Raw genomic sequence first — 62,516 nt, forward strand, 5'->3', positions numbered from 1 at the left:
GGCTTGTTTTTTAAATTTTCAGGCTCGGCCCGGCTTTTTTTAAAATAAAATTTTCAGGCCCGGCCTGGATTTTTAAAAAATAAATTATATTTATTTTTGATTTTTATAGCTAATTGTCACAACGATAAGATTGTCATTGTGCATCAAAACCTAAATATAAAAATAGAAAACAAATATATATATATATAAAAAGGAAATTAATAATAATTAGGAATCACGAAATCATAAAATCAACTTTAATTCTTTATTCAAAATTATAATAGTAAAAATCATAAAAAAATTAAATAAAATAAAATTAAAAGTAAATTTTAGTTAAAATAATAATCCCTTTTTCGCATCATAATTTCTCCATTATATATCCTTTTTCTTTAATCAACATTTACATAGTCTCCCTAGCGAATAATAACAAGTTCTACATCCCACTTGTTAAAACTGTTAAAGTATGAAAAAATCTACAAATCTCACGCGTTTTTTTCTCATTTACATAGACGGGGATATTTTAATAAAACATTATTTTTGTTTACAATTTGCATAATGCATTTTTTTTGTAAAGTAAAACTGCAACACCCTTCCACTTAAGTTAGACCCACCAATCTGCGAATAATCAATCTTCTTTCGATCTCGACTTATTCTTCTTAATTTTTGCTGTCTTCTAAGTTCTAACGAAGGCTTTGTCGCTTGAAATTTTTGAATTCTATCTGTCACTTGTCACCCTGTGAAACGATCAGCTTTTTATCGCTGTAAGCCACTGACGAACTTGATACACGCCTGTTTTCCACTATCCACGATTGATAACGATTATCGATGACATCCAGTTTCATCGTAACTTGTTTTCTATCATTCTCTTGTAATCCACGATTAGCTTTTTATCTTGATAAACGATTGGTCTGCGATAAACGATGGTTTTCACGAATTCTTGTTCGTCTTGACCCTCTTTTATATCAATTTGCTTGTTTTCCCCCTTTCTCTTGTAATTGATTGGTTGTTGCCTCTAATTCTTGTAATCGTATCTATCTTTCAGACTTTCGGGTCTTCTACGACAGTTTGCCCCTGTTGAGATATCGGGTAATCACATCTAATCTACTTCTACCTAAAATAATCTATTTACATATCTACATTTATCTCCTCTAAACTAATTCTGCCTTTAATAAATGGCGTAAATTATACTAAATCTTAAATTTTATAATACGTAGCAAAATATAATAAATTATATAAATATATCACATTCTATCACCCCTCTCCCCTTAATGAAGCCTAGACCCATATTTTCATTGAAAAATTTACTTGTACTCATCCTTTAGCTATTGATCCTCATCTTCTTTTCAGCCATGTCTATACTAAATTTATATCTAAAAATCCTATTCTAAAATATATATCAAAACCTATCTTTTAAAAAAATTATCATTGTGTATTTATTTCCTCATGTACTCTTTGACACTAAGTCTTTAAAAAAAACAGCTGAAATATATAAATCTCTTTTCATACATACGTTGTTGAGAAATCAATGACCTAATCATAAAAGTTTTCATACTTACGTTTATGAACAACCTCTTAATTCTAATCACTCTGGCTTTCACCCCACGTCTTTGAATAACTTATGAACTCTAATCATTATAATTTTTCGCACAACCGTTGTTGAAAACTGATATGTATATTTCTAACGCATGTTTTTCTTTCTGTTATTATTAGAATAATGTTGCATAATTGATCTCAAATCTTATTTATGATTCAAAAAAAATAAATATCCGATCTCAAATTGAGCTCTATTGCGGCATAAATTTTCTAATGACGAAAAGCCGATTCTCTCTATGAAGATTTTTTGGTTAATCTACAACCTAATATATTAATTCACATTAATCCTTGAGGCTGTTTTATCTCTCGCAGCCCTTAAAATAAAAGTTAAACGTAAATCTTCAATAAGAATTTAATCAACTATTTCCTAACAATAAAGTTATATTCTAATCTTATTCACCGAATTTTTTAATTATTATATCTCAGCAACCTATTAGTTAAATATTAACTTTCGCAATTTATGTTTCTATTTCTTTGTCAAAGTTATTTCTAGTGATCACTTGATAATAATTCTAAAATCTAAAATATCATAGTCTTTATTAGTTTCAAAATTCCATTGGTTTTTAGTTTACCAGTAACTTCTAAATATAAAATTCCTAATGTCTTTAATTTTAGATTTTATATTCCTACATAAACATAATCTTAACCACATAATTTTTCCTTTTCATCTTTATTTACATATTTTTCTTACGTTCTTCTGGAATTTTTTTTTTTTTGTATTAGAATACAGTTTGACACATCTCCTTGTTGTCCCACCGGTCCCACACTGAAGGTTGTAAAGGGCCGGTCTCCTCCGCTCTTCGGCACCATTGTCACAACGACAAGATTGTCATTGTGCATCAAAACCTAAATATAAAAATAGAAAACAAATATATATATATAAAAGGAAATTAATAATAATTAGGAATTACGAAATCATAAAATCAACTTTAATTCTTTATTCAAAATTATAATAGTAAACATCATAAAAAAATAAAATAAAATTAAATTAAAAGTAAATTTTAGTTAAAATAATAATCCCTTTTTCGCATCATAATTTCTCCATTATATATCCTTTTTCTTTAATCAACATTTACATAGTCTCCCTAGCGAATAATAACAAGTTCTACATCCCACTGGTTAAAACTGTTAAAGTATGAAAAAATCTACAAATCTCACGCGTTTTTTTCTCATTTACATAGACGGGGATATTTTAATAAAACATTATTTTTGTTTACAATTTGCATAATGCATTTTTTTTGTAAAGTAAAACTGCAACACTAATAATAACGATTTCTGTTTTAAAAAATACAGCCCGGCCTGAATGTTTTTTAAATATAATTCAGGCCCGGCTTGGGTGTTTTTTAAAAAAAATTCCGGTCCGGCCCGGGTGTTTTTTTAAAAAAATTTTGGGCCCGGCCCGGGTATATTTAAAAAAATTAAAATACTGTCCGGCCCAGAGGCCGAGCCTGCAGGTCTCTGAAAAACATACCAAGAAGTACAACATGTGAAAGTAGATTGAAAGGTTTGGATCTTTTGAATATTCATAGGCATTTGACGACAAGCAAGGATGAGATAATTGAAAAATTAGCTCAATCCCAACGAAGATTGGATTTTACATTGTAAATATATAAGTTGTACATTTGCTCAAATAGATCTTTGAAGATCTTTTATTTTTTAAAAATTTTGTGTAACGATCTTCAAAGATGATCTAGATCTTTGAAGATCGCTGCGATCAACGATCTTCAAAGATCTTCATGATATTTATTTTTTTTACCCCTTTAGTTTTTTTATTTTACTCTTTCAAAAAATATTAACATTTTTATTTATTTATATGCAAAAAGAAATAATATATTAATAAAATTGAAAAACATCTGGGCTTTTAATAAAGGGGTAAAAAAATAAATATCATGAAGATCTTTGAAGATCGTTACACAAAATTTTTAAAAAATAAAAGATCTTCAAATTTTACGATCTTCAAAGATCTTGCTCAAATTTTTGAGCTAGATCTCGCTCAAAAATTTTCAAAGAAGATCTTTTGTAAACATACAAAATAGAATTATTCCTAAGAAACTTTTTGTGCAAAGGCTCAAAAAATTCAAATTTCTATTTTGGGTCATTTAAGTGATTCTTTACATATAATTTTTTTATAATTCACATTAATTTAAAATTGTGTATTAGGAATAGTTATTAGTCCTAATAAATTTATGCTTGATATTTAAAAAAAACAATAATATTTCTTAAAAAATTTTTTACCCCCCCCCCCCCCCCCCAGACCAAATTCCTGCGTACGCGCCTGGCCAACGCCCATTAAAATTTTATTTTAAACTTAAATAAAATATACTATTAGCCTGCGAGATTTGGGTCGACTTGGCCCATGAAAGTCTTTGCTATGAATACGATATGCCTTATTTTGTGTTTCTCCCCGCGAAATCGCTATCTAGCTAACTATGAAATCATGGTTAAGGATAATAGTCCTTTTAGTACAAAAATTTAAGACTATATAATGTAATGGGTGTTCAAAATCTAAAAATATAAATAAATAAATTTTGAAGGAAAAAATAATAAGCTATTTAATGTAAAAATAATAAGCTATTTAATGTAAAAATAAATTAGTAATATAAATTTTCGCCATTTACAAAATTTTTTTTTTAAAAAAAATAATAGAAATGAATAAACTTGAATAAAAATTTATTTCTTTGGGTAATTTTTATAAAAAAACTAGGTTTCCCTATAACAACGATTTTAGTTATTTTTGTCAAAGAATATTGTAATACTACCTTTGGATTAACAAATACGAATTTATGAATCGAAAAATTGATTTTAAAAGGCTTATTGCAGAAAAATTACAAAAATATCAAAATGTGATTTAATGCTGCCAACAAGCATCTTATTGATAGAAATTCTAATAATTTTTTTTAGCTTTATAGAACAAATATTATTTAATAAATATAGTCTTAAAATATATTTTTTAATCAAATTTAAAAAGATTATTATTGTAATAATCATGTGATCTTTATTTAAAAATAATTTCATATATTTATCTTTGTGGACATTGTTTGCCGTTATAAGTTAACATAATGAAAAATTTATATATTAACTTTCTTTTTGTTAAATAATAATATATACTAAATTGATTTAATATAATTTATTTTCTTGTTGAAGTAATATTCAAATGTTTTTTTTATTAACTTTTACCGAAAAATATATATACTGATTTGTGATAAACATCATTATTTTATTATTAAATAAATATCTTCAATTATTGTCTACTATTACTTAAAATCCCTTACTTTAATTTTATCCGAAAAATAATATAGAAAATATTTTTACATTTTATTTATAAATAAATATTTTCAAAGCAAGATGGCGCTAATAGCATTTAAATGTAACGCATTTTATTTATCCATTACACCGATAAAAAGTGTTGGATAGTATACAAGTTTTATAAAATCTTTTAGAGTAGAGTGAAATTGATAATCCCAATTTTCTTTAACCCACTAGGGGAAAAGGAAAATTTTTTAAACAATTTGGTTTTAGATCGGATATAAGTTAAATAGTTTATTATTGCCTTGTTAATTGATATTAGAGACCTTTACAATTGATTAAATGTTTCCTCTCGATACTCCCTTAGCTGAGTGATTTTAATGGGTCCGTCTGATGTTTAGAACCTGCCATATCCTAAAAGTCAATTTTTCAAAGATTTAAAATTAAATAAACTTTTTATATATCAAATTTTCTGATATTTTTATTTATAAAATTGCAAATTTATATATTTATTTAAATTTATAAATATTTATACAGCTAACATTAAAAACAAATCATATTTTTATAAGTCTAAATTAAAAATATTAGATACACAATTTCTATACATTTATCAAATGAGTCAATTCTATTTAGTTGCTTATCCTTAGAAATTAATGTGGCATCTCTGATCTCATATTCAATTTATTTTACTAAATTTGATTTATGATAGTGCTAATAACAATAACGATTATTTTTCAGGCTAATAAAGAGCTATCATGCGGAATTTTAATAAGGAATCAAAAATACAAAATTAGATTTTCAAGGTTTAAGCCACTAGATTTAAAAATTTTTACACTTTCAGTATAAGAGAAATCGTTATTTTTAACCAAAATATCCCCAAAATAAAAGCATCTTTATTGGTGATTTCCATAATAATTACATCCTTAAAAAATAGAAATTTTATAATAAAAATTCACAACACTTATATCAAATCTAAATTGATCTGTTTTAATTGTTATCACTTTAACAAAATTTTTAGTAATTTTAACAAAATGAAATACTAGTTCTATCTTTGGTATCCAAATTAATTCGTTTTATAACACTCCTACAAGGTTTAAAAATTTTCCCAGCATTTAGTTCTTGATTACATTATGTTGATGAATAAAAACAAATTAAGTGATAGTAGAGTAGCCCATATGTTTTCTAATATATTAAGTTTCCTCCTGTGGCATTTCCGGATAAATTATAATATCTCAACAAATTCCTTCATCTACTCTTGTGCCATTGTTTTCTTTCCACGATATTGTATGAATTTTTTTGACTTGGAATTTTTAACGATTTATATTTCAAAAAGAATTGTCCAAAGATATTTTTAAAATTATAGGGTCGTGCTACTTGGCCAACGTGGGCGAAATTAATTATGTGACCCTTTAGAAACTTCTAATTTACTTAAACTTAAAGAAAAAAATAAATAATGATCTATATTCTGCAATTTTATAAACGGATTTCTGTAATTACAGCTTAGAATATGAATTTGGTAATATTTTATAATGCAATGTATATACTGAATTGATTTTGTAATAAGCATAAATTGTTTAATGTTTATATTTTTTACATTTATATATCCCTTCCATACGCATAAAAAAGAAAATTTAGTGCCCCCTATAATGCTTAAATTTGACAGCATAGTGGTGCTACCCCGCCCGCTCCCACATTCGTGTGAACCGACTCAGAAATTTTAAAATTTTTACTAAAATAAATTGTTAATATTTTGACCTGAGCTATTTTATTCCAAAATATTAAAAAAAAATTATTTGATTATTTCCGAACAAATAGATGCCGCATTATGGCAAAAAACAATAAAGAAAAAGAAATAATAAGTTAGAATTGAATTTTTAAACTCCGGAAAATAAAATTTTTAAAATCCATATAAAATAATTTTTAGAATACTTAGAATAGAGTTTTTAGAATCCTAGAATATAATCTGGAATCTTAGCATATAAACCACATAGAATTGATAACTTAGAAATTAGAATATAGGCCACATAGAATAGATTATCTAAATGGAGGCCATACAGAATTTATATAAGGTAGAATTTGCAAAAAATAGTAAATGGATATGAATATATTAGATGTAAAAGGATACATATTTATAAATGGATATTTATGATCCCTAAAATTGTTGAGTAACAGCTAATTGATACTACTACTACTACTACTTGTGATTTTAATTTGGCAAAGCCATAGCACTATTAATTTTTCAACGCTATATGAGAATTTAATGATTAACTTTTAACCATATACGGTTTAGAATATAGAACGTAAGATATATCTATATTAATACAATATCATTAGCTTTGCTCTGCGAATCAGTCTTACGAAATATTCGCCTAGCGATGCGGCATACAATAAGCACACTTTATCACAGCGACACTTTACCACTCAATCATTTGATAGCTCAACACTCTATCGCCGGCCCGCGGCCCATGATTTTATTGACTTATTTATTTTAATTTTTTTCTAATATTTTTTCAAATTAAACAAAATATTTAGATATAATTTATTTTATGCAGTTATTATAATCTTCAATATGTAGATAACATAATATATTCCATATAAATTAATACAAGTTCAATAAATGGAATATAATACTCTTTATGTGATCAATTTGTTTAGCCTCTGAATTGACAGATAATTATATATTAGTATTTAATTTTTTTTTTATATAAAATCAAACAATGACCTTAAGGTTAATTTTAATCGAAACCAAATATTACTACAAAAGGAAAGCTTAAGCAAAAAAAAAATCAAACTTGTTAATGAATATCATAACTTAAGCCATTCATACAGGTTAACCCTAGCCCATACCACATAATTTGGTAAAATCAATTTATCTTTATAGCTGCCTTATTCTGCTCCGCAGTCTTAAGTTGTCTGTTCGACTTTATCAAAGTGGCGCTTTGAATCTATATATCCTTGTTGAATATCATAACTTAAGCCATCCACGCAGGCTAACCCTAGCCCATATCACATAATTTGGTAAAATCAATTTATCCTTATAGCCGCCTTATTCTGCTCCGCAGTCTCAAGTTGTCTGTTAGACCGAAGTGGTCCTTGTTAAAGGCATCATTCCATTAGCCCATATATAGCTTAGACAGTGATTTTTTCAAAACAATTATAATTATTTTCTAGTTAATAATTGTTATAGATATATATAAGAGGAATTTCGATAATATTAAAAAAATAAAGGTTAAAATGCAAGAATTTATATTACTATGTTGAAAAAAGGTGATGCGAATTTTACTAAAAATTTATTCGAAATTTTTTTATTTGCGCTAAATGAAAAATAATAATATTATCATGTTGATTAAAAAATTTTACATGGACCAAAAATTAATTATAACAATACATTACAATTATATAATAATAATTTTGCCACTTGGAATGCATTGATTTTGCATCACATTTTTTAAATTTAAAAATCAATAAAATAATGTAAAATTCTATCAATCAAGAAATCATGGCGAATAAGCGACCTCTCTCGTTTGAATCATCGATTCGATTAATATATTTAACGATAACCTGTAGAAAAAAAGGGATATTAAATATAAAGTATATCATAATTTATTTTTTACAAAAAAATGAAGCTAACCTCAAAAGGTGCTTTGTGCATGATTAGAATATGAGCTATTAGCTTTGGAGATAACAAGGCTTTGGGTTTGATATATTGCGATATTAAGGTCTATAAAAATAAATGGTGAAATACTTATTAATAAAAAAAAATACAAAAATGGCAAAACTAAAAATAAAATAATTGTTAAAATTATTATATATTACCTTCAATTGAAATGTGTTATCAATCTCTTCCCAATCAGCCGCCTTCTCGCATAAAGCAAATAAAAGGGCGCAGGAATACAGTTGAGGACTGATCTTAATATGGAAATTGTAATTTTAAAAAAATATATAAGTGGTTATTATAAAAATAAATTTATTAAATAATAAAATAGTATTCCATAATCTCCTCTCTTATGGAAGGAAGAAAAAAAGAAAGAAAGAAAGACTCTTCTTTCTTTAAAATAATAACATAAAAAATGAAGCTTCACAAATTGAGCGTTTCAAACGCAAATAATGCATTTTAAATGGCATAGCAAATTGAAAAATTCCATTTTGTAATATTACATAAAATGGAAAAAAAAACTTACTTATATTTAAAATTAATGAAATATAAAGACAGATGATTGTAGTAATGAGAAGTATATATGTTTTGTTTTATTATTTTTGTACGCAAGGTCGTATTTGTATTCTTATTGTAACAATAATGTTGTTTATGTTGCAATATTATTATATTTTTAAAAAATAATTTTTTTTCTTTTCGGAAATTATATATATTTTTTAAAAGGAATGTCTACTAGAAATAAAAATAAATGAGTCTACTAGAAATAAAAGTAAAGGAGTCTACAAATAGTAGACTCTTTTATTTTTATTTCTAGTAGACATTCCTTTCCGAAAAGAAAAAAAATTATTTTTTTAAAAAATAATAATATTGCAACATAAACAACATTATTATTGTTACAATAAGAATACAAATACGACCTTGACGGCGTACAAAAATAATAAAATAAAACACATATACTTCTCATTATGACATGTCACCCACAAAAAAAACTGTTGTCTATTAATATTATTTTGAATGCATCCCATTTATTCCTGATAACAACAATTCTTCCAAGTCGTCCACTGTAAACTACGCTTCTCGTTGCTCACTCATTGTTTCCCTATTGTTCATATCACCAGTTGTACTTGGCCCCACACAAACATTCATTAAGGCATCGTTAGCAATCGCCAATATAGGTTGCACCGGTCGTTGCTCTGTAATTACTTCCTTTCGTCTGGTCATACTTGGATTGTCTTGATCATTTTCCTCAGTCGACACACATCCCATCATTTCCTTCCTGCGAATCGTATGCGAACTCCTCCACAAAGGGAACGGAATGTGATCCTGCCTGGCCAATCGAGATCGAGCTTTCCCCCGTTCTCTAGAACTGAAAGTTGTTACGGTGGGACATTGCCTCGAAATGTGTCCCACACCCCCACATCCATAGCACTCAATTAGCCCCGATTTTCTCCTGCTGACAATTCTTTTGGAGTCCTGAATTATATCTTTCCTTCGTTTTCCCCCATTCTATCTGCCAATGTTGCCCTTTGTTGCAATCTCCATTTATTATTCCATATCAATCCCACATCACTATTGGTCTTAACTAAGTTCATCTCCATAATCATATCATTCTTCGTTTTAATATACCAAGTTTCCATTGCAGGTTTCAATTAAAAAAAATTTTTTTTACAATTATTTCAAAACAGAACAAAAAAATTTTTTTATATCGGAAGGAAAAATATTGTAAGCAAGAACACAAAAAAAATTTTTTTTTAAATTAGGTTAACTACAAAATTTTTTTTTACATAATTTCTTTTTTTTTACATAAATAACAAATTTACAAAATACCAAATATTCCAAATTTTTTTTTATTATTACACTTCCTTTTCTACACACTCCCAATCCCATTTTATTTCCCTAAAACTTTCACAACACGAACTGTCTGAATTCACATATATTCTATTTTTTATTTATTTTTTACTATTTTCTAATGTTTAATTTATTATCTCCTCTTCAATTATATTCTCTTCTGGCCAATATTCACAATAATTTTCATAACTTACAATCGATATCGCAGCACCTGTATCCAATAGCATAGATATTTCTCTACTTCCTACAACTACTTCTACACGAGGACAGTTATCCTTCTCACTTTTGCCCTTTAATTTTAAAATAGGAATTCTATAATTTTTCATATTTTCACCATTTACCAAATTTATATTTCTTTTATCTACTAAATTTCTTTTAACTTCTACATCTCCACCGACCCGAAATTTCATTTCATTCTCTAATGTAATAACTTCCATTTTACTATTTTCGCTATCATTTAGTCACCTCTCCCGACATTCCATAGCCCGATGACCTTCCTTCCTGCACTTAAAACTCATACTTTCATCTTTACCTTCTTTCAAAATATCATTATTTTGTATCATTCTTACATCAGATGCCGGTGCTAAGTATTTCACTGCCGGAAATGCTTCCCCATTAATGGATAGAATTTGAAGAAATTCATGGGTTAACAACGAATATCGTGATTAAACATTTTAAAAAAGTATGGTCGAAGTTTGGTATTCCGAAAACTGTGGTATCGGGTGTTGGACCAGCTTTTATCGGTAAAAAATTCAAGATATTCTGTGAAAAACGGGTGTATATCATGTGTTAGCGCCACCGTATCATCCCAGTTTCAATGGACAGGAGGAACGGATGGTAGCGAGGGTTAAAGGATGGTTGAAGAAAACAAAAAGTGGTGCCTTAGCCTTGAATATAAACTGGGACACAATGCAACAGTAAGAATATATTAAAAATAAATGGGATTCTTAAAAATAAAAGGTAAAATTTTTTTTTTGAATATATTAAATGTTGTGTATTTTTATAATTTTGATATTATTAATTATATGAAGTTTAATATATTTTCTAACGTTTAGCAGTGTTAAAATATTTATAATAAAAGTTTTAATAAATTTGTGAGTAAAGAATAAATGTTTAATTCTAAAAGAAGTACAAAAACATATAATTATGTGGGAATGGTTCCACAGAGAAATAATTGTATTATAGGTATAGTAGTGATATGTTTATGGATAATTGGTATTATGTTGGAAAAAAATAAAAAGAGTTATAGAAAGAGATAGAATAAAAATCACGGAAGAAATTGAAATGAAAAATAATGAAATTGAAAAAGGAAAAAATGAAAGGGAATTAAAAAACGTTAATGAAAATGAAAGAATGACGGAAGAGATATTAAATTTAAAAGATGAAATATGGAAAATGTTAAATGAAAATATGATAGAAGGAATGAGGAAAAGTATCAATATTATTAGATCGGGAGAGGAACGAAAAGATATTAATAGTAAAAAAGAAATAGAGATTAAAGATGAACATGGAATGAGAGATGATAAACGAAATAATTATAGTCATGGAGAAAATTGTGAGAAGGTATGAAAGGGATTTCAAAAGAGAGGATCGAATGAATGATAAGGAATACGATCATTTTAAAGATATAATACGCCAATGAACTTGCAGAGAAATGAAAAGGAAAGTTGGGAAAAAGAAAATTTTTTCCGAAATAGAATTAATCGTCCAAAGATTAATATGTAAAATGTAAGATGTTATTCATGTGGGGCATTGGGGCATATAAGTAGAAATTGTATGCAGAACGGTGCAATGTTTAACAAGCAACCGATTAAATGTAATAGATATGGAGGAGTTGGACATAGTAGTGAAAAATGTTATGTCCCGACGTATCGTATTATTGGAAATAATCAAAGAACATTTCAATGTGAAAGATGTGGAAAAATGGGACATGCTAAAGAGAATTATTATGTAAGAGAACCGATAAATGGGGAAGAATTTCCGGCAGTGAAATACTTAGCACCGGCATCTAATGTAAGAATGATACAAAATAATGTATTTTGAAAGAAGGTAAAGATGAAAGTATGTGTATTAAGTGCAGGAAGGAAGGACATCGGGCTATAGAATGTCGGGCGGGAGAGGTGACTAAATGATAGCGAAAATGGTAAAATGGAAGTTATTACATTAGAGAATGAAATGAAATTTCGGGTCGGTGGAGATGTAGAAGTTAAAAGAAATTTAGTAGATAAAAGAAATATAAATTTGGTAAATGGTGAAAATATGGAAAAATATAGAATTCCTATTTTAAAATTAGAGGGCAAAAGTGAGAAGGATAACTGTCCTCGTGTAGAAGTAGTTGTAGGAAGTAGAGAAATATCTATGCTATTGGATACAGGTGCTGCAATATCGATTGTAAGTTATGAAAATTATTGTGAATATTGGCCAGAAGAGAATATAATTGAAAAGGAGAAAATAAATTAAACAGTAGAAAGTAGTAAAAAATAAATTAAAAAATAGAATATATGAGGAATCAGACAGTTGGTGTTGTGAAAGTTATAGGGAAATAAAATGGGATTGGGAGTGTGTAGAAAAGGAAGTGTAATAATAATAATTTTTTTTGGAATATTTGGTATTTTGTAAATTTGTTATTTATGTAAAAAAAAAGAAATTATGTAAAAATTTTTTTTGTAGTTAACCTAATTTAAAAAAAAAAATTTTTGTGTTCTTGCTTACAATATTTTTCCTTCCGATATAAAAATTTTTTTGTTCTGTTTTGAAACATAGAAACTTGGTATATTAAAACGAAGAATGATATGATTATGGAGATGAACTTAGTTAAGACCAATAGTGATATGGGATTGATATGGAATGATAAATGAAGATTGCAACAAAGGGCAACATTGGCAGATGGAATGGGGGAAAAAGAACGGAAAGATATAATTCAGGTCTCCAAAAGAATTGTCAGCAGGAGAAAATCGGGGCTAATTGAGTGCTATGGATGTGGGGGTGTGGGACCATTTCGAGGCATTGTCCCACCGTAACAACTTTCAGCTCTAGAGAACGGGGGGAAGCTCGATCTCGATTGACCAGGCAGGATCACATTCCGTTCCCTTTGTGGAGGAGTTCGCATACGATTTGCAGGAAGGAAATGATGGGATGTGTGTCGACTGAGGAAAATGATCAAGACAATCCAAGTATGACCAGACCAAAGGAAGTAATTACAGAGCAACGACCGGTCCAACCTATATTGGTGATTGCTAACGATGCCTTTGTGAATGTTTGTGTGGGGCCAAGTACAACTGGTGATACGAACAATAGGGAAACAATGAGTGAGCAACGAGAAGCGGAGTTTACAGTGGACGACTTGGAAGAATTGTTGTTAGAGCAGGAATAAATGGGATGCATTCAAAATAATACTAATAGACAACAGTTTTTTTTTGTGGGTGACATGTCTTAATGAGAAGTATATGTGTTTTTTTATATTATTTTTGTACGCCGTCAAGGTCGTATTTGTATTCTTATTGTAACAATAATGTTGTTTATTTTGAAATATTATTATTTTTTTAAAAAATAATTTTTTTTCTTTTCGGAAATTATATATTTTTTTTAAAAGGAATGTCTACTAGAAATAAAAATAAAAGAGTCTACTAGAAATAAAAGTAAAGGAGTCTACAAAAAGTAATATAATTTTCAATCTTTTTTAAAACTTAGGCATTATTTAAAGTAAACGCATTATCTTCAAGAGTTACTTTATCGCAGCGTTTTTACGAAATAAAGCGAAAGGTACAAATTTATAAATATGGAGCTATTATAAAATTTAAAAAACATACGTTGAGATGTGTTGATAATAAATATGAGATACGGTTATAAAAATAATAGTAAATTTTATAAAAAAATATTATGATTTTTCTTAATGTTATATAAAATTATTATCTCAATTTTAACTTTATCTTAAAAATTAGTTTTTAAAACATAGTCAGCTATAATATCGGTGCGTTAAATGCGTTATTTAAGATTTTTGAATCGAAGATATGAATAAAAATTCCACCTCAATTTAAACAAGGGATGCGTTACGTTTTTCTTATTAAAAAAGTAAGGCAAAAGCTCAAATTGTGAGCTCTATTACATGTTTTTATTTAAAAAAAAGAAGCAGAAAGCTAATAAAATCTATAAACATAATTAAAATTTTACATAAAAACCAAATTTTATGTTTTAAAAAAAATAAATGATAAAGTAAAAATATGCAGTAATATAATAGTTATTTTTTACAAATTGAGGCGTATTATTTTGCGTTCTATTTTATATAATTTATATAGTAACGGGCAAATTGGTAACGTTTTTTTTTCGTTAAGAAAAAGCAAAATAGTTTGTGTTTTTCATATTTTTAAAAAGAATTACTGCTTAAACAACACAACGTTTTTTTTATAGAAAACAATGCTAAACACCTCTGCTCAAATTATAAACTATATAATGTATAATGATAATTTACGGAGTATTCTTCGATTATCGAATTGGGATCTATAAGTGATGCCTATTGTGATAAAAATAATATTAAATTAAACATCAAAGAAAAGCAAGCTCCTTTATGCGCTATGAATAGATTATTTGATTCGAAAGTTCGTATCGAATAAGAATAATAGACTTATTCGTTTTTTGTAGGCCTAGTATATAGTGCCATTTTTCAATCTAGATGCCATGTAAACAAAAAGAGTTTTTGAAAAGAGACACAATTTTAAAAAAAAGAGCCATATTGTCACCTGAGTATTATAGTGCTCTACTCTATACCTATTTTTTTTTAAAAATTCAAATAAAAATATATTAATTGCATTTTAAAAAGAAAATCACAATGAAATAATGAAAACTCAATTATATTTTATCTATTGTGGATATATAATCCTATAGTTCGTTTTGTTAAAAAGGGATTCGGGTATTTTTTTAAAAACGACCTAGATTTTAGCCAAAATAATATTATGCAAGCCTCGAGATTTGGCAAATAGAGGCAAAAAACTTTTCTGCCAACTATGAGGAAAATCTCCAGGCTTATATAATATTATTTTGGCTAAAATTTTAATCGAGTCATTTTTAAAATCGCCCCGAATCGGGCCTTTTAACAACCCTTACTCAGCCGACGATAAATCAAATTCTTCCGAAAAAGAAAAGTTTTTAAAAACTCATTATATTTTTCCTAATACTTAAAAAATATATTTATAACATTGATAATGGAAACCTTATTAATTGACCCTATAAAAACTTATCAGTTAACTTTGGTTAAATTTTTTTTTAAGTAACAAGAATTAGAGGTTTGCAATGTCCGCCCCAGTTACGTCTGAATTTTTTTTATTTGGGCAGGGCAAAAAAATTAGAAGGCTGGATTAATGTTGAATTATGATGTTTTATAGAAATGATAGTCCATGTATAGTGTTTTAATTTAACCAATCCCCAATATAGTTGTTTATTTTGGTGTACAACTACATATATTTCGGGCTATGCCTTGTATTTAAACAGGTCTGGGAAACCTTATTAAAAAATTGGAAATAGGCCAGGCCACAAATTTGACCGAGCTGGACAAAAGCTAAATTCCAAACGGGGCAGGGCAGAACCTAAAACTTTTGCCATTTGCAGACCTCTAAAGAGAAAATATCAAATATTTTGATATACATAATACAAACCCAATCTTCTGCTCTCTGCGTTTCGTAATATTTTAGCCCATAAATTAAGGTATCGAATTCACCTGATGATTTAGATAAAACCATATTTCTGCAATTCTGACCTAAGGCAACAGTAGTAATAATAAATATGTATTATACTATAGGAAATATGGTATATTTTACAATAAAAAAAATAAATAATGCAGGATTCGAATAAGAGGAACAATATACCTAAATCATTACGTAACTGTCCGGTCATTTTACAAAGGACGTATCGTCTTTGCAAGCAACTGTTATAATGAAGCAGCTGCTTAAATATATTTTTATCCTCCAAAAGATCGGGGCTCAGATTGATTCTGCACTGAGTTACTCGAGTTATTAGCTTTTCGAGGGCCGGTAGAAAGTTGTCCGGATAACTAATATTGGCTTGATCCAGAGTTATGCCGATTTTTGGGGTGGCAGTATCTATGTCCATTAGATCTCGGTTCATTTCAGAAATGGCCAATGATAATTCCGTAAACAGTGCTTCCTTGTGGAGAGATAAGGATCTGCATCCAAACAAATTTTTGTCATGTTAATATGTAAATGGAGGAATTGTATAATCTAATTAGGTAATAATTAATAATAAAATTTCCACCTCATCCAAAATACAAAAAATGAAGGATTATCCTGGAATAAATAGAGTTCTGTTGGCGCTGGTTCCAGTTATTAAAATTAAAAATGGATTCAGGGAACTAGTTTTTAAAATTTGACGAAGTTCCGAGAGTTCAAAGTTCTGGCTCCAAACTCAGTTAGCAGTCAAATTTTTTATAAACAAAATAAACCCCTCAAGACTCTAAGATCATATCTTGAAAAATCAAGATTTTGGTAGTCATTATAAAGATATAGTTATAAATTATACAGGGCAGAGCAGTTTAAAATATAATACATGTTGTGATAATCAAATATAATTTATATTTTTGTTTTATTGACATTCAATTTATATAAGTAATTATAGAAGTATTGTTATTTTAAGAAAATTAGGAGAGTTTTGATATGTTATTCTTATGCAAATAATATATTAAGGATATTATATTATGCGCGAAATAATTTGGGAGATTTTGTACTCTTGTTTTTCATATTTTTTTGAGTTGTTTACCTTTTCATTTTATAATTTTTTGTATTCTTTTATACAGAGATCCAAACTAAAGGTGAATAGAACCTAACCCAGAACCTAATCCGATAAAAGATTTTCTAGCCGAACTTGAGCCGAACCGCTAAAATGCCTATGAACGGTTCTAACTTCAGAATTTTGTGCTTATAAAATAGTAAAGTTATTACAAGTATATATTTATAAAATTCTAATTTATAGTCGAATTGTTAAAAGATTATTATCACTCAATTTTGATTGATAAGTGTCAGCCATAATTTTCATAAACTTTAGTATATTATCATTTTAAAACATTCTTTAAATATTTTTAAGCTTATAACCCTGCCTTCACAGTTAGCGCGAATTCGCGGCGAAGTATACAAAATATGATATAAATATAATATTTCTACATTCATTTTTGTATCCTTTGCCGGGAATCCGTGCTAACTGTGAATGCTGGGTAATGTCTAGAGATAAATTGAATTCAATATATAAATTATTTACATATAATATTATAAATGATACATAAAATTTAAATTACTGATTGTGGCCCAACTATGCAGGGGCATCACTGAGAAAATCTTGAGCGTCACTAAAAGAGAAGACACCCTCAAGAACTCAATAAAATTAAAATATCACAATAACACATAAAATTTGAATGTAGTTTTGTATACATTCAAACAAGTTTTTAGAGGTTCGAACCGAACCGATATTTTTACTTTTTAACGAACCGAACCGGAAGCGAAATTCGTTTCACTCCGGATCCCAGCTTTTATATTTATTTTTAAAATATTTTTCTATTATATAAGTTTATGTTCCTACAAGAATAAGATATCATATAATTAGGGATTGCATATGCTCTGATATGATCTTAGATAAAAATAGATTACACAATATTTAAAACAATATTTTAAATAAATTACTTGCATTTTTGTTAGAAATAGTTCTTGAAAATGGTTTCCCATTCCTGTAAATTTTAAAAGAGGGGGTTTCCCAGGTTCCGGGTTTTAAATTTTTTCCAGTTCCGAGAGTTCCTAACTATGAGTATAATATCCATTAATTTTTTCAAACGTTTTAAATAGCCGCCATTTTTATAACGGTATATTATTTTACTTTAATCAAGAAAATAATATGTAAAAGCAAAAAACCTGTTTAAAAAATAACCTCAAGCATTCTATGGCAATCGTTTCATCTGTATCCTTTAAATATCTTACATACCTCTTCCTGGCGCGGGGCAATATAGCCAAAATATCGTAAAAAATAACGGGCGACAATGTATTCCGGACGAACAAAATAACTTTCAAAAGAGTGTTACCTTCGCCGCAGTTGATGGCGGCTTTCAGTAAGTGAATTTTTTCGGATTTGCATTTAAATTGCGTTAGCAATGTTTCGGGGAGAACGACCCTGGCCAATCTTTGATGACGAAAATCAAAAATGTTTTGATGCCGCGAATATTCCGTGTAAATTAGATCGTCGATTATTTTTTGGAAAAGTGGGTCGGATTGAGTATTTGAATAGGGTTCATCCGTGGGATTAGAGGAGTGAGTATGTTGGGTCGTGGTGGGACCGGCTAACTTGTATTTGAAAAATATGATCGAGATTAAAAGAGGGTTAAAAATAATTTAGGAATACGGATCTCAACAATAAATATTTTGATAACCTAAAAAAACTAGTACTAAAAAAAGCAATTTGCTTAAATTTAACCGAAAATCGTCGCGAAGAAAATATAGCATCTCTCAACTTCTTGGGTTGGCTAAAGGGCGCTACCGTATGAATTGACGGCTTTTTGAAAGCGTTTGATATAAGAGGCGAACTTTTAAGGTGCGGCGAGTAAGTAAAAATATCTGTAGCGATTTGTGAAGGTAGTTTAGAAGCCACCAAGGGGCTAGAGGAAGAGGAAGATGATTGCCATGTGTGAAATGTTTTTAGTAGTTCGTGAGTTTTGGGTGATGATAAGTCTAAAAATTTTTTATTTAAATGAAAGACTTCGCTAAAAATGTAAAACAACGTTTTTCGATTTATTGGTTGTAAAAATTTATATATTTTTCATTGAATTTTTAAAAAAAATTAAATACATTTAATTGTTTTTCTTTGGTCCTGTTCTTGTTAGATTCTTATAAAATTACATAATTATTAAATTTTAATATCGATAAATGTGATAATACCTAATACTAATTTTGTTTTATTTATGACATTCTTTACTAAAATCCTTATATAGAGAAATTTATTAAAAATAGTTTGACTTACAGAAATTCTATTTTATAATTAATTTTTAACTAAAAAAAATATTAAAATATCAAAACTTAACATAAATATATCCTATGATATAAAAGTTATTCTTATGTCTAGCGTTATTATTATTTTTCTTTCACTTAAACCTTGTTTAGGGTTATTTTTCTCAAAATACAGTCAAGAAATAAGCGAATCATAATAAATATGTGTAATTTCATTTTTTTTAAAAAAAACGAATAATTTATATTAAATTGTCTCAACTTGCTTTACTATGCTGTATTAAAAAAAACAAATAGGCGAAGGGTAAACATTTAGGACAAATAAATTAATTTAATTAATATAGTTAGAGGAGAGCAAAGTGCTTTAGAAACGTATTTTGTTAAGCGCAAATAGCTCCTATAAAAAGAAGTATTTTGCAAATAGTTCTAGGTTACATTTTAAGTTCACATAATGCAATATGTTATACGACTATTAGTATAGCCATAGGCTTAACCAAGATTCTCTTAAGAATGGTTGGATGTTCCTCCATTATAGCTTTACATTTTTTTTATTTAAAATTGTTCTGAAAATTTTTAGGATCATTTTCAAATTTATACCTATGCTAGAAGCTTAAATTTACATAATACTCATTTAAAAAAAAATATGTAATTGAAATATGACCGATATAAGTAAATAAATGATTTAACAATATAAATGAATATAAGGCATATTGGTTCAATTTATAATTCCTGAGGGTTGAGCTCTATTTCATACTATGTGTTTATACACCATCCGATCATTTGTATCCACTAGTGAATAGGGAGCACCTCTCGATTTTATTCTGCCTTTTCGTCACCCTGCAGTTTCATAGCACACAGAGGTATTAAACATCTTAATCTCTCATCTAAGCGTTTTATTCATGCAGCTGGGTCAGAAAAGAAAATGATGTGGCCAATGCCTTGTCACGATGCAAGCTAATAAAGGGGAGTGTACATACCATATTCGTGGCCATGGACGACATTAAGGAAAATCAAAGAGGGATAGTGTGCTAAACGGTAAATCAGCATTTCTGCAAAGTGGAGAAGGTTTACAAGAGTGGAGACACTGATCTAATACTATAACTGAAAGAACACACTGTCAATTGAGAAAAATAATATTGAGTGGAACAGGAGAGTAGTGATTTTGATTCCTGAGATGGATAGCAGTTCTTAACAATTAAAATGGACATTCGGGAATAATGACCAAATATATTTTGACTCTTGTACTAATGGCCAAAATGTGATAATAAAATAGAGAAACGTTTGATTTTAAAATCAGTAAAATAGAAACTAACCCATATTGGGCTAGGCAAGATCCATGCCATGGAATGATCGAATGCAAGATGGAATAGCCTGAGCTCTGATATGGGAAAATATAATAAATCTCATATCTTATTATAAACATTATAATTGAGTATTATTTAGAAATAAATTAAATTTGATAAAATTCTAGCTTTTAATTAAATTAGATGGTTGATGATTGATAAAAAAAAGTAAGTCATTAACTAAAATTTTTGTCATTTATTTGATGCAGACTAGGTGATTTACTGTCTCTTAGTGTTCTAAAATTGAATGGCTAGCATGAGCCAAAAAACAAGCAGTCTTTATTTAAAGTAATTTGATTCTTTTTGATACTCTTCAAGGTTGAGACATTCGTCTCAAGGCTAGTGTTATATTTTTAGCTATTGGTCAATTATTTTGAAGATGGTCAAGGACTATATTAAATGGCAAATTTTGCCATAATGTCTCTTTTTATAACTAAGAAATTTTATAGTTGCATAGAAATCCCTCATCTCAATTTATATTATGAATGAGAATATTAATGGCTAAAAACACTTAGTTGAACACTAGGAATTTCTGATATTTCTCATCAAGATTATTTAATGAAGCATTTAAATAAATCTTTTGTTTTTAAAATGTGTTGAACCATTTGGCTCAACCCAATCACTAGTCCTTACCATATAATAAGTAACATCACTAGTGGGGTGGCACACAGGGGGCTCAAGTCTCCTGAAGAATTTGAAGAGACCCACAATGAATCTTAAATTTTTTTTAAAAATACCTTAAAAAGGGGAAAAAATTAGAAACTAAAAAAAATATTTTTTGAGCCCCCCAAGACTGTAAAGGCTAATGACAGCAATGGTGATAATCAAGAATTTAACCATCTGCTGAGTGTAATAAAGGTCCATATCGATTTTAAACAAATTTTAATGTTAAATAGTAAGTCAAATATAAACTAAGGTTATTTTAAAATTATCGGAATTGGTTTTGGAACAAAGGTTAAAGTTGGAAATTTAAAAAGAAAAAATTGACTTTGCTAATTTGAATTATAACTCAAAAGCAATATTTTGAAATATTTAAAATTATTTACTGGAAATTCAATTAGAAATAAAAAAACTTAATTACAAACTTTATTAAAATTAACAAATAATTTCATAAATTTATTAATTACCATTATCTTTATTTATCTTTTTATTTTGCAATGACAAACAACTTAATTGTGCTGTTCCGAAATTGCTTTCTTCCTATAAAAATAAAATCATATATATTTTAGAATTAAAGATGAGAAACTTCATCATCACAAAAGATACTAGAACTGATGTTCGATGAACCCCAATAATCATCATTTTCAGAATCAAAATCCATATGTTTTTAAGGATGGATGTATCATTTACTAAGCAATACCCGATATACATCATATCTACTAGACAAGCACTAGCAGAAGCCAGACCTTAGATCTAACCGCATATTTCTCATAATCTAATATAAATTGAAATCCTAAACTTTATCTTTCTACCCTAACTCATAGCTAATGGTTGACGAGCGTTTTGCAAAATAACAGCCAAATAAGGCTCTAGAAAAACCCAGCTGATATGTGCCTATCGTGAAGTTTTTCACTAAGATGACAATAAACATAATAAAAATAAATATTATGAACACAATAAAATCTAATAAAGCCTGTCTACATTTATATAAAATACAATAATGATTTATATATATCACAAAATATTTATTATTAAAACCCTAAAATGCTTAATCATTAAATTTCCCAATATACAAGCATACATTCTTGGATTAGCCTTTTAACTACCTTGATCTTTTGGACAACGTCATCGTATTATTACGTACTCTTTATATCTGGCAACTTAGATTGATCGTTGTTTCATCTGTAATTTAAATAGCATCTCCCGTGGTTATCGCTCTGTTGATTTTAATATTATTTTACCTGAGTGGAAGCAATTCATTTTTCTGGGGTCTTTCCATCACATAGTTGATAGGTATGCTTCTTTATTATTTTTGGTCCCATTATCCATCTCATAAGACAATAGAGTTTTTATTATTTTTTCCGGTCCTAAATAATATTATTTAATTCACAATAATCCGCTTAAAATTCTCATGGCTTAAGTTTTTTAATTCTCCCGGTGTTGAATTGTTAATCACATTTTTTTCTTGCATTCGGTCTTATCAAAGTGTTTTAAAAGTTTGAGCCCAATATTAGTCTTGCAAGTGACGTCTAACCGAACTTTGAGCTCCCATTCGATTAGATTTTAAAATAACATATAAAATATTCCTGAATAATTGGAAAATAATTTACTAGTTTACTCAATCAAACCATTATTTAGAGTAAGGTTTTGCTGGATCAGCTAAATATTCCCTTTTCAAGAATGGTCCTTAATTCTTATGAATTGTGGACCCTTATCTGACATCATCGGAAGTTGTGCGCCGTATTAATACTATACCTTCGTGAATTTTAATAACTCTACTTCTACACATTCGGAGTAAGTATTCACATCCATTTTAACCAATAAAACAAATTACTGCGTATCAAAATCAATATGGTTTCCTTCCCATGGTCTATAAGGAATATTCTATGAACAATAAGACACTTTCGGTACGTTTCTCCATGTTAGCTGGCGCCCCAGGCATTCTTTCATGTAATATTATATAACATTATCGCAATTCTGCTAACAACAATAAAAGCGAAAGGTTGATTTCATCGCATCTATCCCCGAGTGATCCCTTCGGTGTTAAGATATATTTCCTCAATAAATTAGAAATAATCATGTCCACACCCTACTCAATAGTACCACTGTCAACCGATAATTTATATCTTCTTATAAACTGCAATTGTTGTTAATGTGCTAACCCTTTCAAAAATGTTCAATTTAACCTTATTTAACAGGAACTTTTGAGCGTCTCTACTTTAATCTATTTTCGATCACATTGATATATTTCAGTCTTTTAAAGCAAATGACCGTCTCACGTTCTACCTCTCAATTAGAATCTAAAATTTTTCAATACCGCAATAATGCATTTACCACTACAATTTTATTCCCTAGCTGACATACAATTTTAAAATCATAAGTTGACATTTTTCATGACCATTTCACAGACATTAAATATTAAGCGTTAACTAATAAATTAAATTAAACCCGAATATAATAACTAACTTTGTCATACCGTTGACTTAATTAAAATAAAAAAAATTGTTAATAATATTCTGTCCAAATATTAGTTATTTATTATTTAAAATGTGTATATTAATCATATTGAATATTCCCCCTTCACATTACTGAATGTAAACAAAATTATATAACTAAGAGATCATTAGCAAAATATATTTTATTGATAAAAAAAAATCTATAATATAATATATAATACATTTACATAAAATAAAATTTTTATTTTATAAATCCAGGCCAAAATTTTTTTTTAAAAACACCTGAGCCGGGTCTTTAAATATAAAACTCTAGCCGGGCCATAAAATGAAAGAATTAAATAAACCGATTCGGGGTTGATATAAGTTTTTTACAAACTCGAGCCAGGCTGGGTAATTGGTACTACAGTCTCTGGTAAATACTAACTGATGGCCTATGTTTTTTTCTAGCTTGCGAGTCAATAAATTCACTTCGCATATTTGCTACTCCATCAAACGCTCTTCCAAATATTACAAAAATAATTTATGTATATATGTGTGCTTTTCCGCCTAGCCGGCTGCCAGAATTTTTAAAGAAACAATCAAATTTTTTTCATGACAAATAGGATCGCTATAAATTTTTAGTTACTTTTGAAAAGGTGAAATATAAACCCCTTAATTGAAAATTATTTCACTTAAAGAAAATATATAATAGAAAACATATAAAAATTATCCAATTGTTAATATTTTATTATGTTTTGTGAAAATATATAATAAAAAAATAATATACGCCTTCTGAATTAATTATAAAACATATTAAACTAATAGAAGAGTACGATGATATTCTATTGATAAATATAGATATGATCGGAGAATAATTCCAGGGAAAAAAACTCTTCAATTTTCGGAGAAGGGGAAGGGAGATCTTCTGAGATTCAAAGAGAAGTTATCATATATAAATTATCTAACAAGATTAGCATGCATTACGATAACCACAAATTATGATTACAATTTGAACAAATTGAAACAAGAATATTATAGTCATCCGCATAATATGGATCTTCTAAATTTTTGGAAGAGGGAAGAGGATTATAATTTTTCTCTCCACTCAAATCAAATTCTCTGTCCCCTTAACTAGCTCATCTTGTGGAAGGATTTTACTCTGGTTGCCTTAAATTCAAGAACAAAATTTATTTTATAAATGATGGTTAAAAAATTACAAAATTCTCAATTTATAAATAATTATCTTTTTTTTTGCATTTCAACAAAGACTTAAAAATATGCCACTATTTTTAGCGTAGATTCAATTTTATAATTTATATATATTAATGTTTCTTAAAATTTTTTTAATTCACGATTTTTATAATTATAATTTAATGCATATAGAGAATTTATCACGATGCCCCTATTCATGTCGCTTCTGATAGTGGCGGCTAAAGCCTCCACTAATTTTATTTCGTACACTGGTCTACATAAGAGTTATGGAAGGGCAAAACTTTAGGATAACTAAAAATCTTAAAAATAATAATATTTCAAAAAATTTAATATAATATTTAAATTTAATTCCCCAGAAGGGGGGGGGGCATAACATTTTCGAAGAACATAAAAATCCTTTAAAAAATATATAATGTAGTATAAATATTTTTGGGGTGCTCCTGGTTGCAAGTCCCGCTTGATGGTGATGTATATACTTGAGGCATCGGAAAGCTTTGACAACTGACATCGATCCCCAATTTATAAGTCTGAAGATTAACAAATTTTGTGAATAATGGAATAAAAAACAATCCACAAAATTTTTAAAGTCCAAAACATATTATCAATAAATATTTTTATATAAAATAAAGGTTTTATCATATTTTACCATTGAAAATATTTATGGGGAAAAGGAAAATTAATGATTGTGCGCTTTTTTCCTTATCTTCCAAGGGTGTGCAACCTTAACTTTTTGCCTTAGTGTCTCAAGTAGTGTTGTTAAACGACTTGTTTTGAGCCGATTTTTAAAAACGGCTAACTCAATATTTTATCCAGAAAAATATTACCTAAGTCTGAAGATAACAAAGTCTAGCATATATTATCGAAATCTCGAAGCTTCCGTTTTTAAAAATCGGCTCAAAACGAGCTGTTTAACAACACTAGTCTCAACAGTTAGTTTCAGAAAAATGGGTCCTGATGGGGATCAAACCCAGGTATGAATGGATTATTGCACCTCCTTAGTTTAAGTCTCTAAACCCTCAGAACCACATCTGCCACTTATGAAATGAGGATTTTTTTACATTAATGATAAATAATATATATAATATAACCGAAAAACTCTTTATGATTAAATATCTAAAATATTATGAGTAAGAAATCTAATGTAGATATAACATCATCAAACTGTGCGCTAAATATTACTTATCTACAATTGTAATAAATATTCCCTATCGATTACTAATGAGAAATCAACATCACATTTATTAATAATCTTCAAAATCTTTTTAAAAAAACTTGTTCTGCCCAGCATGATCCTATAAGAATTCTTTTTTATTTGTCCCGAAAAGCCCTAGAAATAAATATAGAAATTATTGAAGTCAGCCTGAACCGGCTCTTGGGGAATTTTGATTTAATTTTAGGTCCGACTACCGAAAATTATTTCTTACAAGTTGTGGGTTTAATATTTTACGAAAAAAGGGTGTAAATATTTTACTTTAAAAAAAATTGCAATTCACCCCGTAAAAATATTTTCAAGTTGTTCGGCCCAACCCAAAAATATTTTTACCCATTCCAACCCGACCTTCATATTTAAAGAATTCTAATTTAGTGTTCTTCTTAATGAAAGGATTGAATATTGATGAATCAAATTCTAAGTATTTAATAGAAAGGATTGAGAAGTTGTCTTTTTATTGTATAGATTTATATTTTAAACTCCTTCATAAGATTTATTATATATATAAATTTATATTTTTAATGTTAATACATAGAATATTAATTAAACTGATTGTACGTTGTCACGATGATTGCAATGGCAACCAATATTTTATATGAATACTCCATTGTTTTATTGTTAAATACGCTAACAATATAAATATAGCTATCAATTTGATATTTTAAAATGGATTCTATATAATTAAAATGATTTACCCTTAAATTAGCTAAAAGGAAATTTTTTTTACTATTCTTTGTTGAAAATATTTGATGCCTTCAGCGTTTTTTTTATAGTATTTAACCTTAGTTGCTGTAAAAAACGTTGAAATTTTTTTGCTCGTTCTTTCTCGATAAATTTATTAAAGGATTTGAACTCATACATTTTGGGATAGAATGTCGACGAGGGTATTCTATTTCCACCTTGATTAAGGGGGAAATTTCGGGATGGTTGATTTAAAGATGTCTTGCCGAAAATATGGCTGAATGGTTGTGTAGGTAATTCTTTATCATCATTATTATCAGTATCCGTTAAAGATTCTTGTGAGCAATCTTCATACTCCTCCCCTACATCCTCATTGCCCTCATATGGGGGATCATTCAAATCCTCGTTTCCATCTCTATCCGAATTGTCATCTTTATCCAAATTGTCATCTTTATCCGAATTTTCATCTTTATTAGGTTCATTGTTATAATTGTCTTCCCCGTCTTCATCATCAGCATCTTTACTTTTACGATGGGACTTCAATACATATATTTTTTTTTTCCTTTTCTTCTTTTTTTTCTTACTTTTCTTCTTTTTCTGCTTCCATAAGACATACCTAAATATTGTTTAATTTATATTATAAATATCATATATTTTTTTTAAAGTTGATCGGAGAAAAAAAATAGAATATTTTTTTGATCATGCTACGCAATATATATAATACTATTGCTGAATCTTGTAAAAAAATACGTTTACCATTCAAAGTCATTATCGGTCGAGGCGTCCATAGCATAATGGTAGACGTATTCTATGTCGGTACCACTATTATCCTTTTCTGATCTAAAAGTTACCTTGGATGTCCTACCATCATCTCTACTTTTCGACTTTTTCAAGGCGGACTTGAATGTTACTTGATCCTTGACTTTATGGATAAACTTGTTAATTTCATTCTCTAACGAATCAGAAGCTTCGGGTAAATTTATCACTTCTGCCTCGTAACTGAAATTTTCATCGTCCGCATCAGCATCATCGGATCTACAAATGTCATCATCATCATCTATTTCGACATCTTCTAAGGAGTCAAGATCTTCACCTTTTATTTGATCATTGTTGTTCAAAGGTTTTCCATCAAGTGTTTTTGATACTTTGTAATCATTCGAATCACTTGGATACTGGAAGGAATCTTGGTATTCTTCCAATAAATTTTTATTGTCTTTTGACGAGGAACTTGGTGTTGATGGCTTATTTGTAGCAGCGATTATTTTGGACGGGCAAAATAATGGCTTTGAAATTTTGATTTTTGATATCACGTTATTAATATTACTATTAATACTATTATTATTACTTTCAATATTATTATTTGTGTCCTTCTCAGAGTTTTCTTTTAAAGTGAAAAAATATAAATAATTTAAAAATTAATTATTTATATCGCATTACCGTGTGTACATAATATAATCATAATGGCAATGAAAGATAATGAGAGGATACCAAGAAAAAATCCCAATAAATAATAATACCAAACATTTGTATTTACATGACGTTCGTTGATATTTTCATCGATATAATTTATTCTTGACAGGTCTATAAAATTATAATGACATCAATTAAGAACGATTTTAAGAAAGTATTAAATTATACTGTATAATAGGTGAGTTAAATTGGCATAATGTCGAGATATATTTAGCATATAAATAAAAACACATTTTGCGTCAAATTTGATATTGTGTCAAAATTTAAATCGAATGTCTTATTTATATAATCTTAAAAATTCAAAATAGAGATTCTTTAATTAATATCATATATATTTTTATTATTAAATTGGAATAAATTCTTCTTTTTTTTGCTAGGGTTATAATATTTCGTATACTTATTATTCATTGCAAATATGGAAAGGACTAAAATGATAAAACTTTTAGATTTTATGAATAAAATCATACTATTAATTTATTTTTGACGTATTCATTATAAACTTCATAAGATCAATAGAACCTTACATATGTGCCGTTAAGGCCTATTTCTATAATAGTTTCAACTTGTCTGTCTTGATTCCGTTCAAATTTTCTTAAAAGGTATGGTCTCAGTTTTTTCCTCTCTAAAGTATGTATAGCCAGCTCGGCAAAGGTATAGTAGGGTGGCGGTAAAAATTTATTAAAGTTTAAGGAAAAAAATTCTTTAATAATTCTTGGAGAAAAAAAAAATTACTGTATTTTTAAACTATATCGAATTCAGGTATTTAAGTGGTAAAATTTATCAGAGGGTGGATAGAATAAGTTGAATAATTACTCTATTTATGTTAACCAAAGAAAGAAAGAAACCATTTAATCATTTGGTGCTATTCCACCTTATTTCACAATCTAATTTTGGTTTTAAAAAAATGCTGGAGAAGATGTAGTGAACTAAATATATTTGTTAATAAATTTAATTTCCAAAGATATTTAAAAAATTCTTTAATAATTCTCGGAGAAAAAAAAAATTACTGTATTTTTAAAAACTATATCGAATTTAGTGTTTGTAAAGAATATATTATTCAGGTATTTAAGTGGTAAAATTTATCAGAGGGTGGATAGAATAAGTTGAATAATTACTCTATTTATGTTAACGGAAGAAAGAAAGAAACCATTTAATCGTTTGGTGCTATTCCACATTATTTCACAATCTAATTTTGGTTTTAAAAAAATGCGGAGAAGATGTAGTGAACTAAATATATTTTTTAATAAATTTAATTTCCAAAGATATTTAAAAAATTCTAGATCCTTCTATTTTGAAATTAAGGAACATTAGAATGATTCGTAATTCTCACAAAAAATTAAATTTATTACATGGGCAAAGCATCGGATGTGCCCTATTTTTATTAATGGATATTTTTAAAAAAATGTATCAATAAAGGTTTTATTAGTTCTAGTATCCAAAGTTATAGTAAAATTTATTCTCTAAATTAAAATTCTTTTAACGAAGGCTTTAAATATATCAACTGAATGTGTTATTGAAGCAAAAATTATGTTAATTACTTTAAAATTATCATCAATAAAATGGGCTGTTAGCCCTAAGGAACCTGTATTAAGTTAGTCCAAATGTCCAATTAATCTGATTTTTATTTTTGGATATTATTTATCTTATCAACTGTTCTTTTTCTGCAAATGTATTATACATATGCAATTTAAGTGTATTAGGACATATTGATTTTACAGAACGATCAAGATCACTTATAAAATCTTTTGTATTAACAGTTTTAAAACGTATATTATTATCTATAAATAAATTATGTGAGTGATTTTAAAATTAATTTTCTTAGATAGAGAAACTGGTGATGTAGACTTTAAGAAAATGTCAATTTTATTATATTTTTTACTGAGGTGTGAATGGATTTATAATGATTAATAAGGAGAGATGTTGTTTCGCCTTTACATTTTATAATGCTCTTGCCGCATCTCATATAATTGCTCATTTTTGTGAGGAATTTTGTCAACTTCAACAACAAGCAGAAATATTTCATCAGAAGGAGTATCCTCTATTATAATTAGGCTAGCTAACTTGTCAGATTGGAAGGTTATCAAATAAAAATGACAAATATTAGATTTATTAAAAACAATTTATTAACTATTCTAAATAATTCGTTTTATTTGCATCGAATAAAAGATTATTCATATAAAACAAATAATTTATTATTCGTTTTCGTAAATATTCAATTCAAATTATTCTAATAGAATATTCGATTTTTTTGAATAGGCCTACTATCATGTCAATATACGTGTAAGGAAATACATAATAAATTTATTTCTAACAAGAATATTTCAGTTATTGTGTTAAATATATTAAAATTATAATAATTGGATATATAAGATTTTATTAACAAAAAAAAGTATTTATATATAATTTTAAATAGTATTACAGATATTGATAAAAATATCATATTAGAATGTTAATATTGCTGTTATATTTGAGTCTTATAAGGTTAAATATTAATATAAAATTTATAATTTTATAAATATTTTCTATGTATTATTAAATGTTTCGATATTCGTAAGGTTGAGTAGTTGAGGATTAGCTTCTTTAATATCATTATCACTTTTAATCACTTTAGCTATCTCATCATTCGTTGTATTGATATTTTTATTGCCTATCTCATCATATGTACCTATATTAATATTGTCAATGATATTCGTGTTTGTTGATTCGGGAGTCTTTACATTATTTCTGATCAATTCGTCGATCAAATTTTGAGTAACTTCTTTGTCATTCTTATACATTAAAAATAAATATACATATAATCAAGATCCTGAAACATAATATATAACGCTTTGGCAAGATTCGGTTGTCATGTCATAATTTATTTGTATTTTTTTATAATCAAATAATTGATTAAACGATAGCGAAATTTTAAAATTAATATTATTATAAAATCCTTAATAACGTAATATTTTTATAGAAATAGAAATTTTTTGGGGGTAAAAAATCTATTGCAAATTATATAATGCAGATTTGTCGAGATCCTAAAATATGCTTAATATTTTAGTATCTTCTATAATATTTATCCGACTGGTTTAATATATCAACGTTTAATACAGTATATTTATAAACTTGTAATTTTAATCTTCAAAATGATTACTTCTAAATATTTTAGCAGATCCAGGTCTAAAGCGCTTGTCAATATAGGATGAGGGTCAAACTAATCCTTCTACTTTGGTTTCATTTATGTTCGCACTTAATATGAGACTACAATCAAAGGTAGGATAACAATGCTAAAGGGGCAGTAAGCCAACAACCGGGTGAGGGATGAAAGGACTCCCCTCCCCCTAACAAAGATTCTCTTATATCATTTCAAAAATTTAGAACTGTTGACTCCCATCCCCCTAACAAAGATTCTCTTATATCATTCCAAAAATTTATAAATTTAGAACAATATGTGATTTTAACAAAGCTAAGTTATATAATCAGCAACAAGTTTGCAACAATAGATTTACCCATTAACGTTTCCATTTATATATAAATATCATGCTTATCAGGGAAACGAGATTAAGATTAAAAAACATTTTTTTTTATAAAGGTACAAAATTGATAAGCTAATAAAATCTCTAATTTGATTGATTAAAAAAAAATTGAAAAAATGAGTAGTTTTAGATAGAAATTTAATTTGGTGAAAGGGTTGACTTGACTTAAAGGGTTCGAGACAAAGATATGGTCAAATATGGTCACCTTCGCAAGGTTCATTAATTATATAGTAAATAATATTGTATATATTCTTTTTTTAAAACTTCGTTGATAAAGCCGTAATTGACTAGTTCAGTGGCTAGAACTTGAGCACTGTCATTTTTAGTTATTTCGCATTGTAAATTACGACTAAGTTTGTTTTCCATTTTCAAAACGAGGGTAAGCTATAAATAATTAATTTTTTAAAAGTCTTTTTTCAATAAAAAGATCTGAAGAGATCGTAACTTTAAGCCAGGACACAATTAAAAAAAAATTTTCTTTGCTTCTATTTTTTTTTCTACCGTTGAGCCTGGAATTTCTTAAAATTTCATTATTTATATTTTTGAAACATTTTAGTATAAAAATTGAAAATATGAGCGGTAAATGAATGTCAAACGATGATTTTCCAGCTGACATATTAATTGATATAATTTGAATTCATTCTTCGACTCGATCCGGTTTTTGTAAATTTATGCTCCACCCCCCCCCCCCCTTGGGATTGTATATCCTCATGAATTTTTAATAGGGTCATAGTTTAAAAAATCTGAATTTTAAGGCATTTTCAGAGCCATTCCGAGTTCAAGGAGTGCGGGCCTATTTTTAATTTTGTAAAATGTAGGGGAAGGAGTGCAGGGGCCCCTACAAAGGGGGGGGGGTCCGAAGCAACTTCTTCAGTAAATTTTGGGGACTTTTTTTTACATCCATCATTATCATGTGATTTCTGGTTTATAAATGTAACAATAACACCCCCCCCCCCCCACTTGATATTTAATTTAATATATTGACTGAAATTTTGGTCGATGTTTAGTAAATTTTTTATCCGAAATTTCTTGTTATAAATTATTTTTCCAATTTTAAAATATGCCTAAAAATATTAACCAATATTGACAATAGCAAAATTCCTAGAAATTGGATTACTTATAGTATTAAAATGTATAAAGTTTTTTGCTTAACATGTCTCTTATTTGGTGGTCCACACGCAAATTTAAAATGGACATGTGAAGGTCTAGATAAATGACAAAATATTAATCGTGATATTATTCTGCATGAATCTTCACAGGCACATATGAAGGCCTATTATGGAAGGCTTTCTCATAATAAAAATTCGATATTAAAATTTATAACACCTCAGAATGAATGTGTAGATAATAACCGTTCTATTATAAGAATTATAATAAGATGTTTAGATTATTTAATATCTCGAAACCAAGCCTACTGGGGGAACAGGCAACAAGAAGGCAATATGATGGCCCTTATTAAGCTTATTGCGATTCTGAACCTTTACTAAAAATGTATATACAGCAAAATGAAGAAAGAAAAAAGGATAAAAAAAAATAAGGGATTAAAAACGAAATTATATTCAAACCTATTATCATATAATAACATAAACATTCTCATTGAAACCATGAAAAATATGGTTATAAAAAAATTCAAAATGAGATTACATTTAACAGGTGCTTTTCAATCATAGTTGATGGCACATACGATGTTTCGAAATCAGAAGCAATAGCTTTGATAGTAAGATATGTTGAAAATAGTGAGACGCCGAAGCCTGTTGAAAGACTGATTGACATATATTGTACGGGAAATACCACAGGTCTCGATATAAAGCATAATATAATATCCAAACTTGGCTCGATGAATTTACCCCTTGAATATCTAGTTGGGCAAAGTTATGATGGCGCCTCAAACATGAGTGGAAGAATCAATGGTGTGCAAGCCTTGATTAGAGAAGAGGCGCCAAAGGCAGCTTTTATTTGGTGTTATTGTCATCGATATTTAATCGTTGTTCAATTATGTCAATCAATTAAAGAACTTCGAAATGTTCTAGGAATACTAGATGAGATTTATGTCTATTTTAATGGTGCAAAAAGATATAAGGTACTCAAAAAATTTCAGTGTAATGATCTGAAAAAATCGCAACGATTTTTACGCGTCAAGAATACAACTCGGTAATAGTTTCTTATTTATTTAAATTTTAAATGTTTTTTTAATTAGAAGCTGGCTATCGTCATATAAAGCTATTGTAAATTTTTTTCAACTTTATGATGCCTTGAGGGCAGCTTTAACAAATTTAAAGGATTCTGAAGATCCTGCCACTTCCACTATGGCTAGTGCTATATTCTTTAGAATATAAAAATTTGATTTTATCTTATCACTTTGTGTTTTGGATAAAATATTGTTGATAACAAGTTTGGCTTGTACAAAATTGCAAACCATTTCGAAGGATATAGGGTATGCAATAAATCAAATTCAATACACAAAAGATTGCTTGATTAATTTGAGAAGTATAATATAAATTATTGTCTTAATTATTTTTTAATCTAATAGATAATAACACTGAATTTTTGGATGTTTTTTCAAAGGCGCAAGATTTTATGAAGGAGAGAAATCTACATTTTGATTTTGAAAGTTCTAGACTTCAAACATTACAATCCAAAAAGGAGAGGTATATATACTTTCATCATTAAATATAGGAATTTTTTTTAGCTTTAAAATAAGTGTGTTTTATGCTGCACTCGATTTAATTATTATGCAGTTTAACGAAAGATTTAATGATGATTCCATGAAATATTTACATCAAACATCATTTTTTACGCCAAAGGGAATGACAGAAAAATCAATTATTAAAGAAGATATCGAGGATATCTGTGAATTTTACAATTTAAATTCAAGTCAAATTTTCAAAGAAATGTTGAAGTTTAGAAATATTTATAAGATGGCCAAAATGGGGAATGTAATTAATACTCATGACCTAGAGGTTCAAGAATCTAAAGATTTGTCAGATTCTGAGAATTGTAAATTTATTTAATTAAAATATTTTTACCAATACATTATTTAGCTTCTTCTGATGATGATAATTCAGGAACTTACGATTCAGTTTGGAAAAACTATTCATTTATTTTACCTTATCGTTTACTTTTAAATTTTTCTGCTTTCCCTAATTTAAGAATTTTATATAAATATCTATTAACCATTCCCACAACCTCATGTACTGCTGAAAGAGTCATGAGTAAAATTAAATTAATTAAAACAAGACTGCGCAGTACCCATGAAAGATTCTTTTCTCAATAATTTAACCATATTATCAATGGAAATTTTTTTATTTAAACAATTAAATACTGATGAAATTATAAATTCTTTCGCTTTCTCTTCCCCTAATTTATCTAAATTATTAATTTAAAAATAATATTTATAAAGTTAAATTTTTTGCATTTTATTTATATTATATATTAAAAATTGATGCAATAAAAAATATTTTTGAAATTTATGGGTGTCATAATTATCATTTTTTCGAAGGGGGGGGATACTTTTAATGGGGGTATTCTGCTTCATTCGCTCAAAAAGTGTAGGGGCCACTGAAGGAGTGTATAATGATTTTAGTCTTGCTAAACTTCCAATTAAACCTGGAACAAACAAACAAAAAATCTAAAACGATTAAACATTTTGTCAACTTCAATTTTTTGTTTTTAGCATTTCGGGATTCTTTTTAATTGAATTGTATAAAAAAAAAATTAAAGAATTCTAACTTTTTTTTGGTAAAAATGCACTAAACCTTTGTTTATTCTTTACTTTCTTTCAAAGTGGACATTTGTCGTAATTTTTTCCAGTCCTACCTACCCTACCACCATTATAAGAGGCCGAGTACAAATACCGAACCAAAAACCGTTTTTTCAAAATCGGTCCGGTCCGTTAACTTTAACTAGAAATAACTTTGACAATTTAATCATGTTCAATCTTGTTTATTAACAAAAATGAATAATATGTATTTCCCATTTTAAAAACTCAAACTTTTAAAATATCATTATATATTTGTGATAAAAATTCTGGCTATGAAAAATACAAATTTTATTAGAATAGTATAAGAAAAATTTTTGGGATCCTGGGCAGGGCTCATATTTTATTGAAGATCTACCTGGCACTAGCAGATTTATCTAAGTTCATAAAAGGCTAATTTAAACATCTTACGATAAAAAGAATTCATAATTAGGAAAATTGCTAATTTTATACCATCACCCTCAGGTTTTTTTAAAAAAAAATGATATATTTTTGTTAACATTTTAGCAAAGGGAACCGAATTAACGAAAAAAATAGATTACATGATTTCATGTATAAGAAAAAAATAAATTATAATGTAATAAATTTACATTATATTTTCTTGTGTCTATAACCCCTTCATCTGTATCACATTCGAGTTGAGCCTTATCTTCAATAACTTCGACATTGCTCGTCAAATTATTTCCGTTAGAGGAACTCTGATGATTGGCTTCAATCAGACTTCCGGTCATCACTAAAATACGGCTCGTTTCTTTTTCTTCCTCCTCATCTTGATCACCGTGATCGCTTCCCGAACCATCGGTCACATTATTATCTTCGATTCCCTCGACATCTTGTTTCCCCAGCGATTCATTCCCTTTGATCCCTTCATTCGTGCCATTTTGATCGTACGTATTTTCTTTATTAGATTCCGTCTCCGTATATTGGTTAATTGTATTATTATTATTGTTAAAAGAATTTGGATTATTATATCTATCGTCTTTACCGCTATTTATCCCAACTTCGTTGGAGTTTTCTTCTTTAACAACCATTTTGGTGGAGTTATCAGTCGTGGCCCTATTTCTATCGACTACATTATCTTGTTTTTCTTTGGATCCATTCTTAACGATTTTAGCTAAGTTATTAGTAACGTTTACTCCATTGCGCGAACCATTATTTTTTAGATGATTACCATTTCTATAACACGAATTTCCATTTACGTTACTATCATTTTTGGAGTTTAGTTTTAAAACATCTTTTCCAGTGTTTTGTAATTTATCACTGCCTTCTTCTAGATTATTGCCTCCGCAGGTTAAATCGTTTAAAATGTTCGAATGAGATAGGGTTCCCTCTAACTTCGCGGCAGTAGGAGCTTTGTTATGAACAGGCTTGGAAGAATTAGATTTGGGGGGATTATTAGAGTTGGTCGGGGGCAAGGAAGCGGGCATGGAATGATGAGCGGGTGGTTGGGACAAATGGAAGGATGTGAGAGGGTAAAACCCATTTTTAACGTCTTCTAGCAGTTTCTCTATCTCGAGCGAGGAAGAAGGTAATTTTGAAACGGTATATTCTAACGATTTAGGGATTTGTTGCTTATTTAATAAAAATAAATATATTATAATTCATTTTAAAAAATCAAACGCTCGCTTTTCTTTAAAAAAAATACCTGCTGTTCTTTTGTGGCAGCAGTAATTTGGTTCAAAATATCGGGGTTAGGAGCGGATTTGGAAGGTTTGGAGTCTATGACATGACGAGATTTATTGGAAGGCTTGATTTCGGCGATGATATGATCGGCAGGAAATTTTTTGTTGATCAAATTTTCCGAAACGTTGTCTGAAAAGAATTCTTTTAGATATAGATGTAATTTTAAAAAGAAAACATTTAATTTCATATCGAATTATAAGTTTTTATTTGAAAATCAATGTTTGTAATCGGAAATATTTATAAACAACAGAAACCTTCTTCTATCGGAATCCATTTTAAAATTCTGGCAAATGTAGAGGTATTTAGGCATTATATAGTAAACGGGCTAAGTTGAAGTGGTGCGTTATTTAATATCAAACCAATATATAAATGTAGAGCGTTATGATGATAACGCGATAAAATTTGAAAAAAATATGTTGCGATGTATATTTCAATAAATTATTAATGCTAGGAAGAATCAGCTGTGATTTCGATAGCGTTAAATAATTCAACGCTTGAACATAACGCGTTTACTATAAATGAGGTACTTTATCCTATGAATTTTAGACAATTTTCGCAATTTTTTTTTAAAAGGCTACATTCTTATATCAATTTTTGTTCTCATATGAATAAAACACTCTATTTAGAGAAGCATCTAGGACACCCTTTTAGTTAGTTTTATTTAACTATATATAAATTTTGAGATATACTTATAGGCAGAGATGTCCTGACAGTCAAGTGTTGTTAAACGGCTCAATTTTTGAAAACGTCTAACCTAGGATTTTCAAAAAATATTATGCAACCTAGAGATTTTGCTTTTGGACATCTATTAGAAAAAATCTCGAAGGTTATATAATATAATTTTGGCTAGAATCTTAATTTAAAATCGGTTAAATTGAGCCGTTTAACAACATTACCCAAATCAATACCGTCAATACCCAAAACAATAATTTAGTATATTTAAATTTTATTGGAAAAAACCTAAATCTTTATCGGTGTTTGGAAAATTTTGTATGATTTTTTTTTAAAATAGAAATTCCGATATAATGTTGTTTAAATATATATTTTTTTACATTTTATAAAGGTTAATTATCGTTTGTATTAACTAGGTAATGTGTTAAAGGCTCGATTTTTGAAAACGGATAATCCAATATTTTAGCAAAAAAAATTATTGTAAGACTGGAAATCTTGCTCATAGATGGCAGAAAGGTTATTAACAAAATTTTTCGCGTAATATTATTTTGGCTAAAAAAAATTTAAAATAGTCTAAATCGAGCCGTCTAACAATTCTAGCTACTGGTATTGTTTAAAATGTAAGGTATCAGCTGATGCCGATATTTCCCATGTTTAAAATGTAAGGTATCAGCTGATGCCGATATTTCCCAAGATCCTTATTTATTTAGTTTAAAAATCACAATATCAAATTTTTACATATTACATTATTATATTTTAAGATGTGGTAAAGCGACAGTTTGATGGGTGTTGTTTTGTATCTTTTGTCAATTATTTATCACATTTTAAATCAATAATGGAGCGATATGAGTAAGGGTTAAGATATATTAAAAATGGTTTTTAATAATATTTCATCAGTTTTATTTATAACCAGCATAGAAAAAAAATAAACAGCATTTTCCTTATCACATTTATTAATTTAGAAATTTGTAGATGAGTTAACATTAAGGAGTATTTGAAAGTATTTACTAATATCATGAATTTTGATGGATCTATTTTTTTTGATATGAAACCCTTGAAAAGTTTATGTTCTATTAAAATTGCAAGCTAGGTGGGCTATATATTTTTTAAATCATCAAGTTGGACACCAAGAATCACACTATGGGACAAGAGACTTATTGCAATCTTATAAGGTATATACTCCATTTTTAAAAAACACATATAATAATAGGTTATAAAAACTTGAATTGTTGACTATGCAATGAGCAGATATGAGTCTTAGTGGGTGAACCTCAAACAATATAGGATGGAATAATAATTCTCGAGCAGTAGGTCTATCTTTGGGATTGGGGTTGATGCATTTTTTTATAAAATTCTTTTTGAGTGTAAATAATAATAATGGTGTAAATATTTATTGTAAAATTTATTAATCAAACTCGTTGGGATATATTTTTGATGGACTCCAAGGCATTATTAATTGTGTCTTCTGGATTTGAATTTAAATTTTCTGATGTTCCAGACACTTCAAATATACCTGTCATCTGAAATAAGTAAAAAAAATCTTAATATAAAAATAGATATTAGGTTTAGTTGGGATAATAAATTATTCAAAATAAAACTGTTGTAATTTAGACTCATTGTTTCAACTTATGAAAAAATACATATAATTGCACTTACTTCAAGTGCACAAATTCCAAAAGCATATATATCAACTGCTGTTGACAATGGTTCTGAGGCTGTAAAAATATAAAACATAGGATAGATTCAAAACAACAAAGGAATAAAAAGTAGGCAAAATTAAATGATTTATTTAAATTAAATATATCATAACAAAATTAAATATGTCTTGTTACAAGAGTATTCTGGTGCTAAAAAATAATGATCCTTTTGATGTTCCCTGCATGTCTTTATGTTTTGATGAATAGCATCTGGTGCGACTATAGTTTGTGTAAATTAATTTATATATTATTATTTTATAATTATAAATGCATAAGTATTATAAATGCATAAGTATTATAAATAAATATATCTTAATCAAATTTATTTTAACACCTGATCCTATTTTTATTAAGCCATTATGTTGAATAAATATAGTTCCCAGGCGTAAATTACCATGAATTATAGGTGGATTACAAGAATGCAAATATCTAAAATTATGAGGGTAATTTTAAAAAAAATTTAAAAATATACTGAAGGCCAGATAGAATTTGTATACACCATCTCTTCCATGCCTAAAACAAGTATATAAAATAATACAAATAACATTCTATACCTTTAATTGAATTGTGGCACCATTTTTTGTAGTAGTTAATAAAAAACTTTTAAAAGAGCCAGCCATATACTCGGTTATAAACACAATCTTAAAATAAATTATGAAACAAGTACAAATTAAATTTACCCTTGGACTCTCTTGCTTAAAATCCAGCCAATAAGCATGAAACTTAACAATAGTTGGATGATGTAAGGATGTTAAATTATGAAATACGGTTTTTATTTTTTCCTTATATTAAACAGAATAAGTGAGAATAAAAATATAGACATACTTCTTGATCTTTAAAATTTCTTCTTTCAGAAAACTGTACCTCATTCCAAACTACCTCCATACCTTCTTCCATATCCATAGCCAAATATGCGGCATCAATCCCAGGTACATCACGTTGTTGAACCTAATGAATATTATAATAATATATGATATAATTTAACTTTTTCTTTCCTTTTAAGCCATCGACCACATGGGCTCTCCTCTAATATTTCTGTTTCATCATCTGAATCGTCAGCACTATATTTATACATTTTCTTCTCCTTCGATTCTTTACATTTAGAATTATTTTCCATATCTACTAATGTTATATTTATAATAAATTCGTCTAAAATAGCATTTGAAAAGTAAAAATGTTTAATGACCGCACACACGAGTGTTAAGGGTTGCCAATTTTTTTAAAAAAAGGTTGATGCTTTACCCCGACCTGTTTACAAATAACAAAGATAAAGCCAGTGCTGTTGAATGAAACTTATATTTCATTCAAATCTGTTAAGAAGAGTCATAGAAGACAATATCTAAGCTATCACAGAAAATCGACCATGACTCACCGACCCAATAGGCCGTATAGACTTATCTAAGGAAAGGGGGGTTGTCATTAAATTTTGGGGGCTTCATCTCAATACCCTCACCGTTGCCTTAAGCCGGATATCGACCTGTGCAAATTGATGATTGGTATTTTTTATTTCCCTATGATTATTTGTAAAATATATATCTTTATATCATTCCCAAGTCCAAGGCAATTTTTTAGGCTTAATTATTATGATTGTTTACATTAGTACAGTTACCAGTATAAAGGCAAATATTTACTAATAGTAGATTATTGTCAGCCTTATAATTATAAAGCAACTCAAGGCATTTATTCTGAAATTGTCTGCTTTTAGTGCCTAATATAATTATTACATTAATGCGTTTGGTAGACACTAAACAGTATATATTCTTGTTAGATTCGAACGGTTTTAAGTAATATTGCCCAGTAGTTTTTGTCATATTATCTTAAAATTGTAAAAATTAGTTGGTAATTATTAATATTTGTTTCAATTTTGAGAGTAACGGATATTTTGCAAACTACTTTGTATTTTATTAACTTTTTTCTAAAAAAGGGTATTTATATTTTATGGAAATTATTTTCAAGGGTTTTATTGATAGTTTTTTATTTTGTAAAATATTTTAGGAATGCGTATTATCATTCATTCACGGACCATTTTTGTGCCAGTCTCATGACTAATATTTATATTTGTTAGAAGGTTGGTGACTATATAATTAGAATTTCTTCGATTTTTCACGCACTTTTTAAATATAAGAAATTTCTGAGATTATTTTATTGGAATAGTTAAAGTAGGGATTTTATAATTTAAAAATTTAAAAATTATAATAGGCAAGTAAACTAAAGTTTTTTTTCAATTAAAATTTTGTCGAATTATAAAAGAAGAATAGTATCATGAGTGTTTTTATTTTCTCTCAAAATTAATTTGATAATCCATCTTTTTTTGAATGATGAGTGATTGATTTCGTAATTATTGCATAGATGAATGGTAGATCTCTTATCACTATTTTTGGTATAATAAGATATTATATTCTTATTATTTTTTTTGCTATTTTTTTTAAGGTTTATATTAATTTCGAAGAAAAATAAGGAATTTTTAAACATTTTTTTTGGTATTATTATTTTAATTATTTTAGGCAGTGACCCAAAGATATTTTATAAAACATGACTAAAATCTTCCACTAAATTTTTTTTTAAAGTTTTGTAAATTTTGAAATTAATAATTAATACCAAATTATATTTATACTTCCCATTTAATTTCAATTCCTCCCATTTTGATTAATATAACTACCAAATTCTTCTTATAATTTGAAAAATATAAATTAATATTACTTACTTTTTTTGTAAAAATATGCAAGTTTATAAATCTTAATCAAATATTGATTTTTTATAAAAATGGAAAAGAACTCAAAATTTTATTTATTTTAAATCTTTAACGCCAATTTTATTATTTATACTTTAAATAAAGGAATTTTTTTAAATATGGCATCTGAATTGTGGAAATATTTTACAAAAGACAAAGATAATTTTGCAAAATGCGTTATCTGCGGAATTCTAATTTCACGGGGAGGAATAATAAAAAATTAGTTTAATACTATCAATATTCGTAAACATTAAAGGCGATTCCATCAAACGGCATTCGAAGCGATAATACAAAAAGAACGATAAATATTAGAAAAAACAAATCAGTTTTAAAAAAGAAGAACCCTGAAAGTCAGCTAACTATATCAGCCATTCTTAATAAAACTACTATTTGGAAAAATTCTGATTACAAATCGATAATTATTTCTACATTTATAGGGAAAATGATAGCCTGTGACCACCAGCAGATTTCTATCTTGACGGCTTTAAAAGGCTTTTACATTATTTATGTCCAAATTATTAAATTCCCAATAGAAAGTATTTTTTGCAAGGAGTTATTCCTGATATATATGAAAAACTTTCCGAAAAAATTCGTAAAGAAATTTTGGTTGAAGATTCTTATTTTTCCTTTATCATAGATATATGGACTAGAAATTCAGGTGACGATTCTCATATCTCATTAACTTGTCATTATATAAACCAAAACTTTAAACGAACTAATAGAGTTTCAAATGTTAAAAAATTTAATGAGTCTCATACAGCAATATACATTGCTCCTCATATTTTAGATAAAATGATTAATTATTGGGGGATAAAAAAATTAAATACACCTAAAATGTAACCAATATAGCTTTGGCTATGAAAAACGGGAAACATTCTTCTATTTCACAAAATAGTCTAAAAGAAATCGAAATTCAATTGAATCTAACTAGGCACAAATTAATCCAAGACATGCCGACTCATTGGGATTCTATCTGTTATATGATCGAACGATTAATAAAACAAAAAAGGGCGACACAGCTGTTCATTATCGATAATCCTAATTTGGGAAATCTCTCATTATAAAAGTGGGAATTGACAAAAAATGTAATTGATGTTCTGGAACCGATTCGGATAACATAAGAAATAAGTGTGGAATTTAGCAATGTTATACCCTTTGTTAAAATTCCGTAGTGAATTAAGGATTAATAAGGGCACAGATGGATGTGTGCAGGCCATGAAGGATACATAATCAATTAACAGAGTTGTTAAACGCTATTTTTAAAAGTAGCGCGCTACCGCTTTCGCTATTTGTGAAAAAAAGTAGCGCGAAAAGTAGCTTTAGCTACTTTTAAGCTACTTTTTATAAAAAAAAATTTAGAAACAAATGAAACAAATTTTTTTTATTTATTTTTTGCTTATAATGTAAATGTATAATAAATAATATATAAAAATCAACATTTATAAATATAAAAATATAGTTAGTTTAGATTATAAAAAAATAAGCAATATAAATAAATATTTATTTTAATTTGTTGCATTTTAATAATAATATCATTTCAATATTATCATCCCCAAGTCTAGAACGACGATCAGAAAGTATAAGCTTTGCTTTACTAAATAATCTCTCGACATTAGCACTTGAGGGCAAGCGGGTATTAAATTTTATATATAAATTTTTAATATATGAAAAATTATCAAAAATATTCATTTCAATATTTTTTGTTTGAAAAAAAAGATCAATTGGATTTTCTATTAAATCATCTTTAATTTCAAAAAAATTATTTGAGGATATCTTCGTGGTAGATACTCGGCAATCTATGTTTGTTGGAGTAAGATTATTCAGCTTAGCCATTAGCCTATCGCGTTGATGTTTTTATCCATATACTCCTAATATAAGCTATATTTAAAACAACACAGAAAATAACCTGCAAATTCTAATAAATCATTTGATTTAATTTTTTTTCTTATTTGCACATTTTTAAGTTCAATTAAATATACTACTCTCCCTTCCCTGTTTAAGCTATTAAAGGGCAAAAATTAATATTATTAATCCCTGGTTATTATGATTAATTCATCAATAAATATTTTATTAATTATTGCAAATATTCATTCTTATATGTGTATGCTATGTTCTTCCCAAATAAATAATGAAAACTGTATTTTATAAACTATTCTAATTTAATTGGTAATGATAATTTAAAAGTATCTTGTATTTAAGTTACTCTAATTTAGTAAAAGATACAAGAATCTTTTATCTTGTATCTTTTTGATTATTTGAAAAAGATACTAGTATCGTGTCTAAGATTCATTTTTTTTAAAAGAATCTGTATCTGTATCTAGATTCTTTTTCTGGAGGACCTGCCCAACTCTGTCAATAACCATATCTTATTAAATGTTAGATACTTTACAATAAAAATTAATGAAATAATCCACCTCTGTTTTATATTTTATTAGTTAATTTCACTAATTTTATTTATAATTTGATATAAATTATGATAATCATAATATTACTAAAATATGTGTGTATTTAGTTAATAAAAATTCTGTAAATAATGTGAAATATTAAACTACTAAATATTTTATAGATTAAATAATAACCATTCCATTCTGATAAAAATCATAACTTAAAATAAATATTATAAATAAATTTGTGATATAACCTAAATGCCTTCAGGTAGTTAGACCCATATCAGTAACCATCTTGCAAACTTTATTATGAATCCTAAAAGACTTGTGGATGTCAATAATTTTATTTGCAAGTACGTCATATGTCTGGCATCCTATAATCCTTTTAAGGGCTAAGGCTACAGATCTTCTTTTTAAAGTCCTAGGGTCTAACCAATGGCCTGTGATTCCCAAATAAGCTCTAAAAATATTTAATCAGATCAATTTATAAATATAAATAGGTTTTTACCTTCTGTTATGTGTCCAACTATCTGCCGTGGTACATACATAAGATATATCTGATAACTCTACTATTAGAGCATCTTTCATCACTTTGAAGTTGTCGGCTATTTTATTCATAAGTGTCTGGCGACATAAAACTGCTGTGCCAGGGGATAAAGTTTTAATCATCAGAGTAAATGATGGATTATCAAAAAAAGACACTGGCTGAACTGTGTCAATAATAAAATCAACAATAACTTTATCAGCCAATTTTTGTGAAATATTGGCATGTTTATTATCAGTTAATTTGGTTTGGATAGTATTTGTCTTTTTGAATGAAGATTCTCCTATACCAAAATTTTTTATATGTTTCTCTATTTCCTTATAGCAATTGGCGTGAACAGTCTAATAAAATAAATAATATTATAATTTAAAAATAACAATTTACCTTTAGGTGTTTCTTCAGGTTATAGCTATTCGATTGATTTGATGATATATTTTTTTTTACATTTTAAGCACATGAATTTGAATCCAGATTTTGTTTTAATATTTATTTAAAAAAATTTTTCAAATTTAGGGAATGGAAAAACGTTATTAGAGCTATTAAGTACATTTTCTTCCATTGAATCTTCCATATCTGAATCACTTTCAAGGATTTGGATATCCATGGACGATGCCATTTTAGATTATTAACACAGATTGAAAATATAAATTAAAAATTGAAAACATATTTAAATTTCAAAATTAAATAATAAATTATAAAAATTATAATTAATTATGATATTATATTTAAATTTTCATGTTTATACTTACATTCATTATATTTTTAAAAGTAGAGAAGTAGCGCGCTACTTAGCTACTTTTAAAAAAAGTAGCGCGCTAAAAAATTAAATAATTTTAAAAAAGTAGCGGCTATTAGCTATAGCTACCAAAAAAGATAGCGCGCTACTTTAACAACTCTGACAATTAAGAACACGGTTTTTTTGATATTTATGAAGATGACAATTAGCTTATCGTAACATTACTTGATCCTCTTTATAAGGATTTCTTTTTATCAAAAGACATTTCATATATTGAAAAGCTCAGGACTGCATGTGACTCATTCAGGCGTGTATGCAGCGGGGGGGGGCAGGGAGACAACCCCCCCCCCCAAAGCCAAAAAATGCAGATGCCGGATATATTTTTTAAAAATATTATTGTTAATATTAATTTATATTTGTTAATATTTATTCCTATCTCATATAAAATATATATTTAATTATACATTTATTATTACATTCATCTACTAAGTTATTTTATCAATTAATTTTGATTTCAAGTTTTCCGGCGTAATATTTACTTTATTTTAAAATTTTAATGGCGTAATATTTATCTACCATTTTCAAATTTCTAGTCAAATAATAATTATTTCTGAAACTTCTTGTCCAACAGGGAGAAAAAAATTGCAACCTTGACGAGATAGACTCTCCGGCATCAAGCACAGCTTTTATGGAGTTAGAAGAGTGATTATTTGCTATTACTGAAATATCACAATGGCCTGAAAGAAATATTTCCTCAGAAGCAAGAAAATTATTGGATTCAATGCTTATTCCAAATTTTTTTCTCATTAGAATGTATTATTTAATTATACAACTATTTTATATATTACTTTTCAAAAACATAAGAAGATTAGAATAGCGGAGATAATTAGAACTCAAGAATATTAGGGCTAATGTTGATGAAAAATTTCATATTTTATATGTTATTGTTGAGTCAAAAGCAGAGCTATACGTGTTTAATATTTGTCTCCTTCGACATGCAGCAAGACAAGCTCATCGTTAAAACCTTAATTAGAAGAGTATATCTTAAATATATTTATAACCCAAATAAATGAATGGTTTTTAATTCATCATGAAACACTTACCAATCTGAAAATATTACTCCCACAAAAGCCTTTGCAACCTTTTTCAGATGGTTATAGAAAGAAATAATTTGTTAGATTTTTATCATGAAGATGTTAAAGTATCTTATGATGCCTTATTAGTTGAATAACTATGTTTATAAGATTAACTATGGATTATATAGTCCCAAAAAATGCTATGGATGCTCTGCATTATTGTAACGTTTTAAAAATACTCCATTTTTTTATATACTCCTTTAAGCTTATTTGTGGAGTATTTTTAGATCATATTGTTCGTTTATAATGTATTTACATATCAGAGTATATTTAGATCAATGTAATTTTTATAATGATATTTTTTTGAAAAAGTGCTCATGTCAATCAAGAAACATTATTCTGGAGCTGATGATGCTGAGGCGATTTTTTTGAATTTCCAGTCAAATTTTTTAGGTCGTAAAGGATATTTGCCCCGTTGGCGCCTTTTTTAAACTCCATTTTAAAAAATAAATACAGGTTCATATTCATATATTTTACATTATAAATTTTATTTTATTATAGAAAATAAAAGAAGCTACAAATTTATCATTGATTCAAGAAGCTAAAGATTTATTGATTCAAGAAGCTAAAGATTTAAAAATACAGGTTCATATTAATATATTTTACATTATAAATTTTATTTTATTTTAGAAAAGAAAAGATATATCATTGATTCAAGAAGCTAATCATTGATTCAAGAAGCTAAAGATTTAAAAACAGGTTCATATTAATATATTTTACATTATAAATTTTATTTTATTTTAGAAAATAAAAGAAGCTAAAGATTTATTATTGATTCAAGAAGCTAAAGATTTATTATTGATTCAAGAAGCTAAAGATTTATTATTGATTCAAGAAGCTAATCATTGATTCAAGAAGCTAAAGATTTAAAAACAGGTTCATATTAATATATTTTACATTATAAATTTTATTTTATTTTAGAAAATAAAAGAAGGCTAAAGATTTATCATTGATTCAAGAAGCTAAATATTTAAAAACAGGTTCATATTAATATATTTTACACTATAGTTTTATATATTTATTTTAATTATGTCATTATATCTTAATACTAAATTTAATTCTATACATGAATTAAACGATGCCATATCTATATATGAAAAAGAATTTTTTTTTAACATAGTTATTAATAAATCAGACTTATTAAAGGAACCTTATAGCAAAGCATTTATAGCTCAATATAAATATAATCGAGTTTATTATATATGTAAATATGGACTGAAAAAAAAATAAGTCTAGAGGTATAAGATCCTCATCTAGTCTTCACAAGGAATGTATTTTTATGTTCACAGTCTTTCTTCAGTGTGATAAACTAAATGTGTATTCTTTAGATATTGTCACATTTGTAAAAGATCATAAAAACCATGATCTAGGTTAGACATATTTATTTGATTTTTAACTAACATGATTTATATAATCAAAATAAAAAACTATATGAGATGCTCTCTAAACAAAGAAGGCTTTCTCCAATAAAAAAAACAAATTGTGGAGCAAGCTATCACTTTTAAAGCTAATAAGGTGAAAATACAAGAATATGTTCTTAATTCAGGTCAGATGATGACTATGAGAGATATTCATAATATTTCAGCCAAATTAAACAAGCCATCTGATAATATATTACTTGATGTAATAAATCAACTCAGGGAAGATAATGGAGCTGTGGTGGAAATCCTAGAAAATGATAGTGAATTGTTGGGCATTTACTTTCAAGATGCTAGCATGCTCCATTATCTTAAATATTATCCTGAGGTGATATTCATTGATGCTACCTACAAATTAAACAATCTAGGTATGCCACTGTTTATTCTACTTGTAATAGATAGTCATGGACAATCTCAAATTGTCGCTTTATGGCTTGTAAAGGCGGAATCATATTTTTGTGTTAAAAATATGTGCATGATGCTTGGTACCAGATGAAAAAATCGTCTGCGGGAAAATGGCTGATGTTAAATTGTTTTATATATTTTCTTCAAGATACATTTAAAATATTTGCCTTTAAAATGCCATCTCCGAGAAATAATGGAATGCCATATCTTTATTTGAATGGAAAACAGGCCTATTTAATCTTTTAGATATCAATAAAAATCACTTTATCACATCATTGGAGGAGACCTTAACATGAAATTATGTAATGAAATCACTAATTCTCTTATTGGTTTTGCTACTTTAAATAATCAACTTTTTATAAACAAAGAAACAATAAATATCACACATACTTCAAACCCTCAAACAAATATACTCCTATAATCCTTAAAAAATATAATATCTCTAATCTTAATTTACCAACCCCAGCAAATAATTTTCTACATAATTTGAATCAAATCAACAATAATGACTCATGGTTAAACATTTCAAACTCAATTATCAAAACAGCAAATACCCATCTTAATATTAATTATCAATATCTATACATAAATACAAATGTGTTATTTTAATTATTTCTGCTAGCAATATAATTATACATGAATGGGTTTAAATTTAATCGTCAATATGTGTCATTAAATCATCACAACACAAATTCTCATTAAATATTTTCTTTGTTATTTTTTTATTTTTCAATATTATTTTTTAGATGTTACAAGAATTAATTATATATTTATATATTTATCAAGATGACACAATTAAATCAGGACAGAAAAAATGTTAATACTTTTAAAAATTTATTAAATAACTTTAAACAGTTCCTAGGTCAAGTGAAAAGTTTCATTCTAGTACCATAAAAGGTATACAATGGATTTTATTATTAAATAATATTCCTTTTTTTTAGATGATGATGAAAATTTTCAAGAACCAGCTATTAAAAATCTAAAGCTCAATGCGGAAGAAAATCATATGAAGGGTAATATTTTCATATATTTAATATTAAATCCTTTTTGAAAATATCTAGTTATGAATATACTAAATTCGATAGTTGGAGAGGATTATAATTGTATAAACAAAAAAGGTATAATAAAAAAAATCTAATATACATATTTTTTTAGATGATGGAGTTAAGACACCAGAAAAAGCATCGAAAATGCTAGAGCCTAATGACATTCGACCTTTTGGTAACATTTTTAAGATTTGATAAAATCAATTTTTTAATTTAATAGGTGCCCCGCCGGAGAGGACGGGCATGGCTCAAAATGCCGTTTATGGTACAGAGGTGGAGATAGTTGCAATGACAACTATGCTCCAGACAAATATTTTAATACATACTATTTATAAATGGGCATACTATATGCCCATTAAAAAATTAAGTAATATTAAAAAATTTAATGTAAATATTTATTTAATAAATCATAGCGAACATATTGATCGCATAATTAATTTTAATTAATATTTATATCGCATATAGCATATATTATTTATATTGCATATAGCATATATTATTTATATCGCATATATTATTAATTGATTTTTTTATCTTTATATTTACAAATTAAATAAAGGATTTTAATAAATTATTCTGAAAATTGTTTCTAACTTTGAGCAGTAACGTGATAATAGATAGTGCAAGATATATATGTTAATCTTTGATATTTTCGAATTAAACCTTAAATAAATATATAAATTTTTAACACGGCAAAATTGCCTTAAATATCATAGGACATAGAAAAAATAATATTTATTATTCATACGTCAGTTATAAATGCCAATTCACTAAATTTATTATATTTATATGTCAGTCATAAACGTCAATATCACTAAAAATGTAATATTTAATATATGCACGTCAGTCATAAACGTCAATATCACTAAATATTGGAGTATATAAAAAAATGGAGTATTTTTAAAACATTACACCGGCCCGGGTTTTTTAAAAAAAAAATTCAGACCCGGCCCGGCTATTTTTAAAATAGAATTTTCATGCCTGGCCCGGATTTTTAAAAAATAAATTATATTTATTTTTGAATTTTATAGCTAATAAACTATTTCAAATATAGGCTGTTTTAAAATATACAGCCCGGCCCGGATATTTTTTAAAATAATTCAGGTCCGGCTCGGATGTTTTTAAAAAATAAATTCGGACCCAGCCCGGGTATTTAAAAAAATTAAAATACGGTTCGGCCCGGATGCCGGGCCTGCAGGTCTCTGAAAAACATTCCAAAAAAGTACTTCCTCTGAAAGTAGATTGAAAGTTTTGGATCTTTTGAATATTCATAGGCATTTGACGACAAGCAAGGATGAGATAATTGAAAAACCTAACGATGATTGGATTTTACATTGTAAATATATAACATACAAAATACAATTATTTCTAAGAAAATTTTTGTGTATTAATTTATATTTCTAACATTTAAATTTTTTACACTTTATATATAAATTTTAAAGGCTCAAAAAATTCAAATTTTTATTTTGGGTCATTTAAGTGATTCTTATAGTGGTTATATTCACTTTATAATTTATAAAGTTTTTCATATACTGCCAGTTATATCCGTTTAATATTTTTTAATTCACATTTATTTTATAATTTTTTATATACCGGTTTATACATATAATTTTTTTATAATTCACATTTAAAATTGTGTATTAGAAATAGTTATTAGTCCTAATAAATTTATGCTTGATATTTTTAAAAAACAATAATTTTTCTTTAAAAAATTTATTAAATTCCTGCTTACGCGCCTGGACCTATTTATTAAATCCAACCAATAAAGATTAGCCAGGTTTTACATTTTTTTAAAATAATTTAGATTTCATTGAACTTAGATAATGTCAATAAGAAAAAGGTTTCACATAACATTATAAAAGCATATTTAATTTAAGGGATGCTTATAAATGAAAATCAAAGAGAAACTAGTAACAAATAAAATAATTGAAATCGATAGTAATGTAGATGACCTGCCATATTTGAAAGAATTCAAGGAATATTTACTTTATATCTAGACGGTATTATAAAACATTTTTCATATTTTATCTAGTATTGCTAGTTTGGGTTATTGATTGACCCATTTATTTGGGTGGTATATGATTATTTTTTAAACCCAAAAAAAGGTTGGGTAAGTATGAAACTCACTATTTTAAAAATGTAATTTTATATCTATGTTCTTTATTTAGATAACTCTAATAACTTTAACAGGGGATATTATATCCCATGTGGATCCACTTGATTATTGGAGAATTAATGCTGAAAATTATCCAACTTAGTCAAAGCTTGCATGTAAATTTTTGGGCGCCTCCTAAAACTAGTGTCCCATCTGAGTCTGTCTTTAGTATGGCAGGGGATATAGATAGTCCACATCGTAGAATATTGTCATAAAATACTGAAGCTCTCATATTTATTAAAATAAATCTAATATATTATAATTTAATATATTAAATATTACAATTTTGTAATTCATACCAACATATATATTATTTAAAATAAAATGGAAACATAATTAAATATATATAATTTAGCTATTATATTATATTTTTAATGTAATTTTTTTTAAATTATAGTCTTAATTGTAGAAATAAAAATATTAAAATTAAATTAAATGCATAATTCAATCTTTGCATAGAAAACATGTATTTTTTAATTTCATTTAGCTCAAAGGGGGGTGTTAAAAAATTAATACAAATATCGGATCAATATCGGTTCGGGTTTGAACCAATATCGGAAAATATCGGATAGGTGAAAAATATGTGGATCAGCACAGCCCTAGTTAAAACCTTTGTGCTATCTACGAGCAAAATCTTAAGTCTTGTCTAAAATTTTTATTATAAAAATTTGAGCTGGCCGATTTTAAAAATAGGCTTAAAACGAGCTATTTAACAACACTAGTCAGAGTCACAGCCTTATATTATTTTTAGATGTTCTTTCATAAGTTTCAAAAAAAGGTGATCTTGAGAGGAAAATGTACAATGTTATTTAATCTGATAATATTTCAAATGAGAGAAATTAGATTACTAAATTATATAGCATACATTGAAAAGACTCTCAATCAGAGTTGTTATCTTTGGGAAACCCCTTCAATTTAATAAAAATGATATCTCCCTCAATAAAAATATTCTCCACTAATTTTAAATTCCTAAAATAATTCCCAATAATTGTTTTATTTTTAGAATGAGATATCCTTTAAATTTTTCTAAAATCTTCCCTCCCTACCCATTACATTACAATTTTCTTAGATTTTGTAAAAAAAAATAATTTTAGATCCCATATTATAAAGTATTATTTTAAATTGCACAATTCCTCACATTAGAAACAAGGACACAGTAATTATACAGTCCGTAACTGCATTAATAAAAAACATGGAGATAAAAATAAGAGGGAAATAACCTCATCGTTACACCTATTAATTTTATAGTACAATCATTTTATCGACAAACTTTGTTTAAAAAGCCCGAATTAAGTAGATTTTTAAAAACAGCCCGATTAAGATTTTAGCCAATATAATATAATAGAAGCCTCGTGGTAAATAGAGGTCCAGACCTTTCCTCCTTTTGGAGAGCAAAATATTTAGGTTTAATTATTTTGTCCAAAATATTAATCGGCCAGTTTTTAAAAATCAACCCAAATCTAGCTTCTTAACAACATTTGACAAATGAAACCGAAGGGTTGTGTATTCTTATAATTGAAAATAAGTTATTTCTTAAAGTTATTTTAGAGGTTAATGGGAAAAGTTAATTATAAAATATTATAAGTTTGATGTTTGAAGTATGGCCCGGCGATCTCGTGGAAATATAATGCGGTATCATGCTTTATAAATTTATTCGCATTTGGGAAAATGAGACGCAATAGGGATTTTTGGAATATCAACATAATATTTTTGTTATAATATCCGAAACTTCCTATTAGGAGTTCTGATGGTGTCATATAGATAGTCACCTACAAAACAAAAGACAATGATAACGTTTGAATTTGTTTCCTGACCTTACATATATATTGCATTTTTAATCTGGGTTCCAAATAAAAGGCAATCTAAAAGAATCATGTATAATATACACATATATATTATATAACACATTGCATTAGCAGCATTAAAAACTTCAAAATCTATTATATTCGAGTTTTTTAATTCGTATCATATTCGATTCATTTTTTCAAATATGAATAATTAATTATTTAAATTAAACAAATTCGAAATATTGAATCATTCAAAATATTTAAATATTTGTTTAAATTATTATTTTTCTAATATTTTATACATTAATCGATTCAAATATTGAAATATAAGATCAGAGAACTAGCAGCGTATTATAAAATATAACTTTATTATATATAGGGTATAAAATACAAATTGACAAAAGTTTTCAATATTTAAAACAATTTAATAAGATATCTAGCATTATTAGTAATATAATATTATTATAAATAGTTGAACATTAATATTGATATAAATATAAACATTTTAGGCCAATTTTTTCAGCTTTATTCTGTCCCGCTTGCCTAAAATATAAAAAAAATAATATATTTAATTTCCTTATACATATAAAAATAAAGAAAATTGTAATTTACACACTAATAATTTAAATATCTACATCTCGATAGGTTTGTACTATGCTGACGCTCAAAAACAAGTCCTTCTATTGGTATAGATTTTTTTGTAAGAATTTATGCTTAAAAACACTTTAAAATTAAAACAAGATAGATCATATCTATCATAACTATCTATCTCTATATTAAAAATGAATGACATTATTGAAAGATATTATGTAATAGTTCAATAAGTTCGCAGGTTATATACATTTTATTGTTCATTCTTCATTCCACTATATATATAAAAAGTATACCTGCCTCGTATATTTTTATCTCTGTTTATTTAAAATTCCAAAATATCGACAATATATTTAATGGGGGAGTAGAGATCTATTGAATTCCTTTTAACCTTATTTCGTTTACACAAAAAATTAGTAAATATTTTTGAATATAAGCCATTCACGTTTTTTGACAAAAAAAGGTATAAATAAATACAATAATTTTCAAAACTCCCACCAGCGTTCTTCCAATTATATTCTTCTATGTAAAGAACGTTAGTTAGATCATATTTGGTAAATCCGATATAACAGCTTATGGAATAGAGAGCCTTAAAATGAGAAATTTTTCTCCTTTATTAGATTTTATCCTTTATTTCAATATAATATCAAATTTAAAAAATTAAATATTTATAAAGAAAAATTTTTGATCTCATTAAAAATTTGTTTAAAAACTAAACACCTTATTAGTAGTAAGATTATTTTACGATTCTCTTGAATATAATAATTTAAAGATAAAATTCCTTCTTATGAAAATTATAACTTTTGAGATTTAATGGTTTATATATTAACTATTATTGATCGAGTTATTTAAGTCAATTTTTTTGTAAAATTCTGATAAGCATTTTTTACCTATAATAAAATCAAAAATACATTGTGAAAATATTTACTTAGAGTAATGACATTCAAATTCTGGTATCTATGAAGGGTCTCACGGATTTTGGTTTGGTTATGGGGAATTTTACCAAATTTTTTCTCCATAATTTTACCCACCGATTTAATAGATATTGGTCCTTTAATATCGCAAAGGGCTAACAGAACCTTTTCCCTGAAAAATAAGCCTTTAGGTTTAGGATGATAACTTCTGTGAGTGGTGTGCTTATTAATTAAATTATCTCTCCTTCTATTACTATTCGAAAGCCTCTCTATTGAGGAACTCAAATGACGACTACTTTTCTCGTTAATGGCACTTCGAATGTCTTTAGTAATATCTGTAAAGCTTGTTTTAGAGATACTCGTATTTTGCAACGGAGTATGAGATGCCGAATAGATTCTTTCCTCGCATTGTCTCACAAGATTTCGGTTATGAGCATTGAGGTTATTATTAACTTCCTCACACTTTATATCGTTTAAAGATCTTATTCCTTGTACATGCGAATAATTTTCTAATATAATAAAAACATAACATTGTTAAAAGAAAAATTATACACACATTGTATATTATAATAAATAAAATGGGTTTATACTTACTAAATTCACTATTATTTGGTCCTATAATCATTTTGTGCAGATTAGCTATATATAAATAGTGAAAAATTTTATTAATATGATAAAAATATAATAATTAATTTTCAAGACTTTTTAGAATTACTCGTTCTAGAAAATTGTTTAATTTCTTCTTACATGATTCATATTTAAAATACTATGGTGATTAATATGATAACATATTTTGTCAGCCAATAAGACACTTTTGGGGATTTTCTAATTTTTATTTTACAGGAATAGTCTATTTTTTTTATATTTTATTTAAACAGATAAGGCAAATTATGTTTTTCGTGTAAATAATATATTTTCACTTTTTGGGAAACAATTTTTATTATGCATATATTTTGATAATAATGGTATTTTTAGTGAAGAAATTAGTATAAATAAACTTTCATTATAATTAAATATCAAATAATTCAATTTGATGCATTTCCCTACAAGCGTGATTTTTAGGCATGGGCGCTCGCCTTAGGGTGCAAAGGAGTGCAGTTGTACCACCCCGGAAAAATTTACATAAAAATATTTTTTAGATATCCGGATTAAAAAATGCATTTAAAAATTTTTTATAATCTAGTTAAGTTAACAGTTAATATGATTTTCTTTATTTAACCGAACTTTAATAATTTTTTAATATAAGTATAAGGAAATACATAATGGGATACGATCCTACATGATTTAACAGCTGATCGTTTTTTAGCCAAGATATAATTTTGGAAATTTGCCTGCTCTCGTACTATCATTTTAAACTAATAAAATTTCCCTCTACATACCGCCCCCCCCCTAAGACATCCCTTTCTCTCCCCAAAAAATGTTTACAAAGCAAAATAAGCAAAAGCTATTAGTTTTAAAAATAATGACTATAATTGAAAATGTTTAGAAAAGAAATCATTGATATATTTATCGTATGGTTTTTCCGTTAAAGTTTTTTCCATTTTAAATCATTTTTTGAGCGCATTTTTTTTAAATTTAAAGGTCTGATTTTACCGAAAATGTATAAAACGATTATACTTTTAACATACGGGGAAAATAAAAATTGGAAGAAAATATTATATTGATCCCTCCAAATTATTTAAATTCTTATGGCTAGTTCACTTTGTCGTCCAGTGTAATGGATCTAATAAGAAATTCTTATAACCCAATAGTTTCAATGAAGCTTCATAATTGGGCTTTGAAATAAGGAATTGCAGTTTTTAGACTTTATTGCCTTTTTTTGGCTTTTGTATGATTTGGAACAGTATTCTGAGAACAAAAAGGATTCTAATGATAAATTAACATACAATCCAGATTTAGATTGATCAATTATCGATTTATCGGTAATAAGTAACTCCTGTAAGTTTTTCAGAAAGATTACAAACATTATATAGTAAAAAAAAAATTAAATTATCAATAATGTGAAGAAAAATTGTCATCGTTACCCCTGGTTGTTCACGAACTCGAATTTTGGACAAAGATTTAGATATTTTAGCAATATTTTAATAAAAAAACCCAACAGATTACAATCAGCATTTAATATAATTATCAAATTTTGGCTGTAATATTTTATTTACCCCCCTCCTCACCCCTTCCTTATGCTTCCTGCATGCCTTTGTTAGATAGAATGTTTTATTTTTTCTTTTCTTTCGTTCTCCTTATATGAAATGAATGTTATTATGTTTCTCGTCTAGCTGACATATCGGCCACATATTAAATATTCATAAATAATCATTTTAAATATTATTTCATCAATGGCATCTCACATTTTTTAAAATTTCTTCTTTTTTTTTAAAAGTTATATGCTTTACAATTTTTATAAAAGTTAATAAATGAATCAATCGTGGATGACTTCATTTCATAAATCTATTCAGCAGAGGAATTAACAATAAGTTAATACTTATAACTTAAATAACACCTTAAATTCCAAAATTTTATAGAATATAAAATATGAATTGAAATAATAACAGAATAAAAAATCATCCCTAAATTATGTCTGTGACTATCAAATATAAAACTCCTCCCGTTCAAAAAACGCTTAAAGACTTTATGAAGAAGTAAAACTTTTTATGTTATTAATCTATCCCTATATAAAAATATAATGACCAATGTTAAAAGCCGTAAATTAAATTTTTTAAAACTATATTTAGAAAAAGTGGCTCATAGACAAAGATCTTGCTGAGGCTCGGAAGTTTAAGGTTCGAATCCAATTTTTTGAGAAATAATTGTTTTTAACTTAAAATATTGTAACTTATTAGAGGTTTAAGGGATTAATTGGTTAAGTGTGACCTAAATATTATTTATTGAAAATAAATTATGATTTTATCATACATATCAGAGAATTGCAGAGGTACAATTTGCGACCGGATTTTTTTTTACAAAAATTTTTTTCAGGCTTGGCCTGGGGATATTTAAAAAATTAAAATACGGCCTAGCCCGTGTACCCGGGAAAGCCGGGCCGGGCTTAGGGCTGGGCCTGCAGGTCTCTGATATATATATATAAAAATAATAACTGCCAGGTATCCTGGATGTATCGCGATATCTATATATTAGCAAAAAAATGTAGAATCAGGTGAATATATAATAGATTTTATAAAGAAATAATTATTGTGCTACATCTATAAAGGTGATTCGATTTTCGCAAAAAATTTTTTTTTCTTTATTACTTTTATACAGGCTTTTCCATTTTTGGGAATCCCTTCTTAAAAAATTTAAAGTTCTATCGTATTCAGATATAAGTCGTCTAATATTAGGTAAAGATATTTCCAATATTCGATTTGATGGATAATCAAGATAACACTTTTTAGTACCCCTATAAATTTCCATATCAATCAGCTTATATAGAATTATTGGTTTCCATAAAATGCTTATATAGATTTTAAAAAATTTAAAACTAGCAATTTTTTTTTTTCGTTCTGATATATATAATATAATCAAAAAAATTATGTAAACAAAAATGTTAGTCATCATTTATGATTTTAAGCTAATAATAATACGTCATTTCGCTAAATCTAAATAATTTTGTTTTTTGGAAAAAAAAATAAAAAAAAATAATATACTCTGAAAAGAACGTCATTGGTTTAATACTATATTGACTAGATTTATACTACACTAGAATCGCAAGATATAATGTATAATAAAATCACTCCCATTTTTTAAATTAAAACCTCACAAGCAGCATTTTTTTTTGTAATAATAGATGCCTTAAAAAAATCTCACCTAAACCATAAGAATCAAGGGCCCTCATTTTTCTCAAAACCAAATATATATATGGAAATAAGAGTCTGGCTTTAGATATTTTTGGGGAGAGGTCTTTAATTATAACCTAACGCTTATAACTTAATGGTTTTATTTCAAGCTCATATTGTGTGATCTCTAAGTCAGTTTAATGAGTGCAAATCTATAACAAGTGGGATTTTAAAAAAGCAAGTTCTCAATTTCTTAAATGGAAAGCTTTTTGGCCAAAAAATCTTTTTTATTTTGCTTACATTATGTCATATTGGGGAAACTGTCATCTAGAGAAAAGTTGGAACCTAAAAAAATAAAATAAAAATATAATTAAATACTAAAATATAAATTCTAAATCTTTATTAATTATTAATAATTAAATATAAAGCGAAAACATAACCAAAAATAAAAGAAAAAATAAAAATGAATATAAGAAAAAGTAAAAGTAAATTACTAAAAATTATATGCGAAAAAAAATAAGTTCCGTCACAATTAAAAATATCCTCAATTTTATATCTTTTTCTATCATATACATACATAGTCTGAAATTAAATAATATAATAATTTGCATAAGACATTTCTTTCGTTTTTCTTGATTTTGTTTTAAAAGTAGATTTGAATATTACAACACCCTTCCACTAAGATTAGACCCACCATTCTGCAATGACCTTCCCTATCTTTCAATTTCGACTTTACTGATCTTGTATCTCCACCAAATCTATTCTACTTAATCTTTAATGTTCTAACGATGGTTGCCCATTGTCGTATTCTTCACTTCTAATCTAAGGACTGTTTGTATACGATTACATCCTGAAATTCTGAATCCTGTCTCCTGTTTCTTGTCAACCCTTGGTAAACAATTATATCTTGATCTCTATAGACAATTGACGAACTCGATTAACGCCTGCTATCACGATTCACGATGAATTCTTTTAGTCTCTTTTTTAATTATATTCCGTTTTAAATTTTTTTGGTAAATTATCCTAGTCTTTGCTCGTTTCTAACGGTTTTTGATAACTAATGACGGTAAACGATTAACGATAATTTGTTTGCGATTAACTATTGTTTCCACGAATTCCAGTCTCTATGATCGTCGACTTTCTTATCTTAAACTTTGGCTATATTGGTTAGCGATTAACGAATGCAACAACGTCTTGACCATTTGTTCTATCTAGTCGCTTGTTTTTAACGTTCTCCATATAGATCTTTAGACTTTCAGGTCTTCTGCGACAGTTCTTAGATATCGACTTTGTCTTTATTATCAAGTCTCAAAATTTCAGATCGCATCTAAAATTTTTCTACCTAAAATAATCTTTTAACCTTTTATAACTTCTAAAGTATTTTATCACTAATTCTTACATTCATTCTCAAATTTAAAATACATCCAATATTTATATAAAATATATAATATGTCCACTTTGTCTTAATGTATAAGGTTATCGCTTCTAATCTAATTTTTCCTTACATAATCTATTAAATAGCTTAACTTCAATATACTTTTTTTCTCTAAATTAAATCTTAAAATAATAATACATAGTTAAAATACGCTAAATGAATTATACCATTATGTCAAATTCTATTACCCCTTTACCCTCAATGAAGCCCAGACCCATATCTTCCTTAAGCCATTTGCAGGTTTAGCTATCAATCCAGGTCCTTTGTCTACCATGTCTACAACTGAATCTAAATCTAAAATTCTCTTGAATATCTTAAATCTAAAAAAATTTTAGTTCTAAATTTTTACCCAAAAAATCCGCCTGTTCTTTAAAGAAAAATACAATACCTATTTCTTTTCTTCATTATGCGGTTCACGCCCATTGTTTAAAAACAACTGGAATAAATATCTTTTTTATTCTTTTTCGTTCACTCTCATTGTTGAAAAACCAACTGACTTATCTTCTCGTAAGTCTCATTGTTTCACAGCACACCAAAATTATGATTCTCATAACTCTCGCAGACTTGTTAAAAAACAAATCAATTATGTCTATCATCAATTTCATTCCATCAGAAATCTTGATTCTCATAATTGTGTTTATCATCAATTTCATTCCTTCAGAAATTATGAATCTCATAATTATGTCTATCAACAATTTCATTCCATCAGAAAATTTTAAATTACTTCTTTGACGACATTACCAAGATAAAGTGATGTTTTTTATCGTACGACACCACTTTAAAATAAAGTTGAAGAAATGCATATGGAATTTTCTTGAAAAATTATCCTCCGTCTAGGATAGAACTAATAAAGTCCAAGACACGTGAGAAATATAAATTTATTTTTATTCATATCTGTAAAAGTTTTTGGTAATTTTTATTAGCTTATTTTTACCTCTATATAAATTCTGAACAATTTGTAAAGATAGAATAACTATTAATATTACTATCCTCAATTCAGAGATAGCGCGAATACGCCTCGAAGTATACAGTGTACAAAAATACATAAAACTGCAGCATATTTTGTATATTTCACCTTCGGGCTAATTATGCATGCAGGGTAACTCCTCATTTACGGTTAGATCGAATTCGCAGTGAATATTAGGAGAATACAGCTCATTTTGTATAATTCGCCATGAATCGCTCTAAATATGAATGAGTGATACGGCGTAATATGGGTTTAGTCAAATACTTAATCTTATCCTTACCTGACCACCAGAGCTCCCGTTAGTTCAGCATAGCTGTTCGCTCCCCACCGCGTGGAGGTGATGGATTTTAGGGAAAAGGGAAGCATAGAAAGAAAAAAAGAGGAAACATAATATAAATATATTTTACCTTTTCACATCAACATAACCTTATTCCAAACCCATTCCCCTGATAAAACACAAAATTATTATAATAAAAAAATTTAATTTGGTTTACATGTCAATTTTTGATATTGAAAGAGAAATGAAAAAAGATACCTATTCTACAGCGTCTACATAACAGGATTTTCACTGGATGCAAACCCCCTTCAAAAACATTTGCCTATCCCCCTAAAAAATTCCCGCCACCTTCGGCGGCGGTGTCTCTTTATCATTATTTTCACCTATTTATTTATTGATACTCTATTCAAAAAATTTATAAAGGATAACTTAAATTAATCTATCTCTACTACCAACTATCGATATTTTGTGAAAGAATTTATTTTTTAGACAATAAATTCAATTAAAACCTCAATTATTTACAATGAATTAATTATTATGGCATTATGAACTAGCTGAAATATCTAAACCTTTT

General features: G+C 27.3%; 5 protein-coding genes and 1 long non-coding RNA gene across 7 annotated transcripts; 2 read left to right on the plus strand and 4 right to left on the minus strand.

Annotated features, from left to right (window-relative positions):
• Window positions 1-8,237: 8,237 nt before the first annotated feature.
• Window positions 8,238-21,995, minus strand: LOC135928086 (uncharacterized). Of its 2 annotated transcripts, XM_065464419.1 has the most exons (10): window positions 21,898-21,995; window positions 21,779-21,851; window positions 18,782-19,035; window positions 18,242-18,651; window positions 16,180-16,496; window positions 15,970-16,070; window positions 14,790-14,831; window positions 8,635-8,727; window positions 8,450-8,539; window positions 8,238-8,379 (listed from the first exon to the last, which is right to left on the minus strand). In XM_065464419.1, the coding sequence occupies exons 1-10, from the start codon at window positions 21,970-21,972 to the stop codon at window positions 8,308-8,310; spliced, it is 1,527 nt and encodes a 508-aa protein (XP_065320491.1). In that variant the 5' UTR covers window positions 21,973-21,995; the 3' UTR covers window positions 8,238-8,307. The 2 variants fall into 2 exon arrangements, 1 of the variants encoding a protein (XP_065320491.1); XR_010572238.1 differs by lacking the exon at window positions 8,238-8,379 and having other exon boundaries at window positions 8,497-8,539; window positions 15,959-16,070.
• A 4,899-nt stretch (window positions 21,996-26,894) lies between these two features.
• On the minus strand, window positions 26,895-28,308 carry LOC135928751 (protein PFC0760c-like). Its single transcript, XM_065465206.1, has 3 exons — window positions 28,287-28,308; window positions 27,606-28,230; window positions 26,895-27,465 (listed from the first exon to the last, which is right to left on the minus strand). Exons 1-3 carry the CDS (start codon window positions 28,306-28,308, stop codon window positions 26,895-26,897), a joined length of 1,218 nt encoding a protein of 405 aa, XP_065321278.1.
• A 2,494-nt stretch (window positions 28,309-30,802) lies between these two features.
• On the minus strand, window positions 30,803-40,800 carry LOC135929195 (nuclear receptor-binding protein homolog). Its single transcript, XM_065465750.1, has 14 exons — window positions 40,632-40,800; window positions 40,472-40,594; window positions 40,327-40,428; window positions 40,201-40,287; window positions 40,119-40,159; window positions 39,981-40,075; window positions 39,782-39,865; window positions 39,606-39,664; window positions 39,365-39,469; window positions 39,171-39,303; window positions 37,240-37,418; window positions 36,185-37,165; window positions 32,102-32,221; window positions 30,803-31,087 (listed from the first exon to the last, which is right to left on the minus strand). The coding sequence occupies exons 1-14, from the start codon at window positions 40,761-40,763 to the stop codon at window positions 30,842-30,844; spliced, it is 2,487 nt and encodes an 828-aa protein (XP_065321822.1). The 5' UTR covers window positions 40,764-40,800; the 3' UTR covers window positions 30,803-30,841.
• A 6,607-nt stretch (window positions 40,801-47,407) lies between these two features.
• LOC135928952 (uncharacterized) lies at window positions 47,408-47,732 on the plus strand. The gene is made up of 3 exons (XR_010572421.1): window positions 47,408-47,444; window positions 47,493-47,636; window positions 47,682-47,732. It is a non-coding gene; the product is annotated as an uncharacterized LOC135928952 (long non-coding RNA).
• A 2,267-nt stretch (window positions 47,733-49,999) lies between these two features.
• Window positions 50,000-50,509, plus strand: LOC135928890 (uncharacterized). Its single transcript, XM_065465347.1, has 4 exons — window positions 50,000-50,016; window positions 50,065-50,121; window positions 50,159-50,224; window positions 50,270-50,509. The coding sequence occupies exons 1-4, from the start codon at window positions 50,010-50,012 to the stop codon at window positions 50,494-50,496; spliced, it is 357 nt and encodes a 118-aa protein (XP_065321419.1). The 5' UTR covers window positions 50,000-50,009; the 3' UTR covers window positions 50,497-50,509.
• Window positions 50,510-54,436: 3,927 nt separating this feature from the next.
• Window positions 54,437-56,136, minus strand: LOC135928945 (uncharacterized). Its single transcript, XM_065465401.1, has 3 exons — window positions 56,091-56,136; window positions 55,511-56,005; window positions 54,437-54,534 (listed from the first exon to the last, which is right to left on the minus strand). The coding sequence occupies exons 1-3, from the start codon at window positions 56,119-56,121 to the stop codon at window positions 54,497-54,499; spliced, it is 564 nt and encodes a 187-aa protein (XP_065321473.1). The 5' UTR covers window positions 56,122-56,136; the 3' UTR covers window positions 54,437-54,496.
• Between the last annotated feature and the right edge of the window lie 6,380 nt (window positions 56,137-62,516).

This window comes from Gordionus sp. m RMFG-2023, chromosome 4 (assembly GCF_954871325.1).
Source record: "Gordionus sp. m RMFG-2023 chromosome 4, tfGorSpeb1-WG-v2, whole genome shotgun sequence".
In the NCBI taxonomy this organism is placed as follows: Eukaryota; Metazoa; Nematomorpha; class Gordioida; order Chordodea; family Parachordodidae; genus Gordionus; species Gordionus sp. m RMFG-2023.

Excerpts from the sequence above, each read along its gene's own strand:
- LOC135928751 (XM_065465206.1), bottom strand. The coding sequence starts at position 28,308 with ATGATTATATTATGTACACACG. Across the intron at positions 28,231-28,286 it reads GATTATATTATGTACACACG|AAAACTCTGAGAAGGACACA; the intron begins GTAATGCGATAT and ends TCACTTTAAAAG. Across the intron at positions 27,466-27,605 it reads ACCGATAATGACTTTGAATG|GTATGTCTTATGGAAGCAGA; the intron begins GTAAACGTATTT and ends AACAATATTTAG.
- LOC135929195 (XM_065465750.1), bottom strand. The coding sequence starts at position 40,763 with ATGGAAAATAATTCTAAATGTAAAGAATCGAAGGAGAAGAAAATGTAT. Across the intron at positions 40,288-40,326 it reads TTAAGCAAGAGAGTCCAAGG|ATTGTGTTTATAACCGAGTA; the intron begins GTAAATTTAATT and ends ATTTATTTTAAG. Across the intron at positions 39,866-39,980 it reads CTTAATAAAAATAGGATCAG|TCGCACCAGATGCTATTCAT; the intron begins GTGTTAAAATAA and ends CACAAACTATAG.
- LOC135928945 (XM_065465401.1), bottom strand. The coding sequence starts at position 56,121 with ATGATTATAGGACCAAATAATAGTGAATTTA. Across the intron at positions 56,006-56,090 it reads ACCAAATAATAGTGAATTTA|AAAATTATTCGCATGTACAA; the intron begins GTAAGTATAAAC and ends TTATTATATTAG. Across the intron at positions 54,535-55,510 it reads TTTGAATGTCATTACTCTAA|GCAAGCGGGACAGAATAAAG; the intron begins GTAAATATTTTC and ends TTTATATTTTAG.
- LOC135928890 (XM_065465347.1), top strand. Across the intron at positions 50,122-50,158 it reads TAATTGTATAAACAAAAAAG|ATGATGGAGTTAAGACACCA; the intron begins GTATAATAAAAA and ends ATATTTTTTTAG. Across the intron at positions 50,225-50,269 it reads TAATGACATTCGACCTTTTG|GTGCCCCGCCGGAGAGGACG; the intron begins GTAACATTTTTA and ends TTAATTTAATAG.
- LOC135928086 (XM_065464419.1), bottom strand. The coding sequence starts at position 21,972 with ATGGATTTTGATTCTGAAAATGATGATTATTGGGGTTCATCGAACATC. Across the intron at positions 16,071-16,179 it reads ACAGTTACGTAATGATTTAG|GTCAGAATTGCAGAAATATG; the intron begins GTATATTGTTCC and ends CTGTTGCCTTAG. Across the intron at positions 8,728-14,789 it reads CGATAATCGAAGAATACTCC|ATCAGTCCTCAACTGTATTC; the intron begins GTAAATTATCAT and ends TTCCATATTAAG.